This window comes from Solanum verrucosum, unplaced genomic scaffold (assembly GCF_900185275.1).
Source record: "Solanum verrucosum unplaced genomic scaffold, falcon-dt-bn FXZP01000280.1, whole genome shotgun sequence".
In the NCBI taxonomy this organism is placed as follows: domain Eukaryota; kingdom Viridiplantae; phylum Streptophyta; class Magnoliopsida; order Solanales; family Solanaceae; genus Solanum; species Solanum verrucosum.
In genome coordinates, this window is record NW_026019982.1 from 2,214,073 (window position 1) to 2,281,216 (window position 67,144).

General features: G+C 28.7%; 4 protein-coding genes and 1 long non-coding RNA gene across 5 annotated transcripts; 1 reads left to right on the forward strand and 4 right to left on the reverse strand.

Annotated features, from left to right (window-relative positions):
* Window positions 1-4,947: 4,947 nt before the first annotated feature.
* LOC125817461 (transcription factor MYB4-like) lies at window positions 4,948-6,524 on the reverse strand. Its single transcript, XM_049496997.1, has 3 exons — window positions 6,342-6,524; window positions 5,912-6,041; window positions 4,948-5,455 (listed from the first exon to the last, which is right to left on the reverse strand). The coding sequence occupies exons 1-3, from the start codon at window positions 6,472-6,474 to the stop codon at window positions 4,984-4,986; spliced, it is 735 nt and encodes a 244-aa protein (XP_049352954.1). The 5' UTR covers window positions 6,475-6,524; the 3' UTR covers window positions 4,948-4,983.
* A 3,146-nt stretch (window positions 6,525-9,670) lies between these two features.
* On the reverse strand, window positions 9,671-11,901 carry LOC125817463 (transcription factor MYB14-like). The gene is made up of 3 exons (XM_049496998.1): window positions 11,760-11,901; window positions 11,402-11,531; window positions 9,671-10,139 (listed from the first exon to the last, which is right to left on the reverse strand). Exons 1-3 carry the CDS (start codon window positions 11,890-11,892, stop codon window positions 9,671-9,673), a joined length of 732 nt encoding a protein of 243 aa, XP_049352955.1. The 5' UTR covers window positions 11,893-11,901.
* On the forward strand, window positions 11,759-40,148 carry LOC125817465 (uncharacterized). Its single transcript, XR_007442299.1, has 2 exons — window positions 11,759-11,879; window positions 40,067-40,148. It is a non-coding gene; the product is annotated as an uncharacterized LOC125817465 (long non-coding RNA).
* Window positions 28,296-29,532, reverse strand: LOC125817464 (transcription factor MYB14-like). The gene is made up of 3 exons (XM_049496999.1): window positions 29,365-29,532; window positions 29,076-29,205; window positions 28,296-28,791 (listed from the first exon to the last, which is right to left on the reverse strand). Exons 1-3 carry the CDS (start codon window positions 29,495-29,497, stop codon window positions 28,296-28,298), a joined length of 759 nt encoding a protein of 252 aa, XP_049352956.1. The 5' UTR covers window positions 29,498-29,532.
* On the reverse strand, window positions 39,105-40,125 carry LOC125817460 (transcription factor MYB14-like). The gene is made up of 3 exons (XM_049496996.1): window positions 39,947-40,125; window positions 39,683-39,812; window positions 39,105-39,585 (listed from the first exon to the last, which is right to left on the reverse strand). Exons 1-3 carry the CDS (start codon window positions 40,077-40,079, stop codon window positions 39,105-39,107), a joined length of 744 nt encoding a protein of 247 aa, XP_049352953.1. The 5' UTR covers window positions 40,080-40,125.
* Window positions 40,149-67,144: the final 26,996 nt, after the last annotated feature.

Below are 67,144 nucleotides of genomic sequence, written 5' to 3' on the forward strand. Positions count from 1 at the left end.
AAGCATATCGTTAATGGAGGGGCAATAAACGTGATACACACATACACTGCATTTTGTGAATGGAGGGACAATTTTATGTATGAAAATAACGTTAGGGGGAAATTAGATCTCATAAGTGAAGGTACATTTTTTATTCATTTCTAATAAGTTAAGAATATTTTTTATCTCAAGACGTGGGATGGGCAAATTTAAAAATTCGATAGATGGAAGAATGAACATTTTAAAATTATTTCTAATACGTTAGGAGCATATTTAATCTTTTTTTTTTTTGAAAAAATCACAGAAATCCCATAGTTTAGTTTACTTATTACCATTATCCCCTATAAGTTTTACAAATCTCCAAAATCCCTCATTTTCACGCATAGATTAGTGTATCTAGTGCATCATATCATCAACTTATATTATTGTATCTCGCGCATCAAATTAGTGTATCATGTCTAAAATGTACATCAGATTAGTGTATTATGTATAAAATGTAATGTATCTTACTTAACGATTAATGTATCTCACACATCAGATTAATGTATCAACGCTTATATTATTGTACCGTTTGAGGGATTTCTGTAATTATAAACTTTTAAGGGATAGATTGTAATTTTGCCTTAAAAGTATGTGATTTATGTAATTTGCCCCTTTTTTTAAACTACATAACTAAACGTACATCTCTACCATATATACTAATATTATCTATACTTTCAAACAATTACATATATTACCACTTTTAATATTTTATACCATATATTTTAAATACATATTAGAGACACAAATCCCTTAATACTAGAATTGGTTAATTATCTTTATATTTAAACACCAAAATTAATGATCCAATTACCATTAATATTTTTTCTCTATCATCAAGTTTTCCTTTACCATCTCTCCAGAACTTGGTAAAAATTATTTCATTATGTATCTAGTTTAATTTTCATATGTATCTAATTGTAATTTCAACGTATCTAAACTTTATGAATTGTATTTGATTTTAGTCTCCCTTGATTTTAATAGCCCTATGTATCTAGTGTGTGTTTTTTTCCTGTATCTCATTTAATATTTTTATGTATCTATCTTTTTATTAATGTATCTAAACTTCCAATGTCTTGTATGTACTTTCTATTAATGTACCTAAATCGTTAATGTCTTGTATCTGATTTTTATGTTAATGTATTTGGCGTGCATATGCCTCTCTGGTTATATCTAGTATATTTATTAATGTATTTGATATAATATCATTATGTATCTGATTATTTTACGTTAATGTAATTAAGCTTTCATTGTCTTTGTATCTCAAGTAATTTTGCAGCACTAGCACTTTCAATTTCAAATTGAAAAGATGATGAATTTGGCTAAAAAATAACTTCACCATCATGGTTATAATTCGAAATGAAGATTGATTATTGTAAAAAAAATAAAAAAATTATATATATTTATAAAAATCGAGATTCAAAGAAAGAATATCGAATTAATAGAAAGAAGAATATGTATACACTTTTTGTGATTTTGGGAAAGAAATGAATGAAATTTTATATATGTATCTGAAGTAGCATTACATGTAGTTTCAGTTCTACCTTCAAGTCCCATTCGAACAATTGATGTATCTCGCTCAAAAGATATTTCACCATTATTACTACGGCCAAAATTTTGATCTTTAATTGTTATGCATAATGGATATAACCCGCAATCAAATTAACATCTTTTTAATTCCATAAGATATCTCATTCTCATCTCATTTCGAATTTCATTATTGTAATCAAATTGTCTTCCATTATATAGCTGATCTCAATGCTTTTGTGTGTACACTCAATTCATAGTTATGAAATCTGTCAATGTTAAAGCCATGGACAAATTTAGTGTGTTTTGATTTGGTTGATTTTTTGGTGGTATGCAATATTATTTGGACAAATTTTTTGGTGGCTTAACAAAGCAGCACTCCTTGTTTGATGGCCCAGAAACATTGTCAAGACCAGCAATCAGTGTCGGCAAGTTGCACGCTACTAAATTGTGTTCCATCGATTCTTAATTTTTGTATTTGATTTCAGAGAGCCATGAATCCGAATGCCTCAATAATACTGTGATATTGACCATTTGGAAAAAAAAAATTGAAACTTGAGGATACACAGAAAGGTATTGACGAAAAGATGAAGTTTACAATTTCAGAAATACTAAGGTTTATGATTTCGATATGTTACTAAAAGTGGTAAGAGTTGATTTGGAAGAATCTTTTATATCCGTTTTGGTTGTTAATGTTCATCATTTACTTCTTTAATTAAGGAAATAAGTTATAATCTTTAATTCAAAAGCAATTAAATAGTGTATCTCGATTTTTAAATCTGATGGATACATGTATTTGACCGGCCATGATACATGTATCCGAGGCCAAAAAATGATATATAAAGTAATATAAAAAACTAATGGGAATTCTAGTAATTAGGATCTAAAGTAGTGAGATTTATGTAGTTTACCCTTTTTTTTTTGGAAAAATTACAGAAATCTCACATTTTAGTTTACTTATTACCATTATCTCCTATAAGTTTTACAAATTTCTAAAATCCCTCATTTTCACGCATCAGATTAATGTATCAACACTTATATTATTGTATCTCGTGCATCAAATTAATGTATCAGAGCTATATAAATGTTGATACATGCGCGAGATACAATAATATAAGCGCTGATACATTAATCTGATGCGCGAGATACAATAATATAAGCGCTGATACACTAATTTGATGCGCGAAAATGAGGGATTTCTGTAATTATAAACTTGATAAATTATAATTTTGCCTTTAAAGTATGTGATTTCTGTAAGTAAAAATTAGGCAAATCACATAGTATAAAAAGGAAATTACTTCCTATCCCTACTCTTTCATTAATTACCAAAAATCCCTTTTTTAGTGTCTTTCGGATACATAATATAGCAGCGCGGATACTCTAATTAATAAAGGGCGGATACTTAAATTATTAAGTTGTTGGCACGGATACTTTAATTAATAACGGGCGGATACTTAAATTAACGGGCGGATGCATAATATAGCAGCGCGGATACTTTAATTAATAACGGGCGGATACTTAAACTAATAAAGTATCCGATTAAGTTGAATTGGGGGAAAATAAGGGATTTTTGTATTTTAGTAAAAGAGTAGGGAAATATTGAGAATAAGTAAAGTAATGTTGTGTACTTAAGTAATTTGTCCTTTCTGTAATTTGCCTTTTTTTTTTTTTTTTTTGTAGTAAATGGTCTGAGTATGGGCTATGGGCCCCAACATGCTTGGGCTTCGGGTAATCAATCGGCTTAGTGTTTGCCGGTCCAAGAAGTACTAGTTGCTCCTACATGATGAATCTTAGTATTTTACTAATAAATAAATATGTTCCAATAATAATATTTTAAGGACCAATTTTAATAAATACGAAGCACTAAAATTGCTCATGTGTATGAATTGGAAATTAAAAGTTGAAAACCTTTTACAGTTTAGAAGGATGAGCGATCAACAAGTCAAAACAAAAAGGCTCCAAGAAATATTATTTGGGCCTAAATGTTGACTTAAAACCATTGTGTTTCTTATTTTTTATTTTTTTTTCAATCTTCTCCCCTTCTTCCCAAATTCTGCCATTATTTTTTATTTATTTAAAGGATGATTACGATTCTAAAAACTTCCACTTACTAATTTTAAAAAATATGTACAAACTATATATATGTGTAGTTTATACTTTATATTTAATATATAATATACATTGCTACATACAATATATATACACTAATAGCATATATATTATATATACTGATCATGTTGATAAACTAATTGACCGAACTCTATACATTCGAAACTTAGTACGAATAATCTATTTGGTACATACAGGAAAAAAATAAAGAAAACAAAGTACTAATTGTGGAAATGAAAAACAAGAAACTCTAAACTCCCACAAGAGTTCACTATAATGAAAGTACACAAATAAAATGTGTATTTGTAGTTATGGCAATCTAAGAGCTAAACGTACAAATATGCCGTTAATAGTTTGCCTAGATTTCCTTGTTTGATTACCCCTAATTTTTAATTTAAAAATATTAAGAAAAGATAATAATTTTATTTTTTTCATATTTTATGCTTAGCATTAATTACTTTTACTCTCTAAATCATTTGCTAAGATCTACTCTCTCTGTCCATTTTAATTGTCATACTGTGCTTTTCAAAAGTCAATTTGATTATTTTTTCAAAGTTAAATTAGATTACATTAATTCGATATTTGAAACAAAAAATTTAGATATTAAAAAACTATACGAAAAGTACTATAAATTCCAACTTTTTTGCATATCAATATGATGAAAAAATACATCGTAAAATGTTAGAGAAAGTTATTGTCGTTTGATTTAAAAAGAAAACTATGACAATTAAAAGTGGACGAATATAGTACTAAACATCAATTAATAGGAATAGTGTGACAAAATAATCATCGAAATTATTACTTTCTTGATGAATGTAACAAGTACAAATGTGATAAGTAAAAAGTGAACGAAAAGGGTAAAAAATCCATTGAGCTGAACATTAAATTTTATAATTTCTTATCTTGACTTTTTGTAAATGATCTACTTAGAAAATTTTACTTGAGTAAGATCAAGTCCCTTTTATGTTGTCAATTATTCTCTCTGTCCATTTCTATTTGTCTAGTACTATTGACTTGGTACAATTTTTAAGGAACAATAAATAATAAATTTAATGCTTTGAAAAATGACTATAATTAATAATAAAGGTAAATTATGAAGTAAAAATCTCTTAGATTTCTGAACTAGACAAATAAAAATGGACATTCATTTTTAGTATATTGAACAAGTAAAAATGAACTAACAAAGTACTGAACACCTCAATTAATCAGAATTGTACAATTATTTGTAACACACAAGAAGAAACAAAACGTCAACACATTTTCTAAGGTTGATTGAATTAATAAACTTTGTTTGTAAATATGGAACATTACCAAATGTTACACATGGACTTACCAATAATTATAATGATCAAAGTCAAAGGAGGAAATAAATTCATGACCTATATAAGGTGAAGGTGGACACATAAGTCCATAATAATCAATTGAAGGAGCTACAAAATCAATTTTACTATTGATGAAACTATCCACTTCAAATGGTTCTGTCCAAAAGCTTCCACTAGAAATTTCCTCCAAAGCTAATTTGTGTTGATCATGTTGATAAGAGGAAAGTTCTTCACTTGATGACTCCTTTGGTGACCAATCTGAACTTTCCAATACTATATTTTCATGCGTATTATTATTAGCACTTGCATTTTGATTTTCCACACTACTCTTTCTTTTGATATTACTTCCACTATTCTTATTATTGCATTTCTTGCTTCCTTCACTTGAGCTATCAGTGCGCTTCTTCAGTGCTGTGTGCCAATGATTCTTTATCTCGTTGTCTGATCTTCCTGGCAAGTGAATAGCTATAGCCGACCATCTGCAACCATACAAGTTTAAGGAGGTTAATTTCACGTGTGGTTCCAAAATATTCCACGCTATATGTACTACTAGAGTAAAAAAGTAGATCATAGTACAAAACTATTTTTGGTCACGTAATTTATTTCTTTCTTTTTTTTGAATTCTGTCCATTGTGATAGAAAAATGACTAAATTATCTTATATAAAGAATTTGTGGAGGAAGTCTGATTTAACTCTCTCTAGTGTATAAGGCGGATGTAACCTTTTTTCTTTGAGTTCATATGAACTCATAATTTTTTGCTTCGTGTATATAGATATGTATGTAAAAATCTATTAAATCGTAATATAATAAATATTAGATCTAACATAATGAATTCAATGTTGGAAAATTTTAAAAGTTGAACTCATTAAGACTAAATTCTGAATTCACCTTGTGTCATGTTAGCTCGTAAAATTGAACAAAGAAGAGTACGTACCTATTTCCAAGTTTAGCATGGAGGTTCAAGATTAGTTCATCTTCTTCTTTGGTGTAGTTTCCTCTTTTAACATTTGGCCTCAAGTGATTCATCCATCGAAGTCTGCAGCTCTTTCCACACCTTGCTAGTCCTAATTCACCAACACCAATATTCCGTCAATTATTTAATTGGAACTTTTCGATCAATTTATAATTTAAGATCACAAAATTTGAAATTTTTTTTACTTTCTTAATTTTCATATACAATCAAATTAAAATACATAAAATAGAACGGATGGATTAAATATTACTTTATTAAAGAATATTAACTAGAAACCAATGCAAAAGTAACTCCATGGGGTGACTCAAGACTTTTTCAAAACCCTTTTGAAATTACCCGACTCAAAAGAATTTAAGCATTCAACTCAAAACCTCGTAACAGAAATTCTCACCTGCATACTTGGGAAGTTGGCGCCAGTTCCAACAGCCATATTTAGTAATATATGCTTCTAACTTCTTGTCTTCTTCAGGAGTCCAAGTACCCTTCTTCCTTCCATTTTCATCGTAGCCAGGTGTTCTCACCATCTCTCGATTAATTCTCTCCAAGAAATATCACACGATAAAGAGTTGTAACTCTTTTTCTTTTTTTTTGGGTATTAATGTACGAGGTAGGAGTCAAGCCTAACCCTAGCTCACTCCTAGATTGCTTTGAATAATTTTTTTTTAATATTACTCTTCCGAATTAATTACTTGAATCTTCAAATTATAAAAATTGAGACCTATTTATAGTGCAACAACAAGAACGTGTAGCACGTAGTAAAATTGTCCTGAGATATTTTTCAAAGAGAAAATTCCAAGTCAACGTCTGTTTTTTTTTATTTATTTAATTTTGGCAGGCTAAAATGAGCAGCACATTTCAACTCGTTTTTCTTATAAGATTGGACTTGGACCAATATTCATTACACTTGTAGTGAAAGTCTACAAGAAACGAAACCACACCTATGTTGAAAAAAATAAAGAGAAGAAAAATAAAATCATAAAACATTAGACTGTTTTAGCCATTTATAAGCATTCCTCCTTTTTAATTTATGTAACGTAGCGCTTGAGGTTATTTAGATTTAAGAAAGAAATAAAGATTTTTAAATATATCATAGGTAGCATTTGTATGATGATAAATTTTTTGAAACTTTTAAGATTACACATGCTATAACATTTGCATGATCATATCAATTTTCTTATGAATGTAAAATGAAAATTATAAAATTAATTATTTTTAAAAAAATGTGTATCATCATTTTTGCAACAGATCAAGATCAAGAAAGAAAAGTGTGTTATATGAACACTTTTTGCTCAAGTTATTTCTGAGTTTCAAAGGTTGGATTTTTTTTTTTATTTTTTTTTTATTATTATTATTATTATTATTATTTGTGACTTTATTCTCTATTATTATGATTAAAATCTCTACTAAATGGTAAGATTGAAAAATCAAAAACAAAAGAAGAGAGAGTCATTAGATATGATACCCTCATGTCCTCTCTTCCCAGCTCGAGTTTTTGAAAGGATTAAATGCTTAATTCTCTGTTAATTATCCTTGTCAATAACTTATCTAAATAAAAAAAAAAAGATTATTTTCTACTATTTAGGTAAAATTTATTTTATCCGGAATAGTAATTACTTGAGATATAATATTTGCTAAAAATTAATAACAAAAGAACAAATTAATACTTCATACTTGTAATACCAAATGAATTCCTATAAACATATGTAAAGGTACATATTGAGCACGCAATAAAACCAAGCTCGAAAAAGATTTCCTCTACAAGGAATTTTTATTTCTTTCTTTACCATTATTTGGTCTGGCAGAACTAGAATTTCGACTGAGGGTCTAAAATCACATAGAGATCGAGGAATGTCATTGTGTCAATATGTGATACATACACATAAAAACATATTTTTAATAGTGTAATTTTTCAATAAAGGTACGTTGGTCAACACCCCTCAAGTATACGTGGCTTCACCAAATTGGACTGTCGCCTTTGAAGCAGCCATCCACATTAAGTTTGATGAAATGATTTGTATTGGGCTTGAACCACAGAGAGCTTGGGCCTGAAATTCTCTATAGAAAAACTTAGGTTCTGTTCAAGTTCTATTTAGTGTTAAAATAAGTAAATTCAATATTTAAAAGCATAGACATTAGCTGATTGATTTGTTGAATCACAAACCCACTATTTAATTCATATATCTATTATTATTTGAACGTCAAAACAGAAGTAACAATTTTTTGAAAATATTTTTCTCCATATCAAACACATCCTTAATATAATACACTCACACTTTCGTAAAATCTCTTAAGCCAAACTCGAGCATCATAGCTGAAGCCAAGGGTCTAAGGCACGTTGAAGTCGAAAGTACTCAAAATTCCTTGGTCTCTTTCGATGTGGTTAGACTTCATACGTATTTTACTATGTTTTTTTTTTTTGGAAAAAGGACAAATATACTCCCGAACTATTGTAAATGGTATGCAGATGCCCTCCGTCATGCTTTTGGGACATTGATGTCCCTGCCGTCCAAAAACTAGAGCATATATACCCTTTATACTAACGGGCGCACACATGTCGTAATCTTATCTACCGACCTGATATTTATTAAATATCAATCGACGGATAAGATTGCGCGACGTGTCCCTATTTCGCCTGTCGTTAGAGTGAAGGGCATTTATGCTCTAGTTTTTGGATGGCATGGGCACCAATGTTCAAAAAGTATGATGTAGGGTATCTACATACCATTTACGATAGTTCAGTGGTATATTTATCCTTTTTCCCATTTTTTTTTTTTAATTTACTCTTAGGGATCTAGTCTAAAAAAAAATAAAAAAAATCTAGAAATCTATATAATTAGTTAACACAAATGTGTCCAACAATATCAATATCCGACACTTTACATTGGCCACAAAATTCACTTGAGGAATGATAAGAGAAGGAGACAATGAGATAAACAGATGTTGTCCTCATTAGGAATATGAAATAACATGAAAGTTCATTTTGTTTGTACTATATTGCATGGAATCATGTGAGGTGTCAGGTAACAAGAATGAATTATTATTATTTTTTTGTTTTATATTTAGTGTTTGGAGCCCACATTAAAGTTTCGACTAAATTTGAGTCACGCACTATAAAGCCCATTCGGGAATGATACTCCTAACATGATTTTTTTCATACTCAAGACTTAAATTTGAGACCTTTAATTAATTAATGATGAAACAGTCCCACTACACCACAACTCAGATAGTCGGTAAATGAATAATTTATATAAGACAGAAATCAGAATGTTACATATTTGACTTTAGGGGTGATAACTGATCATATCCCTTTTGTCCCTTAGGTATTTTGTAAATACTTATTTTGATTTTTGTTGTATATATATGACTCAACATATAAAACTTTTTACTGTAATTAATTAAAAATATGCATTCGTCTATCTTTATATGCACTAAATATTGAGTATATTTTAATTACTTTTTGAAACGATATTACTTTTCGATATGAAATAACAATATAATTTTAACACAACTAAATCGTGGAACAATTAATAATTCTGATAAATTTGTAAAATTTACCAACAAAGGATCAAAGATTATGTTTCGATATAGATTAAAGTTTAAATATATTTTGTCAGATAATACAAGAACTAAATGAGAATTTATCAATACATCTCCAAAACATTCAAACAAAAATGTGATGATCATATAAGATAAATCTATTGATGTTTTTTTCCTTAGCTTTTACCAATTATAATTATAATGATCTAGATCAAAGGAGGAAGGAAATTCATGAGGTATAAAAGGAGAAGGTGGACAGACAAGTCCACAATAATCAATTGAAGGAGCTACAAAATCATTTTGACTATCCACTTCAAATGGTTCTGTCCAAAAACTTCCACTTGTAATTTCCTCCAAATTAGCTAATTCTTCTTGAAAAATGTCTTGTTGATAATCAATAGAGGATAATGCTTCACTTGATGACTCCTTTGGTGACCATTCTGAACTTTCCAATACTATATTTTCATGCATATTATTATTATTATTAGCACTTGCATTTTGATTTTCCACACTAGTGATCTTTCTTCCAGTATCGCTTTCAATATTATTCTTATTATTATAATTAGTAGCGCGCTTTTTAAGTGTTGTGTGCCAATGATTCTTTATTTCATTGTCTGATCTTTCTGGCAAGTGAGCAGCAATCGTTGACCACCTGCAATCATAATTTCATTTGTGATTACTAAACTTTTCACTAGCTAAGTACAAAAGTAATAGTGCTATGAATTTATTTTTGTCACATTAAAGAAATTTAATAAATCAAGTACAAAACGAAACAAACTAATTACTTACAATATATTTTTACAAATTTTATAAATTTAATATAATGTAATTTGTAAGTTTTTGTCAAACTTTCTTAATTCATGTTTTTTTACATATTACTTTTGAATTTGAACTTATATTTTTTCATGGTACAAAATGTCTTTATAGAATTATAGCTCATAAATCAAGTACTAATAAAGTTCATATCAAATCATATTCATTTTTAAAAAATCAAAAGTCGTTTTTAGAATGAGAGGTTAGACATGTCCCCTACCTTATATAAGAGCAAGAGGAATATGATGCATAACCTCTCGAAACAAGATAGAAAGTTATAGACATATTCTCATAACTATGTAGCTTGATACCAAATTTTGCAATTGACATGGAGTTTAAATATATACTAACAAAAGGGATCTCCCCATGAATACTTTTTATGCTACATAGTTAAAAATTAAGAGAAATTAGATTAAAACACATCTTGTTCATTTTCATTATCTCTTACTAACAATACTTCTATTCTGAGTTTTCATTATCTTTATTGTTCACTCTATTAATAACCAAGTCGGATCTAATGTATCATACCGAATTTTCCTTTGACCATAATAACATGGCTTCAATTTTTTTTTCTTTTCCGTAAGTGCCATGTAATTCTTGTATATTTTACTAGGACAAATAAAGATATATTTAGAAGCATTAGTTACGTGTTTTATGTTGCAGAGGCTTTATCGAGAGAAAAAACCCATATGAAAACCAAAACAAATCGAAAATGCTTGTTAATTTGTAGGGTTTGTTGCTTTAATAGAATTATTAGAGTAAGACCTAACTCTCTTTTGCTTGCAATTATCTCTTTGAGGTCCTTTTATTTTTATACTTATTAATAAAAGCTTAACCCTAGGCACCATGTTGCAAATTTGCAAAAAAAAAAGAAAAGAAAGGAGGTTAGATCGAAAAATCCACTCCTTGTTGGTTTAACTTGTAAATTTAAAAAACCAACATAGTTAATTTAGTTTGGTAAATGAAATAAATATCAAACCGACCTAAGTACACCTATCTGTGACACAATACTGAAAATTTTAAATTCTGAACTTGTCTTCTCTGCTCGACTAGGTAAATGTTAGCTCGTAAAAATTGGGAATGTGGAAGAAATATACGTACTTATTTCCAAGTTGAGCATGGAGGTTCAAGATGATTTCATCTTCTTCTTTGGTATAGTTTCCTCTTTTAACATTTGGCCTTAAGTGATTTATCCATCGAAGTCTGCAACTTTTTCCACACCTTGCTAGACCTTCACAAGCAACAATAATCATTCAATTTTAATTCTAAAACGATAATGATAATTATAATGAAACTTAGAGATGGAATCAAGATATTCAACTCGTATTTTTTTAAAACAAAAGATAGTGTTCGATTTTCTTGATCATAATAACTTTAACAAACTACGATTTAATTCTAAATTCATAAACATCAAATACTAACTCCGTATATATATATATATATATATATATATTCTCACCAGCATACTTGGGAAGTTGTCGCCAGTTCCATGAGCCATATTTAGTAATATAAGCTGCTAATTTCTTATCTTCTTCAAGTGTCCAAGTCCCTTTCTTCCTTCCATTTTCGTCGTAGCAAGGTGTTCTCACCATCTCTTGATTAAAATTATCTTTTTAAAAAGGAGAATTTTTTTTTATATATATATATGTAATTAACAAAACAATTATAGCTAGCTCTTTTCATCTGAATTTAACACAAAATTCATAAATTGAGCCTATTTATAGAGAGGGAGCAAAACGTCAAACACATGAGATTTTGTTATAAATAAAATTCGATTATTCTTCGCACAATGCGCAGTACCCTAGCGTTTCTTATCATATAAAAATTTGTGGTGAGACTAATTACACACGTCCACACCATAAGGAAAGAAAAAGACAATATATTCAATTGACTGTTCACCAAACGTTAGACGATATCTCAGGCCCTCCTACCAACTCGCTCTCGGTGACATTAGGCACTACCTCATTTGGGCTGGAAATATTATAACTGTTCATAAAACAAATCATTGTGGTTGTGTTATCCCTGCGATTCATATTATATAATATTTTTAGTTTGATAATATCCGAGGAATCATTGACCCCAGATAAGTAAAAAAATAAATATTTTATAAGTGTTATGATGAAATATATGTGTTTACTATTAGTTAATGGATCATGTGTCTTGACACAATAAAACAGTGTGGAAAGTAAAAACTTAAAAATAAAGAACACAAGAGTTTATGTGGAAGGAGAAAACCACAACCTGTTTCACAGAATTTCAACTTCTCCATTAAGTTCAAAGAGCTAAGATTCAGATTACGAATTCTTGTAACCTAGGAATTAAACTCTTAATTTCTTTCCCATCACTATAGAATGCAAGAACATGACATATCTAACTCTAGCTACAGCTCAGAATAATGAAGAAAGATTCGACTAATTCATTTAAAACTTAGAAATAGACCTTACAATGAATAAGCACATAAATATAATCTCAAATAACAACTAAGAACGAATGATAACTTTATCAAGTCCCTCGTTGTCTAGGAGAAATATTTCTTCGGAGAATGACTTTTGCTGTGTGATTCTTCTAGAATGTAAAAACCTAGGTTATGTCATTTGTGAAGAGACTATTATAAGATGGACAAAAACCTTGGAGCAATACCATTGCAGCAGTGGCAGTGGTTGCGGTTTTTTGTAGCTATTCTTTTCATGTAACTTACAATATCATCTCTCGTGGAATCAAGTCCCCTATTAAATCTCATAGTTTATTAAATTATCAAAACTTCAAAATAACTTATAATAACATGTTATGTTTTAAAATATCACTTATTCAAGATAGACTTCATACCAGAATTGGCGCAATGGGAAACACTATATGGATGGATGGGCATTAAAATATATCAATCAACGGTACTGTAAACAATTGATCGATCAATCAACGGTTCCGTAAATAATTGGGATGAGGAAGATAATATAATAGACGTATGTTTTGATAAAGTAATTAGGGATGGAGATATCTCACCTATGCATTAAATTAGTGAAAGTAACAAAAGTAAAAAAGAAGCTAAGACACATGGTAGGCAACACAGTTGGGATGGTAAAGTGACTGAAGAGTTTGTTCTAAGACAACTAACGATGTGACTGACAAAGCAAAATCATATGACAGTGTCAATAGATTTAACAAGATTCAATAAATCTAAAAAGAAGTGATGAATCATCAAATGTTGTTAGAAAGAATTGAAGAATATGACAAGAAAAAAAATACTCTAAGTTACTTTAGACAAGCAATCTATTAGACGGATAAGATAAGGCCTAGCCGTCTTTTTTTGTATTTATTCCTGTTAAAAAATCATGTTAATAAAAGGTCACTAAACAATCAGACCTAGTTATACCAATTCAAAAACACTGTAAACAAGTCTACTGAGAAAACAAGCACGGGACTGCATCAAGGACCTACAAACTGTACATAGCAGTTTTGTGATATACCAAATACAAAATGTAACTAGGGATAGAATTAACATGTATAGGCGTCCCAGCATGAGATTTTTTTTATTTTTTTAAAATTTCAAATATCATTTTTTCACTTTGAAAACAAAAATTATTGTTTTCAAATTTTACAATGCAATATGACCAAAAAAAGTTCTCACCTTATAATTTATTATTCTTCCATTTAATTTATATGACTTAATTTGACTTGACATAAAGTTTAAATATTATAAATTTATGGTCTAAAATAAAGATAAAGTGGGTATTTTAAAACAAATATATCATTCTTTTTAGACGGACTAAAAAGGAAATTTTAACTTATATAAATTGAGACAATTTATTTTTTAAATAAAATACTTCTTTTTTTAAAAAATAAAGTTAAAATGTATTAGAATATTTATATGATTATAGTCTTTTTGAAATTTATGATATTGAATATGTCAAAGAAATGATATTTATATAACTTTATAAATCTAAAGGAAATTTTATATGGGAAAATTATGCGTAAAAGCAAATATATACTAGTCAATTAGTTAATATAGTTATAGTTTGCCTTAATTACAATTCACGATCTACTTTTAGCTATAATTACGTGGCTCAACTTTTTAGTTTTGTATAATTCACACATTTGTATAATTCAGAATTTGTATAATTCAGAATTTGTATAATATAATTTGTATAGTTGTTTACACTTCTGATGTTTGTAATTGTATACATTCTTATTTCGAGTTTATACAAAAATAACTGAATTATATAAATGTACTCGCGAATTCTACAAACCTGCGAATTTTACAAATACGCGAACTATACAAACGAGACAGTTTAATTATAGCTACAACCCGTAAATATACAAACTATAGCTATGAAGCATAATTAAATTTATTATAATAGTTATTTACGAAAGCTTCCTTTTTCTTATAACACCCATCGAAGGCTTTTTTTAGAAAAAAAATAAAATTATTGCCAACATGACCAACAAAGAGGATATTAATGTATCAGTGGACCATGTTGTCGGAACCGAGACACTGACAATTCGTAAAACTCACATGATGGGTGTTAGGAGCCACATAAAAGCCTTGATTAAATTCGGGCTCATTTAGTGATGACACTTTTAACATGATTTTTTCTATATCTAAAGCTCAAAATCGAGATCTTTGATTAAGGATGAAATAATTCTATCGATACATCACAATCCATGTTGATGAATAATTAAATTTGATTGAATTAATAAATGAGCGAACTATTGATTCATTCAAATGTATTTGGATTTTGGATTGAAATGATATGGGGCATATCCCAATCAATACAATTCTTACTAAGTTTTAAGAGGACAATTGTTTTATTTGCTCTTTTATAATTTCTTGTATTTAATAAAAATAAAATTCTTTATTATGGCTATATAACGTATCAAATAAACATAATGTCTTTTTAAAAATATTTTGTTAAGATTTCTCAAAAGTCAATTTAAACTACATAATCAACTTAATTTCTAATGAATTGAACTAATAAATGAATGACTCAATAATCCACGAGAACTTAACAATTGGGTGAGGTGAGTTTAATTATGTTTGCCCTACTTTTAAAAAAAAATGAGGTTGGAAGGTTTTTTAGTTTCACCATCAGTATTTGAAGCCCACATTGAAGGCCCGATTAAATTTGAATTGCGCATTGCAAGGTTCATTCGGGAGTGACACTCCTAACAGATATTTCCTTCATATCCAAAATTCAAACCCTCTAATTAGAGGTGAAATAGTTTTACTACTATACCATAACTCAAGATCATGTTGGTAAAATCATTTTATACTTAAATGAGAAGAATGAAAAATATTCTCTAAAAACTTTGAACTTAAGAAAATGACTTTTCAAAAAGAATGAAAAATATTCTCTAAGTGGTCTAGCATATTGATTGTTTGCCTCACATCCTCAATAATCAAATAAATACTCACCTCCCATCTCTTCCCTGCTCCTGCCGCAACTCCTAACCTTGGCCCCAGCCCCACCCTCACCCTCCTTATTATCTTTATCTTCGTAATATTTGTCTAGATTATAATATTTATTATGTCTAAATTATAATATTAATATTTTATTTTACGTGATATAATTACTATTTCATGAGTCAAGAGTTCTTTTAACTAATGTTTTTAAATATATATTTTAAATTATTAGTTACTATGATTCTTAATATATATATATATATATTCATAATTTAGGGACGGGTTAACATAATTAAAGGTCTATATTAAAATTTTAATTAGAGACCTAAAATCTAAACAAACTTTTTATATATTAACTTAAAATTTATTTTTCTTATATTTTTTAGATGAAAATTGTTACTTATTTAATAAATGATCTCTTCAAATTTTTTCCTTCCGTCATTAGTTTTAGGTAAAAATTTATCAAGTTAACGTTGAAAGACATCCTTCACTGAGGAAAATATTATACGAATTGTTAACATAATTCTATAAGTAATATGTTGATAAATTTTAAATAAAGGTAAGAGTTAGAACCATATAATCCGACTGAAGAAATTGATAATCCTGTCCTCACTTTAATATGCTTGTTGTAATGCTAGAAAAGTTTAGAAGAAATAAGAAAAGTATTTGCAATTCACTATGTTCAAATCTTTTCGACTATTAATTCATATTTTTGATAGAGTAATACTCTAACTTATTAAAAACTTGAAGAAGAAGAAGAAGAAGAAGAGTACAAAATGAGCTAAAAAGAATAAAATAATGTAACTGTTAGCGGAGAGAATATAAGAAGGCAAAATAATATTTACTTGATTTCTTCTAATATTGAATGGGGTTAAAATGAATAAAATATAAAATAATATATTTTTATTCATAATTAATAAATTTTTTAATTAAAAATTTAACACATAATTTTTTTATTTTTTTTTTTGCTATTAATGATAGGTGATAATTAATTTTAAGGAGAAAGTTCAAATTTGCAATCTATAACTAACTCAATTAAAAAAAAAAAACAAAACAAAAGATAAATACTCGTTGGAAAAAAAAGGTTTTATAATATAATTATGGACAAAATAATATATTGCAATGATTAGTATTGTTATTTTTTTATATAAAATATTAATTATCTAAATTATAATTATAATTTTATTTTAATTAACTAATAATTATATGCGATCATTAATTTTTACCAATATCATGTGTCTCATATCCAAAATAAAAATATGAAGAAAATAAAGAATAGAGAAATAATGAGGAACCGGATCCTTAAAAATATGTTCATGTCAGTAACATCAATTGGGGCAGACACATAATAAATATTAATGTTTGAGGACCAATCAATCCATGGAATATGAACATGGCGGACCCGTAACAAATGCGCACCATTAAGACACTAGACACTAATCACTACCGACTCACCTCAAGAACTAAAGGTGTCAAATAAACGGGTTAAATTAAAATTAGAGATATTAAAATGGATTGACACTCCTAGATTCAAGTAACATTTTTAAAACCTATATAACATATTCAATATATATAATTTCAAAAAGAAAAAAAATCTGAAAAGGATACATAACGCGTATACAAATGTTAGTTCTATCTCAGAGGTAAAGACTGAAGCAATGGATTCAATAATAACATATCTAATGTAATTTCAAAAAGTGAATCTGAGAATGGTAGGTAGAGTATACACAAATTTTACCTCTACCTTGGAAATAAAAAATAAAGTAATGAATTCAATAATAACATATTTAATGTATAATTTTAAAAAAATAACTCTTCTTTTAATTTGCCAAAAATTTCAAAAGAAAATTCATAAAATAACCGCAAACTCAATTTTTACATATTAATATCATTGAAATCACTATCGGTCAAAAGCACACTCAAAAAGTTTTTTTTTGAAAAGGAGTAACCGGGCTTCTTTGAAGTAATAAGACTATTCAAATTACAATATTCATGGAGAAAGAATCATAATAAATGTAAAAAAGAAGCATCTTTTATTCAATAGCGAAGAGTTTGAACCAAGATTTCCAGATGAACGGGATAGGGTATTAGTATATCTAATACATAATTTAGATGTGAAAAATTGTCCTCTAAAAAAGGAAATGTTGAATGAATTGGTCGTAAAATCATCTATTCAAATTCTTGTGTCAAAGGTAAAAATTAAGGATATTATTAAGATACATTAAACTATGATACATTATATTTACTAAAATAATGACATAATGACATTTTTAATAATTATTTTAAAATGTAGATGTTTTAATTAATTATGTTAGAGATTTTGACTAATTTGCTAATTTTCTCTATTATAGGGAATTATTAAATGGTTATCACTCAAAACTCAACATAACAATTTATTTATTTATTTTAAAAAGATGAAAGATACACTTAAACAATATTCAAATTAAGAATCTATGCCAGAGAAAACTATTAAATAAATGGTTATCAATCAAAACTCATCATTGTAATTATAAAGAATTAATCAATTCAATATTTAACTACTACATTCTTGTCTATACATGCTATAAATTCATTATTCCCAACATGCCAGTAGGAAAAAAAAAACAAATAGGTATCAAACTCTCCATCATCACAAATGCACCATCACCCACCCAAAAAAATAAAATAAAATAAAAAATATTGGATAATCCTTGTTCATTTTGAAAATTGAGTTAGATTCGATGTTTATTTCTTTATAACTTTATAACTTGAAAACATTCAAGGACTTAAGGCCATGTTATATTATTGCTACGTGGGCTGATTTCTATCTTTATTTTATGAGGCTTTCATTTATCTATTTTGTTAGTAAATTATGTACTAACATGTGGCACTACATAAAAAGTCTACTAAACATGAGATTCCTTTTTTATTTTTTTTTATTTTATATATATTAACTTTTTTTCTTGTTAATAGGAGTATTCTATATCATGAGACTAAGACTTTTATCCTTCTCAAGCATAGCCTTATACATTATGTATATCACATAATGTATACAAACACTCATGTATGTATAACATATAATGTATATCATTTAATGTATATCTAACATTTCTCAATGTATCACACGAGTATTGGCATTTGGCAATATAATCGAATGGACAATTTAATGTATCACACGACTATTGGCATTTGGTAATTAATATGATGGAATGGACAATTTAATGTATCACACGACCATTGGCAAGATAATTTAAATGGACAATTTAATGTATCACTCTTTTCAGTGTTCATATTTGCTTGATTAATTATATATACTTCTATGGATAATTAACTTGATTCACATTAATAGATCACAGATAATATGATTCTCAAACGAAAGAAAATGTAAGTCATATGCAATATCTTAAGAGGAAATTACATAAATAGCAAAGATATTAAATTTAATAAGTCTTCTTAGCTAGAGTTTGCCTAATTACGCATTTACGCTTCATAGCTATAGTTTTGTTTGCTATGGGTATTTCCATTTGTATTCGCTTGCCAATATACAAGCACGGTAAATATATACAAAAATTGTATTTATACATTTAGGATTTTTTCAGAACTTATACAAATCAAATGTATCAACACTCAGCAGGGGCAGATTTAGGAAGGGAGAAGGAGTGTCACGTGACATTGCTTCGTCGGAAAAATTTACTGAATGAGTATATACAATTACGAAGCAGAAGCAAACATAGAGAATATATATTATAAGTGACGCTCCTTCAACAAATGGTGTGTGTAGCTTAGCTGGTTTTGTGCTGAAATTTCATAGATCAGGTTGCATGTTGAAGCCTCCACAACCTCATTTTTTATGTATTTTTTCTTTAACCTTCTTTGTTTAGTAATTATTTGGTGTTTTATATAAATATAAATATTTAGTATTATTAATGAAATTATTTTGGATACATTTCATAAAAAAGAAAACTCATTGAAAGAATTATAATATATTTTTATTTCATTTTTTAGAAAAGATATAATAATATACCTGAATTGTGTTTTATAATTTATATAATTTTTTTAATATGGTATTACATTATTTTATTTATTTTTCTCATTTTAAACCGCTTACAAAAACCAATTATATACAAGCTAGAGTAGATACACAAATTCTAGATTTATACAATTAGAAACCGAATTATATAAATTCTAGATTTATACAATTATGAGCCAAATTATACAAACGTGGCCCACATAAATATGGTTATATGTTAGTGGCGAAAAGTAATTTCTCCAAACTATAACTATGTTAAATAATTAACTAGTCTAATTAAATTCGCCGCATATATGAATTTAATTTGATCATTTAAAATGTGATCTATTATAAACATAACTATAAATTAGCACATATGAAAGTGAGAAATACAACAATATGTTGAGCAAATCTAATACAGACCAGTTCATAGAAGATCTTCTTGATCTTTCTTCACTATATCACAAATGTTATAAGCCTAAACTTTAAGTTTTAAAAGGACTATTTTAAGATTTTTTTTCGTATATTATTTGACTTTTCAAATGATGTTTTATTTTTTTGGAAATAACAATGATTTTTTACGAGTTAATTTAATGACTCCTACAACTGTTATAACTACCCTACTTGAGGACTAAAATAACTCATTCTTTAAAATTCTTTGAAAATCCTTAGACTTAAGAAGGATCAAGAATTAACTTTCTTGGTTTGTTCCCTTTGATTTGGAAGATTAGTAACAAAAAAATAATGAAAGATACCAAATGCCTCCTTAAAGATATACTATATTATGTTTAAATAATGTCCACTTTCATTTAAAAGTAGAAGATCATATAAAGAAAGGGGATAGGAGGGAAAATATTAGTGTTATAAAATTGCAAAAGCTATGTGTACTTAAAAGAAACTTTAAGAAAATATTGAAAGATGTGTTGCATTAGAATCAAGTCATGAATTTCACATATGATTCTATTTCCACCACCACTAGATATATCTTTTGTAAGTGATATATTTAAATATTCACGAATTAGCCGGTATATATGTTGTTAATCACTCTTATGGACATGATAGGGTCAATTGTAACCCCACACACTTATCACACACAACTAAGGTAAAGGCTTAAAAAATAAATTAAAATTAACTTTATCCTGCTTGAATCTACAAAGGGGGTACGAATTAGGACATCAAGTGACCGGGTTAGTCTGAAATTGAACAAATTAAAATGAGATGTGTTGGTAAATAATTTAGTTACTTGAGTTAGAATAGACTAAGTTAAATGGGCTAAAAAAAATATATTAGGGCCTAATTCGTTCAATGCTCTTACTAAGGTTTTAATTTATTTATTTCTTATAAATTTGTTTAAATATCTAAAGCTTTTCTTATAATGTCTATAATTAATGTATCAAATAAAAATATTTTATTAATAAAATTTCCTATAGATTAATTTGGACTATATATTAGCCTAATTTTTAAACGAATTAAAGTGAGCGGGTCAAAATAGGATGAGTTGACTTGGATATGAAATTCACCTGATAACTGAAGTTAAGTGTAATCACACAATTTTTTGGCATGTTTGTAATTACCTTTGTTTAACATGTAATTTATATCGTGTTTCAGTACAGATATCGAACACCAAATAAGAAATAAATAAAAAATATTTGGACTAGGGTGATACTTGGTAAGAGCCAAAAATGGTCAGATAAGATTCGAACAACAACAATATTATCCTGTCACATTGCTGGAGTCAATGGGAAACACAATTAAAGTGGAAAGTGTACGTCTTTTTCTATCGTTCACATTTTGCCTTTGTGTTCGTGTGACATCTTCGTAGAAGATTCAATGGCCGGTGGTATAACAAAATATACGTACTTATGTCACACAAAATCAATTAATCACTGATTAATTACTATGCACGTATTTTTTCATTATGACTTTGCAATATTTATTTTATATGATGATTTCATTATTATTTTTTATTGACTATTTTAGTGTCATCAGTACTCTTCTCATATTTTATGTTATTTTCTTAAGAAACACCTTAGATAATTGTATTTTGGTTGAACTAAAGAAATATTTGGAGCACAAGTTAATTATATGTTTGTATGCGAACTTTATCGAAAAAATCCAAAAATTTGAAGAAAAAAATCCGAGGTTTATTAGTTTGGTTTGATTTATAAATTTAAAAATTCGACACAATGGTTTGGTTTGGTATTTGAAAAACCCGAACCAACCCGAGGTTGAAAATCCGAAAAAATCTGAATTTTATTAGTTTGGTTTGGTTTATAAATTTAAAAATTTTAACAAATAGTTTGGTTTGATTTTTGAAAAACCGAAATCAACCCGGTTATGTACACCCCTACGTTAAATTAAATGGGACTTTTTATTATTGCTTAACTATGAATTTAACTGATACGATACAATAAAATTCAAATTGCAATCAAAGCAAATATAATAATTAAACTAACGATACAATATAACGGGTAACGAGTAACAACCAACCAAACAAAGTGTAACAACCTTGTTTGGATGGTTATGCATAGAGATTTCTTTTTCCATATATTAACGGTTCGCATATTCTTACATTATAAAATGAAATACACAAGTTTATAATAATAGGTAAATTTCATAACAGGTCTTAGACGTAACCTACTATTTTTAATTAAAAATTATAATCTTCTATATTATCAGTATAAATAGAGTTCGGAACCTAAATAAGCCACAAAAAGATAAAGGTGACTAAAATAAGCCACTATTCTAGTAAGTAACTAAAATAGGTTTAGTGGGAAAAAAAATCTGTTTTATGAAATATATCAAATGTTTTCCGTTAATCTCATAACGGGTATATTTTAATATATAACGAAACTATTTCTTACACTTTGTAAAGTGTAAGTTTTACTTACACTTTGTAAACTGGAAGTTTTTCTTATACTTTATAAAGTGGAAGAAAAAATTATGTTTTACAAAAAGGAATATTTTTCACGTTTTGCATTAAATTGTATATCTTTATGAAGCTTTTGCAGTGTTTGTCATACAATTATATTGATTTGACATATCATAAAAAGGAAAAAATTATTGCATTATGTATCATAAGTGTTAACTTGATTTTATCTATGTAGTCATTTGAAACCCTCAAAAACTCGGTCAACGATTCATCACTATAGATAATCCACTCTCCAAAATTTACTTGTCCTTGTGACAAAAATGAAGTAAGGTGTTTTTCGACTATAATCAAATTATAATCAGTACTATTTATACCCATTCTTTTATAGATTGATGAAATAAATTTATGATATCGAACATTAATTAAATATTTAGCATTGTGTTTGAAAAGACAATTATAATAAACGATATGTTCGTCATGTATAATTTCGCCATCCCAATAAATCTTGATATAGAAGACATTTTTTTTGTGATTGAAATGAAGAAAAATAGAAGACTAATAAAGATGTTGAAGGTACTATGTTTGAACGTCCTTAAATAGAGTTTGGAGGAGTTTTCAGAACAAAAAAAATAAAAATACATAATGTAATATTTTTTTTCGTTTTAATGATATGTCAAATCAATATAATTGTATGACAAACGCTGTAAAAACTTCATAAAGAGAACGTGAAAAATATTACAGAATTTTTTTCTTCCACTTTACAAAGTGTAAGAAATAGTTCCGTTTTACAAAGTGTAAAATATAGTTTCGTTAAATATTAAAATATACACGTTATGAGACTAACGGAAAATATTTGAAATATTACATAAAACGAAATTTTTTCTTCCACTAAGCCAATTTTGATTACTTACTAGAATAGTGACTTATTTTGATCACTTTTATCTTGTTGTGGCTTATTTAAGTTTCGGACTCGTATAAATACTATATTAAGTACTAAGATAGATTCATGTAAAATGATCATGTGGTGAGTAATATTTTTCTTGGAAAAAGCATATTTAGTAAGGAATTCCGTCGCAATTTATACAGCGATGTAGTGAAAGACTTTAATTTTATTTAATTAATATCTTTAAAAAAAATAGAATTTTTCTAATTAATATTGGTTAAAAAAAAACTTACAAATTTATTAGCCTTAAATAAGGTAGCAATCATGTTCTATCATTTTGGTCAAAAGAGGCCTAGGTTAAAATTTTCCTTAATTAGCAAATTGTCTTTCAATAGTCTTTATGACTTTTTACTACTTGTTTTAACTTCTTGGTTTAGAGTTTAGACAACATGTGATATTATCTCCACTTTTCTATATATGTAAAAAAAAACTTGTCAAGTGCTAATCATATAAGTGTGGAAAAACACTGAGGAAAATACTAGAGAACAAATATCCTCCTCTTCTTCATTTTATTTTGCTAGCTAGTATTCAATTAATTAAAAAAATTGTTAATTTTTGTGTTTTAGTTCTTTACTATAAGGGTCGTTTAGTAGGAAGAATTAGGAGAAATAGTCCATGTATTATGTATGGTATTAATAAGTACTATGTTTGGTAGAATTTTTGGGCCTAAGTATAACTAATTCATGGTATTAATAGGATGTATTACTAATACCTTTCATTTGGTGGTATTAGTAATACATTGGATTTAATACCATGAGATTATATATGTAAAGACAATAATATCCCTAAAATCATTTTATTATTTTTCTTGATTTTATATTTTATATTTTATATTTGTACTAGTAAATTTATTTAAATAAATTAGCTTACAAATTTTATTATTTAGAGAGAGTTGTTTGTTGATAAATAAATGTAATACATATCAATATAATATTTAAAATGTGAGTAGTTTAACATTTACTAATTGAAAAGGTGAATATATCATCACATGACGTTTGTGATCTTAATTGAATATATTATTTGTTGATTTATATGTGGTTTCTAATTATTTGTATTTTGAACAATTTATAAATTGCATATATATTAAAACTATAACATGCAATTTTTATGTATAAAAGTAGATGATTTATTTGATTTTACTATTGTTTACCGGCTTTTCGATTTTAAAGTAGATGGTCTATCTATTCTAAATTGAATATGAACGTTTTTAAGTGATTAATTTATTAAGAGGACAATTATTTACCCTCAAATAGTTCAAGTGAGAAAATAGCAAACATGACAAGAAAATTGTTCTTCTCCTAGCTAGTTAGAAAGCCATATAAAAATAATATTGTCCGACAATTATCTACCTTGTCCCGATTACATAAAATAGAAAATCTCATAATAATTCAAGGGTATAATTGGAAAAAAGCTTTTTGTAGAGTTTAATCCAAACACAAGATAAGTTGGGAAACAATGAACCAAATACTTGATATAAAATATACCCTGCATTACTAAACCCAACACTATTTAATCCCTGCATTACTAATCTCTGTGTTACTAATTCCTGCGTTATTTATTTTTCTACCAAACGACCCCTATGTGTTTACTGAATCCTGAAGAAAAATATATTTATAGCGGATGAAATATTCTTAAGTACAGTGTTATAGATACGCCTCAAGTTTTAATTTTCATGATTTTCTATATTTTCCGTTTAAGACAATAATTACACAATCAAAATTGATTTATTTCTACCATATAGAAGAAGATACACCTAGATATATGTATTTTTGCTATCAGATACACTAAAATAGGGAGAGAAGTGAGCGAGATGGGGAGAGAGGCGAGCAAGATAGTCATGTATTTCATATACATGTGAATCTCACTAGATACACAATAGATATATGAATTTGTATGTATCTAGTGTGATTCACATGTATATGTGTTACTAGATACATATCAGAGTGATGAACGAGCAGGATTTATTATGTATACCAAATATATACAAATTACTTGAATATAGTGTATCTATAACAAATCACACATAATTTTGACCTCATGTATTCCGAGATACATGTATCTGGAAGCACCAAAATGAGGTGAAAATTCATAACATTGTAAACTAAAGTATATCTAAGTAATCAACTTCTAAACTAGTGGGATTTATTTAAGTTTTCCATTTTTCTAACACTGCTTATCATTGAAAATAGTAATTAAGTATTTATTTTAAAAATCTGATCTCTCCGGCAAATGACTTCAAATTTCTATCATTTGTTGGAAGGAAAATGTCCACTGGTTTTATGGCTCCTTATACATTTTTTAAAAATCAAATTGCTACTAAATTTTAATTTTCTACGTACGAAATTAAAATAAAATAATAAATTACTCCTTTAATTTCAATTTATCTGTTTTACATTCCTTTCTAGTCTGGTTCAAGAAAAACGTCTTTTAGCTTTTTAACTTTTTAACTTTTTAACTTTTTAACTTTTAAAATTCTTTAATTCTAACTTTTTCCTATCATATGTTAATGAACATAAGATTAAAAGACACTTTGGTACATTATACGTATCTTTAATTTAAGACTATAAAATTTAAAAGTTTTTTCTAAAAAAAAAAACTGTACCATGTCAAAAAAAAAAAACAAATTGAAACAACGAAATAATATTAAATTATTATTTTTAATTTAATTTGTAAAATGTATATTTCCGCCAAGGCACCAATATCCACAGAGAATTAGTTGGACTAGGAAGATACCAGGTATTAGGTAACAGCCAACTTGTATGGGGGTGATTTAAGTCAATGGCAAACACAACAATATAATAGAAAATGTTTTTTCACTGTTCAATGTTTAATATGAGAATACCAATTTTAATGTTCACATTTTGTCTTCATAGAAGGAAGCTTCAATGGCCGGTGCTATCATAAATGAAAATCTGCATATGTCACACAAGTGTGACGTTTGACACTCTGTATCTGCTTACAACGTTTGACGGTTGCACTGTAGTGGTGTGACTGCTTCATCCTTGATCAAATATTTCAAGTTTAAGTTTTAAGTATGAATTTTTTTTACTGAGTGGCACAACTCCCGAATAGATCCTACGTTGCGTAATCTAAAATTAATCGGGACTACATTGTGAACTATAGACACTAAGTGGAAAACCAAAACAAAAAAAAGTTACCTATTTATATGTACATTTTATACTATTTTTTACATACAAATATAAAGTATGAGCAAAAATGAATAAATTCTGCCAAAAAAACTCGAATATTGACTTCGCCCTAGTCCCTACACTGTTGTTAGTTAGTAAATTGTATTAACAGGTTATTTGGTATCTAGATAAGTATAGATAATTTTGAGATAAACACTTAATATTGTCCTTTTTTCTGTTTGGTTACTAATTTTGAGAAAAGTTATATGAGAATTAAAAATTAATAGTACCATGAATAGTTATTTTAAAATAATATAATAAAAATGATATAAATACATATGATGTTTATCAAGCTCCTTTGTAATAAATTAGATAAAAGTTATTTTTATAAACAGACAACTTTTCTTATAAATTATCTAATGCATATTATTTTTAATATAACAATTCAAACCGTTAATAAAATATTATAATAAAATAACTAAACTCAACCTGAGTTATTATTTATTCGTATACATATACTGTACTAAATTTTATGCAAAATCAGGTTGCAGTAGATTCTTTAAGAGTTCACGTAACATCAATATATTTATACTCCCATTTGTCCCTAATTACTTGCTCATATTTATTTTTTTAAGTTGTCCTTAATTACTTGTCCATTTTGACAAATCAAGAAAGGACAATTTTTTTTACCTATTATATCCCCAATTAATTACGTTGAAATACGTAGAACTTCTTGAAAATCGTAAGTTTTTAATTCATCCACTTCATAATTAATATGGGTAAAATTGTAAACTCACTATGCCAATCATTATTTTCTTAATAAGTGTGTCAATTCAAAATTGAACAAGTAATTAGGGATATAGGGAGTATTTTGTTTATAAATTTTATGCGTGTGTCCTTACAAGTAATTCTATTAACTACTTGTCTTGTAACTTCTTCCTTAAATAACATGTGAGAGACACCTATCTATAAGTTAAATAATTTTTTAATATGTGTTTCAATCATATATAATTGAGCATAGATATACATGAAAAATTAAATCAATGTAAATAAATTTGTTAAATTTATTGTTATTTAGACAAATTAATGATTGAAGGCTGTTAAGTAATGGCTTTATCTAACACAAATAATGAAAGAATTGGCACAAAATAAAAGTTAAAATTATGTTTATATATAATTCGATTATAGAAATCGGAATCCGTGTTAATATTAGAGGTAATTTGTGTTTCGTCAAGATTTCATAAATTAAATACTTACATAGAAAAACTATTTTTTTAAGTTTATGAAAAAAAATATTGTGTTACTATTCAAGATTACTTTCTTTTTTTGAAAAAGAAAAAAAAAACTTTCTTTTTTTGTTTTTTTGCTACTTGTCAAAATTTTGGTGAAACATGCTGTAAGACAAATAGACAGCCAAATAAAAACAGTACTTCTGTTCTCATTGGGAAAATGAGAAAACCTCATAAAATAATTAAACTATTGTCGTTAAAGATTATTTTTGATGTAGTGTACGGGAAATACAATTGAATAATTTACCAGAATGTAATATATTAAACATATTAAATCACATTACATTCTATTTCATCCATCATCTCCAAGTAAGAGAGTGATGATGATATGAGATAAATCAACTTCATTGGGAGTTTTTTTCTCTTCTATTTTTTGTTTACCAATTATAATCATAATGATCTAGATCAAAGGAGGAAAGAAATTCATGAGGTATAAAAGGAGAAGGTGGACAGACAAGTCCACAATAATCAATTGAAGGAGCTACAAAATCATTTTTACTATCCACTTCAAATGGTTCTGTCCAAAAACTTCCACTTGTAATTTCCTCCAAATTACCAAATTCTTCATGAAAAATGTCTTGTTGATAATCAATAGAGGATAATTCTTCACTTGATGACTCCTTTGGTGACCATTCTGAACTTTCCAATACTATATTTTCATGCATACTATTATTATTATTATTATTATTATTATTATTAGCACTTGCATTTTGATTTTCCACATTACTGCTCTTTCTTCTATTATTATTGTTGCTTGAGACGTCGTTACTTGAGTTTGTAGCATAATTAGCACGCTTCTTCAATGCGGTGTGCCAATGATTCTTTATCTCATTGTCTGATCTTCCTGGCAAGTGAACAGAAATCGCCGACCACCTAATAACCATATTACAGTTTCACAGAATTAGTAATGAAACTATATATATTTGGTAAAATGACAATTAAAATTTCTTTTTATCATATTAAAGTAACTGAATTTCTGTTAATGTGTTTTTCTAAAAAATTAATGAGGAGGAGGCCTTTACAATTATTAGATCTAACACAATGAATTCAATGTTGAAATTTTTAAAAGCTAAACTCATTAAATTTAAATCCTGAATTCGCCTCAGCTCTACTAGCATTGACTCGTACAATTGGAGATGTGGAAGAAGAAAACGTACTTATTTCCAAGTTGAGCATGGAGGTTCAATATGATTTCATCTTCTTCTTTGGTATAATTTCCTCTTTTAACATTTGGTTTTAAGTAATTCATCCATCGAAGTCTACAACTCTTTCCACACCTTTCTAGACCTTCATCACAAATAACAATAAATTTATTAGTTGTTAATACTACCTGAAATAAAAGTTTTCATTTATGATATACAACATATATAATTTTCCACCAAACCAAACCAACTCAGTCGATTATTTCCTAATATTTTTCGTACGAAAACATTACTAAATTCTTACCGGCATACTTGGGAAGTTGTCGCCAGTTCCATGATCCATATTTAGTAATATAATCAGCTAATTTTCTATCTTCTTCAGGTGTCCAAGTACCCTTTTTACGACCATTTTCGTCGCGGCAAGGTGTTCTCACCATCTCTAAATTAATTAACTCCAAAAAAAAAAAGAGTTTTTTTTTCTTTCCAAATTTACTAAGTGAAGAAACTATAGCTAAGTTCTTCAATTTTATGATTGAGTCCTATTTATAGAAAGGGAGAAGAACACGAAACACGTTGAAAAATGGGGCCTTCTTAAAAAAGGCGTTTATTTTTTTCTTAAAGAAAATTCCATTATCCTTCGTCCAACATTTCCTTTCATTTTTTTAATGCTACCTTCAATGCACATCATCTTTTTTACGTCTCTCTATTCCAAAATTAGTGTTATTTTTTAGCCAGTGTTTGATTATAAATTTTCAAATATTTTTGTCAAATTATATTTGGATGAAGTTTTATAACACATTTGGTCATAGATTTCGACTTTTTATAATAAATATGTTTCATAAAAAGATATGACAACGAACACAATTAATATGAATCTGAAAAAAGGGAAAGAAAACAAAGGGAAAATGCCATTGATTTGTATACGAAAAACTATTATTACTACTTGTAACTGAAAGTGGCTTTAGAGAATACACTCGAATAAAAATTGTATAAATATACATATAATTGTATTAATTTTATACAAACAAATTAGGACTGAAATTTAGTCCAAAACTATAAATGATGGGTGCTTTTGTAAGAAAAATATAATTTTAGGGTAATTTTTATATTTTTAAAAACTATTTTTTCTAGTATTTGAGAACTTGAGTTATATGATCAAATACTATTTTCTAAAAAAATTCTCAAATATATTTGAGAATATTTATGGTCAAACGGCACATGAAACTTACGAAAATATTTTTTTTCCGAACACTCCTAATCAAAGAAAAACTAATTAATGATTTTTAAATACGTAAAGAAGGATTATTTTAAATGAGTAAAATCAATTTCCTTTTGAAATTCTAAAACATCATGTATTTTTAAAAATAAAATGTAAACTATTTTACGGCGAAAAGAGAGTAACATTTCTTACCAAATGGGAGTATGGGACCAATCATATAAAACTTGTGGTGCAAGTGAAATTACACGGAAAAAAACACAAAAGAATTAGTGTGGACATTATCCGAGATATTTATAAATAAATACTCTCCCTTTTATTTTTACTTCTTTAATTAAAATTTTGGTACGTTTGTTAAAAAATAATTGTTGATAAAAATATTTTATTATAATATTTATATTAATTAATATATAATTTTAAATTTTAACAAGTAATTTGATGAATAAATAATTAATATTAAATAAAAATATCGCTAATATTTTTTTAATGTCCTAAAAGTGACAAATAAAAATGAATCGAGTAAGTAATTATTATTTCTTTCGTTTTCTTTGGCTAGAATGAGCAGCACCTTTCTACGTACCTGATAATTTCGTATCAAATGGACGAATCATAAAAACTTGTGGTGCAACTGAAATTACACGGAATGCTAATACCAAACCAAAGAAACGAAAAAACAAGGGAAAATGACAAATCAATTATAAAATTGTACCGTCACTACAACACGCCAAACGTACATTTTCTATGTAAATCACGAGTAAAAAATTATTTTTACTAAAGGGTATATATATGCTCTAGTTTTTAGATGGCAGGAGTATCAATATCTCAAAAATATGACGGAGGGTATTTGCATACCATTTATGATAGTTTAGAGGTATATTTTTCTTTTTTCCCTAATATAAATAACTAAAAGTTTTCATGTGCAGAAGATGCATGCTGTGGAGATGAAATGTTGACATGGATGTATGGTCATACTAGGATTGATAAGATTATAAATGAGGATATCTTGAATATTAGGTCAGAGTGATCTATGTGGTGTACAATATGAGGAAAGCAAGACTAAGATGATTTGAACATGTGAAGAGGAGATGTGTAGACTCACCCGCGCAGAGGCGCAAGGGGTTGGTTATACATGGTACGAGGAGAGGCAGAGGTAGACGGAAGAAATATTGGGGACATGTGATAAGACAGGATATGGTGCGGCTTTAGGTTACCGTAGACATTAAAGGGTGTGGAGGACACATATTAGAGCCAGTAGAAGATTAGTAGGTAGTGTAATGTTGCCTTGATTAGGGTGGCTATTATTTGCCATGTTATTAGTTGGATTATTGTAGTTCTTGTTTTTTATTCTTAACATTCTTTGTTATTATTTTCATCAATCTATCCTAGTGTGTTGTCTCTTGTGCTTTGATCATCACATTATCTTGTTATTATTTTTTTGGATATCCTTTCTGATTGGATGTGCCTTGTTACTTGCTATTTCCTCTGTCCCAATTTATGTAACTTACTTTTCATTTTAGTCAGTTCCAAAAAGAATGACACATTTCTGTATTAAGTAACAATTTAACTATAAAATATCTATTTTACCCTTAATGAAATGATTTACAGCCACACAAATTTATATCATTCATTTTGAACCACAAGTTTTAAAAATCTTCCTTTCTTTCTTAAACTCTGTACCGAGTCAAACTACCTCATATAAAATGGGACGAAGGGAGTATTTTATATTTCCTTCATCATCTCCTTTTTTTTGTATCTAGATTGATTGTACTTGAGCCGATTGTCTTTTGAAAACAGTCTTTTTACCTTCACAAGGTGGTAGAAAGATTGGCATACATTCTATCTTTCGCAAACCTCACTTGTGATTTTTCTACAGTATGCTGTTGTTGTTGTAATTATATGGTTATGGTCTTTCTTATATTTCTGATGTTAAATATATTTTTTGTTCATTTTTATTTGTCATGTTTCCCTTTTTTAGAGTCAAATTACATAGACTTTAACTAATATTTTAAAATATTTTGTTCATCAAATTAATATATAAATTATAATATTTTTCATCTAATTTCTTAATATTTAAATTTAATATAAAACCTTTTTTTCTAATTCTTCCGAAATGTGTCTCCAACAGGGACAACAAAAAGGATATTACTGTAATTGGACCATGCATGTAGTGAAATCATAGAGACAATTGCTAAAAGTACTATCACGTCTGAAATCTAGACTTAGGGATCGTTTGATTGGGAACAAGTTATCACATGATTAGTTATTCTAGGGTTAGCTATCTTGAGATAATTTATTTCACCCTGTGTATGGGATAACTTATTCAATCACTATGATATAAATAGTGGGATAAGTTATCCCAAACATGGCAACCAAACAAGATATAAATTTTTTATCTCATCACTATTTTCTTATCCCATCACTTTTATTTATATCTCTCACACCGAACGACCCCTTACATATATGTTATGAATAATGAAAAATATTTTCTCTAAAATTAAAAAAAAAAGTCTTTTTACTAAATATGATTCTCTAATAAAAATAAAAAAAAGTTAGCATTTACTTTTTAGTCTCACAAGCAAATGCACTCAAAATTTGTAGACCTATATATATATATATATATATATATATAGGGATATATATTATTGAGCATGTATTTAGATATAATATTTATTTAGTTTTAATATATCATATATTTGTTTATGGTGTCTGTTTACTTATATAGTAGATGATTTAGTGTATAGAGTTTTAGCTTATACACGGAGGATTAAATCATCGGTTCTTATAAGTATAAAAAATTTTGTTCACAATCTAAGATGGAAATTGGACATGTCATCGATACGATTGTAGCACAAGATTATATATAATTGGGAAAAAGGATAAATATACCCCTGAACTATCGTAAATGGAATGCAAATACCCTCCGTCATACTTTTGGAACATTGGTGTCCTTGCCGTCCAAAAACTAGACCATATATACCCTTTATACTAACGGACATACACGTGTCATAATCTTATCCACCGAGCTGATATTTATCGACGGATAACATTGCGTCACATGTCCCTATTTAGTCTTCCATTAGAGTGGAGAGCATATATGCTCTACTTTTTAGACATAAGAGGCATTAATGTCCCAAAAGTATGACGGAGGGTATCTGCATATCATTTACGATAGTTTGGGGTATATTTGTCCTTTCTCCCTATATAATTTATCTTGATTATGGTAATGGTATAGTTCCAACTTCTTGTGCTAATGCATTTTGTATATATTGAACGAGACCGAGTAGAGATAGTTGTTTTAGACTGACTGACAAAAGCATAATCTCTAAACTATTAAATGTACTTATATTCTCAATCTTGATATAACTATTATGATTTGTATATATATTAATTATTGTTTTGATTTATTAAAACTTGATAGATTGGATGATAATAATATATATTGGTGAAATTATAAGTTAGTTGATGGAATTCATGTATCGTTATAGAGATTGATTGATATATGCCTTTTTGAGAAACTTATAAGTTTTATCGTTCAAACCTTGCAAGTGGATTTATAAATTCGACACATGAAATAAGTTAAGTAGTGCTCTATTTGTCAGTAATTTAATTTATTGATTAGTATCTATAATCTTACATGAGGAATTACACAAGTGCTTAATGGGAAATTTCGAAATATAAATAGAGGAGTGCAATTATAAATTTCTAGTGAAATTATTTGTAATTTATTACGGTAAGAATAATTCAAATTAATAATTTGGAATTATTTCCATAATAGGAAGCTTCAGTAATTAATTATGTGGTCCCTACCATGCTCATATTTAACTAAAACTCAGAATCTTATTTTCTAAGGGGAAAAGGAAGACTAACGTTAGTTTCTTGTTTTTTTTTCAAGAAAATTGGGTTTTCTTCTCCTTTTTGGACTGGAAAGAAATCTCTATAAGTAGGGAGTCTTCTAACCTAGAAAGAGAATCAGTATTCTATTCGATACTTGCCCACCCAAGTATTGAGAGAGTTCGGATGTGAACTTGGGATCATTGTAGAAGACCGTAGTTGTTGTCTATCTTGTGGAATCGCTTGAAGGTTTGTCTAACTTGTGGATTCGCTTGAAGGTATCTGATCACGCTTCAAGAGATAATTCTTGAATTAAATTTCAGTAAGTTTATGTGTTCTAGAATAAACAATTTAGTTATCTATTATTCATATAAGCAGTAAGATTTTAATATGCTACCGATGTGCATATAATTTTCAACAATATATATATTAAATGAATTTAGCCTCTCTTTTTTTTTTATAATATAAGTGTCAATAAATAAGATTATATCAATTTATGGAGAAATCACCAATTAATTCACGTGTGTCCTATAATAAAAATTTTCGTTTAGAAGTTAGTGTCTGCGGAGAGTTTGAAATTTAAAAGCATTGTACAACAAAAATCAAAGAGTGGACCTGTTATATAGACCATTGAAGCCGCTAACTATGACTTTCTTCCTTCTTTTGTTGGAAAATACTTAAAAACCAACACATGGCATCATAATCTGCAAGATTTCTCTGTCTACTAGTACAAAATATTAGTGGCTGAATCAATATATCTCTTCCTTTTTAATTTTTTCCCTTCATTTGATTCATCAATAGAGATGACAGAGAAAAAATGATCTGACAATTCATGATCACTTTGACAAAGATCACAGAAATATTCTTCGGATTTTATTTTTTTATGTTATAATAGCCCAAAAAAATGTTTGATAGCAGTGTAAAATTTACCAAAGAGAAGTCAGATTAACTTGATTCAAATTCATCAAGATATAAAGAATGAAATTTAATGACGTTGGCGAAGATTATCAAAAGAGATAGTCAAATTAATTTGATAAAGTAGAAGTTTAAATAGTCATTTCTCCAAATACAATATGTGTATCCTTCAAAAGAGAAGATGCTATTACAAAATCTTATCCTTTGCTTATCAAAAACAACAAAAGATGATCTTCAAGTGTTGGAGGAAATCATTCGTCAAATTTTATTTAATTTTTTAAATAAATCTAATGTAATAAATATGTCAATTACAATATTTTATTACTTCGAAATTCATTATTATCATTTATTTTATTTTCTTTTATCTCTCTTCAATTTATCAATTATACTTTTTTATTTTTTAAAATTTTTCTCTATTATTCTCTTATTTTCTAATTAAATGATTAAAAGAACAACAACAATACTATTTATTTTTTTCAATTTCTTTGGCCTTTTACTCTGTTTTTTATTAGTATTTTGTCATTTTTTGTTAACTTTTTTTGTTCATTACTCACTTTTTGGTTAGTAAATTTCTATAAAATTTATTCATTTGTATACAATATAATTTTCATTCTATTTTAGTGGAAATGATCTCGTATGAATACCTACAAGTTAACTTGAAGAAAATAATCTTTTGAAATCTCTCTTATGTATAAAATAAATTTGAAAGCCTACACAATTAAATTTTTCATTTTTTTACTTACTAGAAAATTCATCATATAAATTGAATGGACGAAGTAATACTCCCTTCGTTTCAAAATAAATAGTGTTTTTGATAGTTTCTTCAAAAATATATAGATTTTTAATAGTTTTTTATCAGGTAAAACTTTCATTATATATAAATAAAAGAATGTCATTAAGGCTTTCTTGATTTTGTGAAATACTATTTATTTTATACTGATTCCGTAATAAAATGGTTTCCTCCTGGTAAGAACATCTTTGAATGCAACATTGATGCTTCCTGAGATCTTGCTTCCGGAATAGCTGAAATCGGCATGCTAATTCGGGATTCTCATGAAAGCTTCATTAGAAGCCGCTCTAATCGGTTGGAAGACAACAGGATCCACTTATTTTTGTTTAACAATAATGTATCCATTTTCAAATTGTCGTGTTCATATACTAAATTGTTATACTTTACCTTGTTTATTATATTAATACACTAAGTTTTTATAAATACTTGTATTCTTGATATATTAATACTTTAAGTTTTATAAATAAATATACCAATTTGAATCCAAAATATTTATATGCTAACTAAACAATTAACACATTTTCCTTCTTTAGTACATTGTAATTAAAACTGTATCAGTGTATAAATAAAAAAATAAAATCATATACAAAACTACAGCTAGAAAAAGACATAAATTGTAGTAATTTTTTATAAATAACATACTTATAGCTATTGAACTTCAATAACCCTATAAATATAGTCATATTTATAAGTTACTCATTTTTGTATGATCCAAAAATATCAATTTATTGTGCGGTTGCACCCAAGATACTTGTGTAATAACAATATATAGTATATACTATTGTCTTTTATATATTTATGTTAACTTTATAATTATAATTTAAATTTAAGAAAATAATAATAATATATATATATATTTATTTTTAACAAAGTGAGTTGGCCCAACGCGACTTGCAATCCATATAGTGGATGGTGATTTGGACTTGATTTTTTCAGACCACCAAAATATTGGTTAGTCCAACTTGATTCGTCAAATTTCAAAGCCCACATAAATTTAACCCTAATGAACTAGGCCGATCCATATTGACGACTTTACACAAATATAGTTGTTTAATGTTTTTTTGGGTAATGGATTGAGAACAGGCGGTGCTCGAATTACCCGTGAATTGTAATTAGTTTTAATTGATTTTTCAATGTATTTTCTAGAGTTGGGTTTTTAAAAAAACAATACTAGAAAAAAAACTATCGATTTAAAAATCAATCTAGCTCGATTGGTTGGATCGATTTTCTGTAACTACTAGATTGTTTCAACCAACGATTTTGAATCGAAAAATTGATTAGGTTTTTCAAAATACCAACTGCACTGGATTTTAGAGTTCGATTTTGATCTTGAATTTAGGAGTGTAACTTCAAATTTGTTGTTGGAACTTGGAACAAAATAGTTCAATTGATTTTTTAACTCATACTAAATACTTTTTAAGTTTTAAACTAAAGATTTTGAGAAAATCATTATTTATATACTTTTTTTTTATCTCAATTTATACGATAAATTTAGTTAATTTAAAAAAGATCAATAAATTTGTTATGAGAAAATGGTAAAAAACATTCTAAAGTATTCAAAATAGATCAAATTTACATTTCGATACATTTTTGAGTCAAAAATACCCTTCCTACTAATTATTGACAAAACAAGAGATATACTTATTGATATTATCAATATTTAATCTATGTTAAGTCCCACTTATTTGACAAAAAAATCATAACAATATACTTTTCTAATTAAAAAAATTATTTATTTTAAGGATATATTGAATATATTACAAAGTCTTACCATATTTCTTGATTAAATTCTAATATGTCCAATCAAACTTAATGTTATAAATTGAAAAGAAAAAAAGTATGTAACATTCGAAAATAAAATATAATAAAATATTTATTTATTTTATATCGTAAATGATAATATTAGAAGGAATGTACCAATATCATTGGACTAGGAATATACTTGGTAATAGCCATAAATGTCAGATAAGATTTGTAGAGTAGTAATAATATGCTGTCACATTGTTGAGTCAATGGCAAACACAATAAATTGGAAACTGTCTTTTTCTATGTTGAATGAAAATAGAAATGAGAATAACAATAAAATGTTCACATTTTCCCATCGTGTAACGTTTTCTTAGAACATTCCGTGGCCGGTGCTAAAAATAGTTCAGAAGTATCAAATGAACGGATTAGTTTAAATTTGAACGGATTAAAATAAGTTCAATTAATAGATGAGAGGAGTAAATAACATTTTAAAAATTATTTCGGTTAAAATAAGTTGTATTAAAATGGGCTGATATGAATCATAATTCAATTTATTTAATTGTTTATTGATTTGTACTTTTATAATTTCAAGTAACTTATAAAATTATTTTGTCTTTATTATGACAATTATAACTTAGCAAACAAAAAAACTATGACTTTAACGAGTGTACGAATAGAGGTGGAGACAATATATTGTCTCCTTTTCAATTTTAATAGTCTGATTCATAAGTACAACTTGAATGTTTTTTAATCTACACTTGTGAGTCTTTTACGTGTATTTTAAACAAACATGAAATAATTCATTATTTATGTGAGCTAATTATATCATTTCTATTTACGAGATAAAAAATCAATTGATCATTTATGGGCAGTGGCTATAGTCTTGCATTATAAAATGTATTTGACATATAATAATAGGTAAATGTAAATTTCATAACAGGTCTTTTAACGAACCTGTTATTTCCAGTTAAATTATAATAAAAGTGTAATTTTTTTAAATAATAATTCAAAATGTTAGTATGTGTTTACTTTCTAACTTATTTTAAAATATGTAAGATAAAACATTGAAAAAAAAACATCATAATCTTACGCTTATTCTGAAAATAAATTATTCTTGTAAATTTGTGAAATTTACATGTAGAGGAATCAAAAGTACACATTTAAAATTAATGAAAGGTAAATATATTTATTCAGACAAAGATTAATAAGATAATACCTAACATCTTGCACTCTTCTACTTAAGGTTCACTTTTTTTTTATTGGTAATAAAAAACTAACCTAGACACCCCTCAACCTAGAGAATTTTAAAAAAGTAATAATTCAAGATATTGCAAAATTTAAATAAGAATTTATCAATAGAATGAGATACCAAAAGTGCTATGTAGTATTTACTCTTGATTTCATATAAAATGTTGTAAAGTACAAGTATAGATTCACATGAGTACACTCATCTTCAACGATATAAATAATATATCTAATGTAATTCATCGATGAAGTCGAATGTATTGGGATGAATCATTAGGTACTTCTTTTGAATGTTATTTTTTTACCAATAATTATTACAATCATCAAAGTGAAAGAATTCATGAGGCATAAAAGGAGAAGGTGGACATACAAGTTCACAATAATAATCAATTGAAGGAGCTACAAAATCAATTTTACTATCCACTTCAAATGGTTCTGTCCAAAAACTTCCACTTGTAATTTCCTCCAAATTACCAAATTCTTCTTGAAAAATGTCTTGTTGATAATCAATAGAGGATAACTCTTCACTTGATGACTCCTTTGGTGACCATTCTGAACTTTCCAATACTATATTTTCATGCATATTATTATTATTAGCACTTGCATTTTGATTTTCCACATTACTCTTTCTTTTAGTAATATTACTTTCACTCTTCTTATTATTACACTTCTTGCTTCCTTCACTCAAGTTATAATTAGCTCGCTTCTTCAGTGATGTGTGCCAATGATTCTTTATCTCATTGTCTGATCTTCCTGGCAAGTGAACTGCAATCGCTGACCACCTGATATCATAGATGTTAACAATTATTAGTTCTCATTACTACAATGAATTCAATGCTGAAAATTTTAAAAGTTGAATTCATCAAATTGAAAACGTACTTATTTCCAAGTTGAGCATGGAGGTTCAAGATGATTTCATCTTCTTCTTTGGTATAGTTTCCTCTTTTAACATTTGGTCTTAAGTAATTCATCCATCTAAGTCTGCAGCTCTTCCCACACCTTGCTAAGCCTAATTTACCAAGACAATAATATATATCCGTCAATTAGAACAACTCTACAGACTACAATAGTATGATAATTAATTAATTACATATTTAAATAGATATTGAACTTAATGGTTTCGAGTTCAACATAAATTCTTACCAGCATACTTGGGAAGTTGTCGCCAATTCCATGATCCATATTTAGTAATATAATCAGCTAATTTTCTGTCTTCTTCAGGAGTCCAAGTACCCTTTTTACGACCATTTTCGTCACGGCAAGGTGTTCTCACCATCGCTTAATTAATTCCGATAAATCTCAACAATATTCTTTGAAAGAGTTATTTATAACTAATATATATAAGTAGAGAAACCTGAATGAATATATCACAAAATTCTTAAGTTTTGAGTCTATTTATATAGAGGGAGCATAACGTGAAATACGTTGAAAAATGGGGCCTTGTAAAGAAAATTCCATTATCTTTCGTCAAATATTTTTATTTTCGCTACGTATAATGCAAAAGCACCTTTCTACTCGTTAAGCATTTATGTATAGAATAGACCAATCTTGCGGTGAGAGTGAAATTACACGCAATATTGTACCACACACTACGGGAAAAAAACAAAAAACATAAACGGTGTATTTTTATATGTGAATTCAAACATAAAAATACAACTTAAAATATTTTAAGTCATATAAAAAAGTTTGATTAAAATAAAATATAATTAACTCTTCAAAATTTAACTGTATGTGTCACATAAATTGAAACAGATGAAATATTTATTTATATATTTTATTCAATTGTTTTATGTTTTGTACCTATGTTAATAGTATTTGTGGACCACTTGAAATCGTACAACAAAAATCTATCAATGGACCAGCCAAACATGTTGTGTATGAAAATATTTTTCTTCCCGCCAAACACACCCTTAAATTAAATGATTACGTGCTATATCTTTTAAGTCATTATTTTGACTAAATTTTTATTATGGGTCTTTTATAATTATGTGAGGCCTTTTGTTGTCTCAAAAGAAAAATAAACTCGAAGTTTATAGTTCATGAGACTACTTTTTTTTTTGTGAGAATAAAAAAAAAATTGTCACGCAACTAATATTAATAATTATGTGAGACACGTAATAAAGTTTTTCATATAAGTTAATGTTTGCGTAGCAACGTACAACAAAAATCAAATAGTGGAGCTGTCAATTTGTGGGCCCTCTTTCATTGTGCACCAGGAATATCACTATTTAAGCCGATATTTATGACCTTCTTCCTATGATTTTCCTTTTTTTTAGTGGAAATTAGTGACTGAGATTAATTTGTAAGTACTACAAAGCCAACGACACATAGCATCATAATCTGGCAGATTAAGTTTCTTTGTCAATTATTAGAAACCTTTGATGAAATTACAAAAGTGCAGTGTTTACTCCTAAAATGGTATAATTAAATTTATATATATATATATTGAATTGGTCATATAATAAAATAACTTGCAAGGAATAAATAATAAACACTTAGATAGTTGAAACTTAGTAACTTCGAGTATCGATCCAAAAATTATGCCCTAAAAAAAGTCTCTAATAATTGTCGACAATCTCAAAATCTTGTGTGCAACAATTAAATCTTTGAAAAAATCTTATTTGATATGTGTCTTTGTTGTATCTATGCTGCGTCTACGAAGCTAGATGGACTTATATTATAGTACCAATGTTTGACTCACGCCTCATCAAAAAACTTTAGGATGAGAATATTATTTTGAAGCAATGGATATAAGTTATTCCACATCATTAATAAGTTATGTTGTTGCATTTGCGAGGGTCATCGATAATGTTGCATTTTTTGAGTATTTCGTACAACGCTTTTTAAGTCTTAATTTTTACTTAGGTGACCTTTTAAAAATATCAAAAATTAAATAGAATCATACCGAAATTAAAAAAAATAAAATTGATTGAGATGATTTCAAATAGTTTGATTTTGGTTATATATAGTAGATTAACCAAAAATGAGTATGGTATAAACCTTTCTAAATAACTGATGAGACCATTCACATCCCTAATTAAATACAAAATTTTACACGTATCAAAGGCTCTCCTCATTAAATCTTCTTATAACCCTTATATATATATATATATATATTAGTTTGGAGTGAAAAATGACGTAATATAAAATCAAACATATTTTTTTATTAAAAAAAAAAGTGAAAATGAAAAAGAATCAAAAGTGTATTTGAACTATGGCAAAACTGAACAAAAAGTTTCTAAATAATTATTGGGTAAAATAATTCCCATGTTATCAATAATTGTCCAAAAATGCACTTATTATTATTTAATGGGTTAAAAATATTTTTTAAATAAATATATAATTTTTCTTTTTAAATGCATTTTATTTATTTTGAAAAAAATAATTACTCATTAAGTAATAATGGAGTCATTTTTTAATTAAATAAACTATTGACGGTGGTACATTTTTAGTTATACATTATAGATTAACCAAAGAATTGAGTATGGTATAAAACTTTCTTACTAACCGACCATAACCCTCCCCTCTCCTCTCCACGTACTATCCCCATTTTTAATTTGAAAAACTGATTATTACTATTTTTTTATTTCTTTTTGTTTTTGGAGTTTGGAGTGAAAAGTTGACACAATATGAAATCAAAAAGATTTTTGTTTATTTAAAGGTGAAGAAACAAAAACAAAAAAGGATAAAACAAAATTGTCTTTGTACTATATAAAATTGAATAAAAATTCTCTAAGTCAATAATCTGCTTTAAAATGTCTTTACTATCAATAATTTGTTCTAAAAATATCATAATGGGTGGGCCAAAAATATCTTTTTCTGATCAACATATTATTTCTTTTTTTAAAACGTATTTTATATATTTTGAAAAAAATAATAATTTTGACCCATTAAATAATAATGAGGATAATTTTTAACCAAATTATTGAGGGCATGAGCATTTTTAGATAATTCAAGAACATTTTAAAAAAAAATTCCAAGAAAAAAAAATCATGTCCAACGCGGCATCAATGATTAATACTTTATATTTAGCCATGATGTCAAACTATTGACGGCACAAACATATTTAGAGAAAATATTAACGGAAGATATTTTTATTCAATTTCACATAATTCATAGACATTTTTAACTCTTTTATGGAAGAATTTTTTTTATGTCCAACTAGTCATGATAAGGCATCAATGTGTTACTACTTCATATTTAGACATTATTTTCTTTCTCGTAAAAGTAGTATACACGCAGCCCCATTTTTGGCAGTTAGCATAAGAATGTGAATCGGAAAAACATTCCTAATAGGCACCTACCTAAAATAAATTTTTATTTTTATTTATCACTTTTAATATATTAAAAAAATAATTTTTTTTCATATTTTATCTTCAATATTAAATATTTATTTTTCAAATCATTTTTAAGACCTAATACAAAATATTTTGATAAAATACGTATATTAATAATTATTTTCTTAATAGATGTGTCAAATCAAATAATGACAAAGTAAAAATAAAATGAACGGTGGGAGTATTATTATTGGATTTTAAATACTTTCCATGGTTTAATTATAAGATTTTGATTTTCGTTACACGCCCACAGGCCTGTCTTCTCGTATTACTAGAGTTGTTAGTCAATAAGTCATTCTATTTCATCAAATAATTGAGTTTGAAATTTTACGTATTAATGCTATGCAAACATAACTTACACATCTATAAAGTAATTGCAAGAACAAAAATACACTTCCTCTCATTTTATTTGTCAGAAAAATCGATAGTTTGTGATAATAGTTAAATTCATGAAAATAAAACTGAAAATACAATATTAAAAATGATCTTTAACAATAATAGTTTAATTCTCGATATTTTTAGCGGTAATTAATACTCTTTTTAAATGCTCCTAAAACCTGTTCAATAACAATTAACTAAAATCGATAATAACTTTAATATTTTTATTAATATGTATATTTAATGTTGTCTGAATTTATTTTGTAATAGTGAAATCAACGAATTATGATGGATTAGTTATGTCTTCACGAAGAATAAGAATAAGAGCATGAAGACTATGAAAGAGCATTTTATTGGGATTTGAGAAGAAGGGAAGTGTGTATAATTGACATTTGACACAACAATCCAAATATGTCCATAAACAAATTCTCTGTTTTTGAAGCATTTTTTTGGTTTGTATCAAAAGTTCTTAAAATAGATGCAATTGAAACTTTATCGTCTAGATCAGTTACTTTTTGTATGAATAAATCTTCTTATTAAAATTTTTTCGTTTTAAAATAAAAATAAAAATACAAAAGTAGTAAAATATTAACATTTTCCTAATATGAAAGTTTCTAGATCAGGTGTGGATTCTACTAGGTGTTTTTTCAATTTTTCTGTAATCTCGTGGTCAAGGAATTCTATTACTTTTTTACGTCATCCGACAGGATTTTTACTTAGACCCAGAAAAAAGAAATTGTTTTATATTTCTCTTTTTGAAAAGAAAAAAATAAGTGAATGATAAGGGAAGACTTGACGTAGGAAATATCTCATTCATTTACGTTTGCATATATGCATCATATAACTTTTGTTAAAGTAAGTCAACATTTCATTCACCAATTTTCCAAGTCTTTTTCTCACTCACTTTTTACTAAATGTTGAGAGAAGTTTTGTCAATAAACAGGTGTTTCGCCGTGTGATTTAAAATTATGATTTTAAATCAATATATTATGATAAAATATTTTTTAACGGTATATTAACAAAGAAAATTAAAGTTATTATATGCATTAGTCAATCGTTATAGTTAGATTCAATATTACTATAGGCTTTAGGGACATTACAAAGAGTGTTAATTGTCGACAGTTAAATTACTGTCATTAATTAATTATCGATAAAAGATCATTTTAAATGTAGTGTATTTTGATACGTAATTTGGGATTGTAAGAGATATAGAGCAAAATCGACAAGTTGTGTACCTTAATTTGAAGCGGAAGTCGTTGATTTTGCTACTTTAATAGGATTGCACTCAAGTCCCTCTTTGAATCACTAGGAAACAAAGTTTGATTCACAAACTAAATACCCTTTTAAATGTCTTCAATCTAAGAATGATATTGTTCTCTGTTCTTGTTTCTTTTCTTTCTGTCTCATATTCTTCTGAAGAGCGTAAAGATTTTATTTAAAATAAGGGATTATGCACGTTGGAGCGATTACTATATAACTGTTCCCACTCTTATTTTAAATTAACACGTATCTCCTTTTTTTTAGAGATAACAACTTTGAGGGTCGGATCGATCCACAACTCAAAACTTAGTGGGATCATGACTTTTAAACTACATAGCACACATAGTCCGTAATTGGAAAAGTATCTTATCTTGGCTAAAAATCAAGAAATGGTTTTCTTACGTAGCACAAATAGTCCATTTCAGGAAAAAAATTATTAAAGATTTCATACCTACTATATTGAATAATTTACTATAAAATTATGGAAATTTATATAATGACTTTTAACACTTTTCACAATGATATGGTTAGTAAATATTATTGTAAAAATGCATAATTCGTAAAAATATCATGGACTAATTAATTAAATTCCATTTATTACAAAAACAAAACAAGAAATTTATTAAAATCCCAACTATAAAACACATTATAAGAAGGAAGTTCTTGAAAGAGTTTTTTTTTTAAAATTGTAATTTAATCATCATTGATTCGAATACATCATGGCAAAATCACTTGTAATTTTCCTCATCCTCTTGGTTGTTATATCATGTACTATTAACGATAGATTTTGTTGTTTAGCTATAAATTTTGTCTGTTAATAATTCATACTTTAATTTGTGGACGCGCAGATGAGATGAGAGAAATATTGAAGTAGTCGATGGATTAAACACATGCACTATTGAGTTGGGATTTAACATATGCACAATACAATTTAGAGATGGATGTTTTAGGCTTTATCAAATGTGTGGAAGGAACAGGACGTACAATCACTGAAGCAAAATGTATAGTTACAGAAGATGGGTATAGAGCTTGTAGTTGTACATTTTATTGTACATCAAAATCAATTTCTAATCCTTAAGTTTTTTTAAATTTTTTTTATTATTCATCAAAAATGAAGTTTTTGTCAAATATATGACAATCAACTATTTAGATATTTAAATTTTTGTGGTTCTATTTCAAGTTGCTACAACATTGAATCCCTAATTGTTGAGGTAATTCGACCATTTGAAAAAATATCTAATGTTTTCCTTCATGAAGTAATTTCTCCAAATTAATTAATATGAAGATCTTCCTTTTAGTTTTAGTTAATAAAAAAAAGGGTAAAAATGTTCTTAATTAGATTGAAAAAAAAATGTCCTTTGTGAATAGTTTAGTGAGGGGTTTAGCACTTGAAACTTATAGTTTAGGAGTAATTAATGTAAATTACTAATAGTTTTAGTATGAAATTAATAAACGTGATAATTTGAGATAATATCGTAAATGATCACTCTATTACATAGTTCTCAGAAAGTCACTCAACTTTGTTTTATAACTAAAAAGTCACACATGTGTAGTTATCTTAAAAAGTCATTTAACTATTAATAGTTATATTAGTAAGTTACTCAACTTTATTTTATAATCCAAATGTCACTCAATTGATATTTCACATAGAAAGTCATCCACTCACTTTAAATAAATTTTTTTAGTAAATGTTGTTGACATAAAAAAAAAATTTATTTATACTACTAAATTTTTAAGAAATAAATAAGTGTCCATTTTAATCATTTTATTGATGCATCCCAAAATGAATTTTGGATTATAAAACTTTGCAACTTTTACCAAGCATCTATGTTTTTGGGTTATAAAAATTGGCAACTTTTACAAAGCATTTATGTGTTTGGCCTAAATCAATTACTCCTTTGGTTTCATATGGTGTTTTTAACTTTTATTTTTAATTCAACATAGATTAGTTTTTTCTAACAAATGTTCAGTCTGAACTCAATATATTTATTTTTAAAAAATAAAACTTATATATTTAAAAATTCTATTCTAAAAATACTATAAGATACAATAGTTAATAGTTCAAAATATTTAGAAAGCATTTCAAAAAAAAAATGAAAAATGAAATATTCTTTGAGTACCATCAAATAGTAACTAAGATAAATAAATTAAAACGAACAAATTCATGATTTCCAAGTTTGAATTGACTTTTTTAATGTAGCTTATAAGTTAAAAATTAAAAGTCATAAGTTGGTCATACCAAACTTTTGGGTTTCACCTTAATTTAATACTTTTTTTTTGTCTAGAAGTAAACGCTTAAAATCACTTTTTGTCTTTCTCAAACATCTCAAAAAATACATTAGTGAAAACTTAAAAATCAAACACTGTTTAAAATAAGTCAAACCAAACACCCTCTTATCAATATCCATACTCATGAGTCGGGGTGCAACAAAAGCATTATAGTTGTCAAGCAAGCAAATTATCATATATGTTTTATGGCTTATTTATTTGGTTAAACCTATCGAAACACACTTAAAGTTACATCATCTTTCACTTATCCCATTTAAACACCTATCGTAAAGTTGGACTATTACATTTTAACACACTTTCATCGATTTAGCAACTTGTGTGATTTTTACCTCAAACGTAACATATATATGCATGTGAAATACCTAAAAAAACATATTATTCTTTTTATTTCCTCCTCCTCTTTCTTTTGCTCTTTATTTTTCATTTAATTCTATCATCAATAAATGCTCCACCATAGCCATCTTGTCATCGAAAAAAATGACGACTGATACCATTTTCTGAGAATATTCGACTCTTTTTTTAAGAAAAAAAAATGTCAAAAAGATTTAGAAAATCTAGGGAATTTTTTTTTAAAAAGCTTATAGAAAATCTTTACGGCAAAAGCTATACATTTTAATTTAAAAAGAATTTTTAATTTTTTTGGTTTTTACTTTTGTTGAAAAGTAATATTTTTTCATAATTATCATTTCGTTCCCAATGGCATGTGTTCATTAAGTTTGCCACTTTGACATATTATCGACAAGTGTAAAATTATTAATAAAATCCTGTTAGTTATCAAAAAAAAAAAAAAAGACAAGTGTAAAATTACACTTTCCTTACATATTTAACTGATTCAGTAAAAAATGTCAAAATAACAGAATCAATTCTATTATATGTATTTAAATGATATGTCTTAATAAAATGTCTAAATAAAAAATGATATCCACTCTAGACTTTAGTTATCTCACGATGAGTTAAACCTATTTATTCTTATTATCTTTATGTTCATCTTACGGCTGCAATAATTTAATTATCCCGCGTCATGCATATACATATGCAAACTTTGACTAATTGAATGCCAATTAGTGGATGGCTGGGGTGGAGCTACAGTATGTCGAGGGTGTCCAATTGGACACCCTTCTTCGAAAAATTACATGGTATATTTAAGTAAAATTCTATGTAAGAGGAGTATATATAATATTTTAGACACCCTTGAAACAAAATTGTGGTGTAGCTCATTGATCGAAATTGCTCAGCAAAAATTTAGTTATCCGTGTGTGTTTGTAGGTTCGACTCCCAATAGCTGCATTTTACTTCTCATTTTTTAAAGAGCAATACTAACTTGCACCTTCACTCACTTAACTTTTCTATGAAATTTGTTATTTATTTATTAACAATTCCATATTTTTTATGATCATTTTATATGATATCTTTATTTACACGTAAGAGATCATAATTATTTTCTTTTATGCAATTTGTAAGTGACCAAGAGATTTGATTTTCTCGTAAACTTTTTTTAAAAAAAAAATATCAATAGCCAATTAAATTCGTACCCGAGGTATCTGTTTGAATTTCTTTTTGCTTTACATTAAATTTTATAGGTAAAACTTACAAAAAATTACAACTTTGCCAAAATCAAAAAGCATAAATGTTCCACTATTTTTTTTTAAAACTCTTGTTTGATTCTGCTCTATCTTTTTTGTTTCTTGTTATTATCGTCGTCGCTAAAGACTCCTGAAATATTAAAGCCTAAAGTGATTTCTTTCTAGGATAAACTTTCTTCCCTCTTTTTTTTTTTTTGCGTCGTTCATTCGCTTCCTATTAAATTAAATATGAACTCATTAGAGCAAACTATTATACATTTTGATTTTAAAATTTTTGGTGCACTCATTTGGAAAAAAAGAATAATTACTTACTCAATGCTTGGACACCCTTCGTAAAAATTTTGGCTACGCCACTGATGGATGGGATCTGTTTGTGAAAATATATGTATAAGTAAGTCCACAATCACATGCAAATATATGTTGACAATCGACGAGGATTGTAGTGGAGTGGTACGTAAGTTGTTATTTTATTTTTAATCAAAGATTTCAGGCAGGGTGGAGGCACATGCATGTCAGGGTGTCCAATTTCGTTGAAAAAAAATATTGTATATACAAAATGATATAGTGATTGAATAAAATATTTTGGATATCCTTGACATAATCATTTGTTGTAGCCCAGTGGTTTCAAATGTTTTGAATGAGTGTTAGACACCTTGAATGAGAATCTCACTAACAACAATTTCTCCCCTTTTTAAAAAGAGTTTTTGTTGTGCAATTTCTGGACACCCTTCGTAAAAGTCCTGGCTCCCCCACTGACTTCTTTGTGAAATTCTTGGCTTCCCTATTGATTTCACGTTTGAGTTCTCTTGAGTTAAGTAGTCGTTTTTATTAGAAAACTTTTTAGCCCAAATCTAAATTTAATTAGACTTATATATATATTGACACTTTGTGAAAACATATGTTAGCAGATCTACGACACATGCCTGATTGCCAGTTGCCACAGTCAATTGTTAACCCATCACGTGCATGTCATTGATGTCAAAGTCGAAAAGAGGAAAATTATGAATATATAGTATATCAATGTATATTTCCTCCGTTTCAATTTTTTGTTACTATATTTTGATTAGACATATTAATATGTCATTTAATTTTGCGACTTAAAATATATTATATGAGAGGTTGAATTATCAAATTGTCAAATTAAGAAAGAGATGTTCTGTTTTATACAAATTAACAAAAAATAAGTACAACAACAAAAGCAATACACAACATATAACAATAACTTGTCTAACGTAATTTTATAAACAACAACAAAATTAGATTGCTAATTAGTAAAAATATGAACAAATCAAGTTATGACTTGCATTTTAGCATATTTTAGCTTAAATAAATTTTATTTATGGGCAAATCAACCATCCACTCATTTATTGAAATCAATTTATGTTAATTCTTTCAAATCAATCCAGTCTGTTTATTTGACACCTCGAAATATGATCATTTGTAAGGGCATTTGAGTCTTTTGACTTGCTCAATTATAGGTACTATTTTATGTCTTACATATTTTGTCCTTTCTAGCTACATGTCATTCACTTGTTTTACTTGTTAAAACACTAGTAAATAAGTTTTTCCCTTGACATGAATTTTTCAGTTTTACACGTAGATGTGTAGGCCTTTTTTTTTTTTTTTTTTTTTTAAAGACAGGTCATGAGAGTGTTAAGGAACAAAGTTCACTCAGCATGCGATTTGATTAGTATTTTAGAGTACCAAACGTCTATTATGTCTCTAAATTTATTTTATAGAATAGTAAGTACTTCTTTGGACAAGTAATAAAGTTGTGATGTCTAAGGTTTTTGGAGTTGTTATTTCAGTCAGAATTTACATGGATGGCTATGGGCAGTTCAATATCAATCATTATAGGTCTAAACAGTTACTAAATTTTAGTAAGAAGTTTTTGGACTCATTTTATTATTTGAACTATCACTCTGAGTGAAGAGATTTGATATATTAGTATTTTAGAGTACCTAACATCTACCATGCATATCTCTGAATTTGTTTTATGGAGTAGTACTTCTTTGGACAAATGATGAACTTGTGATGCTCAGTGTTTCTGGAGTTTCCATCTCGATCAAAATTTATGTGGCTAAGAGGTAGAGACAACTCAATACCATCATAGATCTAAAGTTAAATTTTAATAAGAAGTTATAAGACTTGTTTGACTACGATAATTATTACTCACACGCAATTTATTGACTATTATCTTAGAATTTTGAACATCTACCATGTCTATGAGTTTGCATATATATGGAGTAGCTAGTACTTCCCTAGACAAATCATAAAGTTTTGATGCTTGGTGCTTCTAATCTTGTGTGGCTAGGAAAAACTCAATATTATCATAGATCTAAAGTTTAAGCTTAGTATAAATTAGTCTAATTATGACTCATTTGATTATAATAATAATCACTCAACTACTATTTTAGAGTATCATCAAACATTTATCACGTCTTTAAATTTGTTTTAGGGAGTCATACTTCTTTAGACAAATCATGAAAATATGATGTCAAGTGCTTTTGGAGTTGCAATCTTACCCAGAATTTATGTAGCTAGCTCAAATCATAATAGCTCTAAAATTAAAAGTATGAGTCACAATTTATTTGACTACCATTTTAGAATATCAAACATCCATCATGTCTTTGAATTTATTTTAGAGAGTAGTACTTCTTTGGACAAATCATAAAGGTGTGATATCGAGTATTTTTTCAAGTTACATTATTATTTCAATCAGAATTTATGTGGCTAGGGAAATTCAATATCATATTAAGTCTAAAGTTAAATTTAATAAGAAGTCTTAGGACTTCATTGACTACGAAATCTTTTATTCAAAAATTAAAAAAAAAAATACTCTATTTTAAAGTTAGCGTTTGATTGTATTTTAATTTGAAATTACCAAAAAAAAAATTTACTATATTTTTACTTTTAAAATTCTAATACTAATTTATTTTTTTCAAATTCTAATACTAAATTTTTTATGTTCCATAAAGTAACCATATTTAAATCACATTTCATGAAATACATTCAAACAATCAAATGTTAATCACAAAACTATTACCAAACATCACTCAATTTTCAAATCTAGCTTAAAATTTGTCAAATAAAGTGAAAAAATATATGTAATATAGTGATTTTATAATATAATATATATATATATATATATTGGGTGATTGTATTGTCAGGTAACTTACCCAAGTAATTAAGTGATTTTGCTAGTTTTTAGAAATTGGACGATAAAAATAATATTTAAAATAAATAAATTAAAACGGAGCAAATATAAAAATAAAAGTACACTGACATCTTAATCAAACTGAATCTATTTTTCCAACTCAACATTTAATTTTGTTATTAAATATGGTGAAATTAGTTATTAAAAATGTTAGATCTCCATTTCATTTTCATAAAAGTTATCCCAAAGTGCATTTTTATCTGCAACTCTAAATTGAGTACTTATTTTGGATTTCTTTTTTAAATGCCAACATAAAATATATTTCCTCCATCTCAAAATAAGTAGTAATACTTTAGCCAAGTAAAAATATCTCAAAATAAGCATTACTTTAGAATTCAAGACAAAAAATAGTATATTTTTTTCAACTATTACCTTATATTTCATCATCTTAATAGTCTTCCATTTTAAAATATTTAATATTTAGTAAACTACACGTTATATTCATCTTAATTTTTACATATTTTAAAAATTAATGTTAACGTCATTTTAGTATATTTTTCTCATATTTTCTCCTAATTAATTATGCCAGCTGTCCCCTGAAAAATCAAAGTCTGAATGAACATATTTTCTCCAACATCTCCATCACTGCCTATTAATCCAACAAGTAATAAATGTAGTTCAAAAATTGTCGTAAATAACGTGACATCAAAAAAAAGAAAATTAGTCAATTTTTTGAATGTTGAAAACGTGATGTAGCTGTAATATAAGTGTGTTTCTTGAGTTAATTAGGTTTGTTTTTGCTAGATTTTATTCGTCATTTCATACGAATTTAAATTTAGTCAAATACCTATTCAGAGACGATCAAACATATAATTAGTAAATCAAAAGAAATTTTATCGATCAAGAAAGGTGTAACTGAAGACATATATTCTTTTAGTTCACTTTTAACATATTAAGAAAATATAATTATTATATTCCTATTTTACCATCTGCGCAAATTACTTAATCCTCAAATTATTTCTCAAGATCTACGTTTATACATTAATTAATTAATATATATATATATATATATATATTATGATAAAAATACTTCTATTAATATTATTTTTTTAAAAGCATACAAAATTTAAAATAGATAAATGAAATGAGTAAATCATATTTGTCACGTGGTCATTGGTCCCCATTAAACAAGTGGATAGAAAAGAGTTTGGATACACCTAAAAATCATATAAATTGTGCGACGTTCGTTCGTCCATACAACGTTTTCAAGAATCTATAGTGTGGATAATTGACTGATCATATTTGAAATCAAGATTTTTATTAGGTGTTTTTGGAACGTTGTACAATTGTTTTTCATATTTTTTAAAAATTTATTATTCTAGAAAAAATATTTTTCAAAATTACAGCCAACCATAAACATGAAGAAATTGAAAAATAAAAAATCATAATAAACACAACCTAAGAGATAAAAATTGTCTGCATTTGATTTTGTAACTTTTTACGAGCTTGTGTTTATATATCCTTTTTATAAAAGATTTAAACACAAAAAATCTTTATTTTTACGCATTAAAATAATTATTTTACGCTAGAAACTTTGGCAACATTGACCTTGCCTTTTCATCTGTATTGATTGTTTGAGTCAATTATCTATGGAAAAAACATTCTTTGTTCCTTTTCTATTTTTGAGTATAAATTTTATATATATATATATTATCAAGTAGAGGTGAGATTAATATTTAACTTTACGGATTTGAAGTTTAGAAAAATGACTTCAAATATTAATAATTCAATTCTGAATTTAATAAATATTTTATGCAAATACTTGTTTGTCAATTATCTACGGAGAAAGCATTTTTTGTTCTTTTTTTTTTATTTTTAGTATGAATTATACTTCCTCTGTCCAACAATAGTTGTCCACTATTATTTTAGGATGTCCAACATTAATTGTCCTGTAACGATCTGTTTCGGTCGTTATAGAAATGCCAACAGGGGAAAACTTGGGACCGGAAAACTTTTTCGTAGTATTTGAATTTTCTCAACCTAGTCCAGATTTGGATGAAATCAAAGTCTTTAAGGTGTAGGGAAATTTGGTAACAATCGGGTGAGTTAATTTTGATTTTGATTACATGAGTAGTTAGATAACTGGTTAAGGAATTCGTACGGCTATATGGAATTGAATCCAACTGAGTAGAACTCCCGGAATCGATCTTAGCGTGAAGGGTATTTTCTGAACGTCGTTAGTAGAGGTGTGTTGTGAAATGGGGGTCTTGGATTTATTAAAATAGCTCACTGGTTTGTGCAAGCCGCCTTGGAGGGGGTTTTTGCCGCTCTGGTGGGACCGCTGCAGCGGGGTGAGGGCCGTTGTGGCGGGCTCGACGCGACTTAAGGTCGTAAATAAACCCCTAAACGACCTCATTCTGCACTTTTCAATTTTTAGAGCTAAGGAACGGACCCTAGACGAATCTTAACAATTTTTCACCATTCTTGAGGCTAAAGGTAAGCTTTTCACTCCCCGAATCCATTTTTCGATCCGTAGAACGTAATAGAATGGGTAATTATCGATGGGGAGGTTTTTTTATCTAGATTATATGCATGGTGGAAACAACCATATTTTGGATACTAGGGATCATAGGTTTCATCTAGGGTTCATAGAATTGTTAGTTATTCGGGTAATTAGTGATTGTTTATTGATTCTCGTATTATATTGATTGTTTCTAGGCCAAGAACAAGCGGAATGAATCCGGAAAGGGAAGGATCAAGTTTCTTAGGGTTTCAAAACTTGTTTCGAGGTAGGGTCATGGTTGTGATTATATGATTGTGTGATGTATGTTTGTTCTTACTTCATTATGATACTTACATGTATGCGAATGTTACATTATTGATCACACTTGTTGTAAATGAGATAGATGAAAGATGAATGCCATGAATCATGACTAATTTGTATGATCTTGAGAAGATACTTGTGATTGTGATTGTAGTGTGTTGAATGGATCAGTTGCCACGTTCCGGCATAACTAATTGGGATCGATTGCCACGTTTCGGCATAATTATGGGATTGATAATTGGGATCTGGAGATGTGAAACTATTGAGGGTTTATTTAGTGAAGAATGCTCAAGATAAGGTGAGAAGTATCAAAGCTAAGTTTCTAGCAGCCAGAGTAAACAAAAGAAGTATGCAGATTATAAGGTAAGAGATATCGCATTTCAAACCGGTGAGAATGTTTTTCTTAAAGTATCACCCATGAAAGGGGTGATGAGATTTGGCAAGAAGGGCAAGCTAAGTCTGCGATACATTGGCCCCTTTGAAGTCCATGAATGTGTAAGACTGGTAGCATATATGTTGGCTCTACCTCCTAACCTATCGCAATTTCATTCGGTATTTCATGTGTCTATGTAGAAGTGATACCATGGTGACGGGGATTACATCATTAGATGAGACTCAATTGTATTAGACAAAGACCTCTGATATGAGGAGGAACCGATTACAATTCTTGATCGTGATGTGTGTAAGTTGAGGACCAGGGAGATTAAGTCTGTCAAGGTTCAATGAAAGCATCGTCCAGTTGAGGAAGCTACTTGGGAGACTGAGAAGGACATGCGAGACAAGTATCCCTAATTGTTCGTCGATTCAGGTACTACTTCGTTATTTCCTTAGCCTATTTTTCCTAAGTTTGGTCACTCGGGACGAGTGGTCGGTAAATTGGTATCTATTGTAACGACTTGTTTCCGTCGTTATAGAAATGCCAACTGGGGAAAATTTGGGACCGGAAAACATTTTCGTAGTATTTGGATTTTCCCAACCTAGTCCAGATTTGGACGAAATTGAAGTCTTTAAGATGTAGGGAAATCTGGTAACAATCGAGAGAGTTAAGTGTGATTTTGATTATAGGAGTAGTTAGATAACTCATTAAGAAATCCGTCCTACTTTACGGAATTGAATTCGGGCGAGCAGAACTCCCGAAATCGATCTTAGCGTGAAGGGTATTTTATGAACGTCGATGGTTAGAAATGTGTTGTGAAATGAGGGTCTTGGATTTATTTATATAGCTCACTGGTTCGTGCAAGCCGCCTTGGCGAGGGGTTTTGCAGCTCTAGCGGGGTCGCTGCAGCGGGGTGAGGGCCTCTGTGGCAGGTTCGACATGACTTAAGGTCGTAAATAAACCCCTAAACGACCTCATTATGCACTTTTTAATAGTTTTTCACCATTCTTGAGGCTAAAGGTAAGTTTTTCACTCCCCGAATCTGTTTTTCGATCCGTAGAACGTAATAGAATGGGAAATTATCGAATGGGGAGGGTTTTGATATAGATACTATGGTGGAAAAAGCCCTATTTTGGGTACTAGGGATCATGGGTTTACTCTTGTAACATCTCGCAATTTGAAATAACTAGGAAGAAGCTTAGAATTGAAAATAGTCATTTTTGGAAAGAATTAAAAATTTGGAAATTTGGTTAAGTTAGGAAAAGCTGAGCTTTTGATCAACTTCAAACGTCCATAACTTCTAGATCAAGATAAGTTAGATGTAATTCCAGTAATGGTTGGAAAGATATTGAAATGATCTTTTCAACGCCGCCGATTTTGCGCAAATCCAAGTTCGTATGAGTGAGTTATGCATTTTGGAAGTTGGGTTGTTGGATTAAGAAAAGTCCAATCCGGAGTTTAGAGGGTAGTTTGGTCTTTTCCTTACCCTTTTATTTCTATTCATTTTTTTATAAATTAATTAGGGGCCTAAGCTGAATTAGATCAGTTTACCCTTTTGGAAAAAGGGTTAGGGTTTTGAGAGAAGAGAAAAGAAGAGGAGAAAGAAGAAGAATCGCCAAGTTCGTCGAAATGAAACTTGTGGAATTCGTCGGGATGATCCCTACAAGATATGTGAGATCACATAGCGTTGGGTCCTTTCACCCACGTGCCAATGATGATTTATTCAGCATAATTTCGTTCTGAAATTTATGGATTTTAGTTCTTGATGAGTTCTTGATAAGTGTTCGTGAAGTTTCATTAAGTTTTGATATAAGATTCTACTTGGGTCAATTTTAAACGACCATATCTCTTAGAATATAAAAAGTTACGTGATCCATAAACTATTCAATTAAAGGTAGTTGAATCTACTTTCCAACGCTAACAATTTTGCGTCAATTCAATATTTGAGTAAAAAATTATGACTATTTTAGTAACCTATACAGTGCTGTTACGAATTAGCCGACGGAAAAATATTAAAAAGAGTCGTTTTTGTCTTTTTACCTCCAAGAAAATCATAAATGAATTTCTTGACTAAGAAAAAGCTCAAAACAATCAGATTTTCATCTTCACTCATGAAAATCATAATTTTTGGCCATATAGATTTCAAGAAACCAATTCAAGAATCTCAAGAAAGGTCTTCTTGATTGGTTACCTTCAAGCTAAGGTTTCAAGGCTTCTAATCAAGTTCTTCTTCAAGATTCTTCAAGAACCTTGTTTTTTTCAAGTACGTAACGTTATCATAGTGTTGGACTAGTTCGTCCGCATGTCCTACATCTACTTACAAATCAGTAAAAGAGAAATCTAGGATTCATTCCCTAGATTTAAGTATTCTTGAGATAAGTTGATTTTGAGTTCTTGAGTTCGTGTTTCTTTTAAAATTTCTATTCCTAATTATCGAATTGATATATTGTTATTGAAATCCTCCATAAACATGAGATCATGAACCTTGAATCCATAATCCAATTCAAGGAAAGTTAGGATCAAAGTCAAGAGAAGTCAAAAGTCAAGTTAAGAGAAGTTCATAAAGTTTTCCAAAAGTCATTTGCAAACGTTTTAACTTTGTTTTAAGACTTAAGTTTTGAGTTCAGTAAAGAGTAAAGTTGAAGTTTTTTCTTCAAAAGTATATGAAGACTATGTATTCCCAAAGAGTTTAAAATGTTTTCACATTTAAACAAGAAAGGAAACCTCGATTTTTAAAGAGCCTTCGGGCTAGTTTTCAGAAAAGAGAAATAGATTTCTAAATGAAGCAAGTAGGGAAACTGAGATTTCCAAGATAGCCTTTGAGCTAAGTTTTTGAGCACTAATCTCGAATCACAGAAGAAGAATGTTTTTAAACATAAAGAACTAAGTATATTTTTAGGAGTAGTATTGAGCACCGATATGGGGATGCGAGTTCATACTAACTCAAGTCTCCATAAACCATGTAGCCATCATGGGTAGAAAAGGGTCATATTTTTTAGATGAATCATTTTCGCATAGACTAGTGGATCCACTTAGTGAGTTAGCTTTTTATATCACGGCAAGGTATAGGATGGGCCTCGACAGCGTGAAGTAAAACGTTATATCATCACTATAGTTCTTAAGTGATGGTTGTCGGTTAGAGAAACTCTCACAACAGTAGTAGCATGGTTCCTTAAGGGATTCTGCTTAGTGTGAATGAGGATATGAGACTTCATTCATGCATTGCACAAGTAGACTTTGAGAGGGAGAATGGTTTGTCATTTTGTGATATTATGATTATGAATTGACAACATGGTTTCAACAGATTTTCTTTATATTGCACTTGTTTTAAACTGCTTTATAATGAAATGAGTTTATTTAAGTATTCAGGAGTTGAGAAGAGCCAAGGTAAGTGTTTCTTTCATAATCTCTTTTGAGCCTATGTTATTTTAGCATTCCAACTCGCATACTCGTACATTCAATGTACTGATGTCAGTTGGCCTGCATCGTATTATGATGCAGACACAGGTAACAAGGATCAGTATCCAGCGCGCTGATGATTCAGTTGAGCACTCCAGAGTCAGTGGTGAGCCTCTTTGCATTCCGGATAACTCTTTTATGTCGTTTTCCTAGCTTTTCTTTATTAGGATGTTGTGGGGTTTGTCCCAACATTCATCTCAATATTATAGAGGCTTCATAGACAGTCATACAGTTAGTATTGAGTCTCTCATCTATGTATTTGCAGATACTTTATTTTGAGACATAAGTTGTCATTTTGGCTAAGATATTATCATTTAAACTATTGTTTTGAGTTTATTTTGTTAAGTTAAGTCTTCCATTGAGTTAAGTAAGCCAGGCCAAGGGTCCGCTTGGGGCCAGCGATGGTCTCCGAGTGTCGGCCACGTCCAGGGTGTAGGCTCGAGGCGTGACAGATCTAGGGTTCATAGAATTGTTAGTTATTCGGGTAATTAGTGATTGTTTATTGATTCTCGTATTATATTGATTGTTTCTAGGCCAAGAACAAGCGGAACGAATCTGGAAAGGGAGGATCAAGTTTCTTAGGGTTTCAAAGCTTGTTTCGAGGTAGGTGATGATTGTGATTCTATGATTGTGTGATGTATGTTTGTTCTTACTTCATTATGATACTTGCATGTATGCGAATGTTATATTATTGATCATACTTGTTGTAAATGAGATAGATGAATGACGAATGCCATGAATCATGACTTATTTGTATGAACTTGAGAAGATACTTGTGATTGTGATTGTGATTGTGGTGTGTTGAATGGATCGGTTGCCACGTTCCGACATAACTAATTGGGATCAGTTGCCATATTTTGGCATAATTATGGGATCGGTTGTCACGTTCCGGTATAAACACTGGACCGGATACCACGTTCTAGTATACTAACTGTTTGGGTTTGGGTTTGGGTTCCATGAGAGGACCAATGACTTGTCATAATTGTGTATATTGTTAAGCATGTGATAATCGATATTGTATATGTTCGGTATTTTGCATGTTTATAATGTTGTATAGACTTGCTTATGTTACGCCTAGTGGGATAGTAGAGTGATCCTACCAGTACACTGTGGTTGCGTACTGATACCACACTTGCTCTTATTTTTGTTGAGTACAGGGAATCTTCCGGTGGCTATTGACAGACTTCGCTTAAACGATCAGTGATCGTTTGAATTCAAGAGTGAGCTAATTCTTTCGGGCTGCCATGGGTTCTTTTTCGTCTATGTCCACCATTTCGGACTTAGACTTTTCTAGTTAGTTAATAGCTCGCTAGTTTGGGGTTGTATCCCTTCTTGTTTAGACTTGTTGAACTTTAGATGTTTTGGTACATTGACTTTCAGGTTCAAGGCATTACTTTCGCATTGTTAGTTTATTATTGTTAGACTTTTGTTAGAGTTTATGGAAACTCTATTTCTTTCCTAGTATTTTCCTGCTTTCGTGTACTTAAATGCCTTAGTTTTGGTTTAGTTGCTTGGTTTGGGTTGTAGTAGTGGTTCTCCATCGGAGAGTTAGTGTGGGTGCCAATCACGACGGTCTGGGTCGTGACATGTCCACTTTATGAAATTAATGGATAATTTATTTTACATATTTAGTTCCTAATTTATCCTTATCATTTGTTATAGTCATTTTACTATTACATTTTCAAGACATTATATTAATTATATTCAAATGGTGATATAACAAAATTATTTTTCTATTTATAATTTTTTAAGAAGTATGCAAAGTCAATAGTGGACAATTATTATTGGACAGAGGGAAGTAAGTATATATTATCAAGTAGAGGCGAGATTAACTTTTAACTTTACGGATTTCGAAGTTTAGAGAAATGACTTCAAATATTAATGATCAAATTCTGAATTTAATAAATATATTATACAAATATTTTATTTGTGTAGAAACTACTAGATTTATTTAATCGAATTTGCCATTGGAGTTCTACGTCTATTTCTTCTATCAGGTCATCCAAAAAAAAGAAAATACTATAGATAAGTATCTGAGATTGATAATATTATAAATAAAATAAGTTACCTATTATAATAAATAAATATAACACGATAATACAAAAATTCCTTACACTAATACATATAACTTAATTAAAACTCTTTTATTTGTAGTTCAAGTCTCTTCATGCTTATCTCTTTTTCTTTTTCAATTAGGGTAGAGAGAAGAATTACAACAGGATAAATCGAACTCTCACTAATAAAAATAAATAAATTAAATAATCAATTAACTGAGTTATTAAAAATTTCTGGTCATGTTAGATCGTCATTTATACTTTTATTATATTTCGTAGTAACCACGAGTTTTCCACCATTGACTCATTAGTTCTCATTCTTGCCAGTTGGTCAGTCAATTAATTGAAGACTTGCTACTTTCTAAATTCTTCCTTTCCTTTTGAGTCCAAAAGGTGATGACTTATGACTTATGACTTAAAAGAAAAAAATCACTTTATGTATAACGTGTTTGAACCACAAAAATTGAATAAAGTTTTTAAGTAGTAAACAAAAATCATTGAATTAATTAGAAAATAAGACCTCATAACAATTATATTTTGTTTGTTTTTTTTCAACACAAATTTACTTGTGAAACTAAGTAGGGTCATGGTCACACTAATTATTATAACACAAGAGCCCCCACAAGGATTCATTTCAGAGAATTATGTTTCACACTTTTAGTTTTATATTATATATATGAAATATATAAAGTTACGTTGTCATCAGGCTTTGTTTTTAATTTTGTGAATATACTAAAAGTTTTCACATTTCTTAAAATGTTAATGTTCCTTTCACACACATGAGAATAGACAAAACTCATATTTGTTTTTTTTTTTCAAAAAAATAAATAATAATAGGTGAGAACGGATTGAGTGAATTGACAGGAGCTAAAACAATAATTCATTGTTAAATTCTACAGAGTACTTCGTTCAAAGAAAGTGAAATGGTTAGATGAAGGTAGCGGCGATGAGCTAAAACAATAATTCATTGTTAAGGCTATTTAAAATTGAATTAAAATTGATAACGGCAATTAAAGAAATGTTATTGGTTTATTGGTAATGAGTTATTGGTTTATCGCTTATCAGTAATGAATTATTGGTTTAATGATTTAGATTATTTATTTATTGGGTTTGAGTTTTTTTATTAATAGGTTAATTGATAGCGTGATTGTACATTAATAAATTATAATTATACTCTGATATATAAAGCTATTTACGTAGGGTTTAGTTTCATACTTTTACTTCTCACGGAAATTATATTTATTAGTTGTTTCTATAAAGTCTCAATATTTGCTTTTGAGCAATAAGATTAAATTTACCAACTCTAGTGCATGGATTAGTTGGTTTGCACTTTGTTTCTAAGTGATTTTCATCAAAGAAATTTTATGTGTGAAATCTTAACGAATAAACAGAAATAAAATAATTGATATCTTACTGGTTCACAAATGATAATTGATAAACTTTAAAACTGAACTGAGTCAACTAATATGCAGTCAGAATCTGGGCATAAACAGAGAGAATGATAATTAGGAATGAAGTTATATTGCAGAAGGTGGGAGAGATATAAGTAACAGACAAAATAAGAGAAACAAGACTGAGATGGTTCGAGCATGTGAAAAGGAGGTGCAAAGATGTGCTAGAAAAGAGATGCACGCGAGAGGTTGGGCACAGTAACAAGTTAAGATAAGGTAGAATTACACTACATATATTATTGTTGTGGTAATCATGGTTAACCACTTGCATTTTTAATTTGGTTTTCGAATTGATAGATAGAGTATAAGAAAAGATTGTGAGAAAAGGTTACTTACCAATCAATTCTATCTAACAACTTAATTAAAATGAAAAAGAAGTTTTCTTAATTTAAATTAAGAAACATATAATTGTTTGGCAAATATGTAAAAACTAGAGTCCATAATCAAATGAATATTAATCTTGCATCCATTGTCTTTTATAGGGTATAGAAGCTAGCCCATTGGTGAGTTGGGGCTAGCTTTAATAAAGCCTGTTTAATAAAGCCCAAATTTATATTGGATTCTGAGCCCAAATATAAGCGACTTCGAAGGCCCATCCTATTATAAAGCCCGTTTACAACTTCAAAGCATAATCTATGGCGAATTCAGATTCAATTTTGTAGGTGTTTTTGGCCATAGAATTTGGGACCTAATTTGAAATTTTGATTATTATTATTTCTAGAGAAAAAACATAAAGTCATCATTGAAGTTGTCCCGAAATTTCAAAAAGACACCTTAAATTTGCGGGTATCCTATTACCCCATAGAAGTATTATATACCTTTGTAAATATACCATTTCGACTCATTTTTGTCACTAAGTAAGATGCGCATGATGCTCACATTTTAATTTAATTAATTTAATTTGAATATTAAATTCACCCGACCTGATTTTTTAAAAAAGAAAAAACTTGTTCTTTTTTTTTGTTTTCCATTTCTCAGTTTGTCTTCTTGTTTTCTTTGGCACAACTTTGGTTGAAGATCATTTGCTTCATTTTGATGAAGGATAACAATTTATATTTCACGACTCGATCTAAATTTACCTCTATTTTTTTCACTTCTCCTTAGAAGTTTTAATTTTTTTTTAATAATTCAAACTCACAATCTTAAAATTGAACCAGATCGAGGGTATTTACCATCTGCACAAACCCTATTATAAAATGTGCTTCCATTAAGAATGATGATGTATCTAAATGAAGTACATCATTTCTTCCATTTCTCTGTTGAGTTTGTTGGGGACGATGATGTATTTAAATGAAGTAAATAATTATAAAGAAAACAACTGAAACATGACGCTTTTTAGTTGGTTTTTGGCAGCAAAAAATTACCTCCACGACCGTTATTTGCGTGCTCACATACCAGGTGAGAAAATGGGTCGAAATGGTATAATTGAAAAGATATTTAATATTTTTGTGGGGTAATAGGACGTCCACAAAGTTAAAGTGTTTTTTGAAAATTCGAGACAACTTCAATGATGATTTTATGTCTTTTCTCTTTTTTCTATTCCATCCTCTAGTAAAATTAATAGTGTTCTCATTTACTCTTCAGTGTAACTCAAATCCTTACCTAATCAATTAGTTGTGCAGGTGCTCAAGCACTTGATAAGTTTTGAAGTTTTGATTTCAAATCAGCATTTGTTCATGAAATTTGCAAAAAAAAAAATCAACTTCAATTTCTAATATAAAATTTTCCTAAAATTAGGAATTCAAACTCTTAGTTGTGGTTTCAATTTTTTTTTAAAAAAAAAATATAAAATTTTGCAAACAAAGACTCATGCTCGACGTGAAGAGATTGTTCATACAATTTGAATGCATTAGACCAAAAAATAGATATTTACTGTTATTGTTGGTTTTGTGTTCATAAATATCAAAACAATTTTTGCCAAAGTCCAATATAAGTATATATGATTTCTTGTTTTTACTTCTACTTGTAGTTCTTACATGACGTTTCAAAAAAATATCTAAAATACATCAACCATAACAAAGATAAATCGAGACGATTTCCAAAAGTTTGATTATGGCAATACATAATAGATTAACTGAAAAATTAATATGCTATAAATTAAATTAAATAATCGAACCAACTCATTAACACCCCTAATTTACACATTATGTCGAATTTTGTTCCCCTTTCAGTCTTGATTTTATATCTTGTTTGGAAGATTGTGATTTGCAGGATGCTGGATATCTTGGGTTAAAGTTCACTTGGAGTGACAATAGAGACCCGCCCAATACAATCTGGAAGAGGCTTGACAGATTTGCTTATAACAACCACTAGTTTGATGTTTTTAATGGGACCACGGTTACTCATCTCTCTAGAACTTGCTCTGACCATGCCCCCTCTTAAATAATTATAGTCCTGTAGATGTTAACTTTATTAAATATTTCAGATTCCTCAATTTTTGGACTGAAAATGATGGGTTTCTCAGTGTTGTACAGGAAGCTTGGTCTTAAGATCAAGAAGGAAACGCCCTACAAGTCCTTCATAAAAAACTCAAGGCCACTATCAAAGCTCTTAGTGCATGGTCTAGAATAGCTTATGGAGACTTCCATGAAGAACCTAAGAAACTAGAAAATACTATTAAAGACCTGGAAGAGAACTCCATCAACAATAATACTCCGGAGAACAGGATAAACATTTCTAAGGCTAAGGTTGAATTCACTAGATTCCTGAAAATTCAAGAAAAAGTCCTAAGCCAAAAGGCTAGGATTAAATGGCTTGAAGATGGTGATACTAACTCTGCTTTCTTCCACAGGGTAATCAAGGATAAAAGAAAAAAGCACTCAATACACAAAATCAAAGATCAAGAGGGTAATTGGGTAGAGGGAACAACTCAAGTTGTTGATGTTGCAGTCAATTTTTTCACCAATCTGTTCAAAGCTGAGCCCACTGAGGAAGATAGTAATATTTTTAATCTCGTAGAAAGGGTTGTCACCATTGAAGACAACAACAACCTTAACAGCTTGTCAACTCTCCAAGAGATCAAAAACACTATTTTTTCAATTGATCCAGACAGTGCCCCTGGGCCTGACGAACTAAATGGAAAATTCTACCAATCAACCTGGCAAATCATAGCAGCGGACCTCCATGCAGCAATAATTTCATTCTTTCAAGGTGCTATCCTTTCATTCTCCCACACTTGTATAGTGATGCTTCCTAAAGTTAATTCTCCTCAAGATTTTTCTGAGATTAGGCCTATCAGTCTTTGTAATACTTCGTGCAAGATCATTGCTAAATTGATCAATAAAAGGGTTTCCAAAATTCTTCATAATATAATTAGCCCCAACCAAAGTGGTTTTGTTAAAGGGAGAGCTATTACTGAAAATATCCTCCTTGCCCAAGAAATTGTCAATGATATCGGCAAATCTAATTTTTGGGGGAATGTTGTTATTAAACTAGACATGTCTAAGGCCTACGATAGAGTCTCTTGGTCTTTTTTGTGCTTTATTTTGAGGAGGTTTGGTTTTGCTAAAAGTTGGATTGATCTTAGTAATATGTTCATCTCCTATAATTGGTATTTTGTTCTTGTGAATGGAAGTAGGCAAGGTTTCTTTAAATCTGGGCGGGGTCTTAGACAGGGAGACCCCCTCTTCCCTAGTCTCTTTGTTCTCTCGACAGAATTACTTTTCAAGATGCTTAATTCTCTGTATAGAGTCTCTGCGTTTAGAGGGTTTCTTATGCATCCATATGGTCCTCAAATTAACCATCTCTTTTTTGTAGATGACACTATTGTTTTCAGTAGCGGGAGGAAAGCCACTCTTCAAGCTATCCTTAAAACTCTAGAAAGCTATGAAAGAGTCTCTGGACAATCAATCAACAAGAACAAATGCTCCTACACCATGGCTCATACCACCCCTCTTATCTCTATCAAAAGGGTTGGAAAAAATTTTCGAATGAGATACGAGCATCTTTCTATTAAATATCTGGGATGTCCCATATATGATGGGAGGAAACTCTTTGAAATCTTCACTGATCTGATCTGTAAAATTACCAATAGAATTAAAGGGTGGCATCTTAAATTGTTGTCTACAGGAGGAAGAGCGACTCTCATTAGGCATGTCCTGCTTGCCCTAAATGTTCATTTTTTGGCAACAGTCAACCCCCTAAAGGCACCCTTGAGGTGATTGAGAGGTACCTTACTCGGTTCTACTGGCCAGGTAATGAGGAAGATAAGAAATATCACTGGCAAATAATCTTGACGATATTCCTCTCTGGACCGCTGCTGAATCTGGGAAGTTTTCAGTATCTTCAGCCTGGAAGCTTTTGAGAAAGAGGAGACCTTTTGCTCGTATTGATGCAAAAATATGGCATAAACATGTACCATATAAAATGTCTTGTGTTACATGAAGGGCAATTTATAACAGAATGCCTACTGATGATAAGATAGTCAAGAAGTTTAAAATAACCATTGTTTCTAAATGTGTTTGTTGTGTTGTTATAGGTATGAACCTTGGACTTCAATCCTCAGAACACCTATTTTGCAAAGGAGACTACGCACAACGAATCTGGAGCTCCATAATTGGCAGAATGGGCATTATCACAAGGCACACAAATCTCAGAGAATTGCTCCGAAGATGCTGGAATTCCACATCCAAAAATCCAGTCGCTGAATATGATTTAAGTATCATCCTTCCAATCATTATCTGGGAATTATGGAGATTAAGGTGCAACTCTAGATATGAGGAAAAGAGACCGTCCACCAAAATATCTATTTCTCTGATCGTCTTCAACATCTTTCACTTAACCAAAAAGGTTTTCTCCAACATTAACCTTCCGGAGAATTGGGAAAGCCTACTTAAGCTCATGGAAATACAACTTGAAGACACTATCCACACCACGGTTAAATGGTCGAGACCCTCGCATCACTCTATGAAGTTGAATATGGATGGCTCTTGTATTGGAGAATCTAGTGGAAGAGGTGGAGTGGTGCGAGACTCAAATGGAAATTGCATTATGGCCTTTATTCTTCCCCTGGGAAATGGAACCAGCAATACTGCTGAAGCAAAAGCCTTCCTCTTTGGCCTGAAGTGGTGCATTGCCAATGGACACATCTTTACTACAGTTGAAACAGATTCCCTCCTCCTCCTAAATAGCATTCTCAATTTATGGTCTACTCCTTGGAGGATGAGAAAAACGG

Excerpts from the sequence above, each read along its gene's own strand:
- LOC125817460 (XM_049496996.1), bottom strand. The coding sequence starts at position 40,079 with ATGGTGAGAACACCTTGCCGTGACGAAAATGGTCGTAAAAAGGGTACT. Across the intron at positions 39,813-39,946 it reads ACAACTTCCCAAGTATGCTG|GCTTAGCAAGGTGTGGGAAG; the intron begins GTAAGAATTTAT and ends TTGGTAAATTAG. Across the intron at positions 39,586-39,682 it reads CATGCTCAACTTGGAAATAA|GTGGTCAGCGATTGCAGTTC; the intron begins GTACGTTTTCAA and ends CTATGATATCAG.
- LOC125817463 (XM_049496998.1), bottom strand. The coding sequence starts at position 11,892 with ATGGTGAGAACACCTTGCTACGACGAAAATGGAAGGAAGAAAGGGACT. Across the intron at positions 11,532-11,759 it reads ACAACTTCCCAAGTATGCTG|GTCTAGCAAGGTGTGGAAAA; the intron begins GTGAGAATATAT and ends TTGCTTGTGAAG. Across the intron at positions 10,140-11,401 it reads CATGCTCAACTTGGAAATAA|GTGGTCAACGATTGCTGCTC; the intron begins GTACGTATATTT and ends TTATGATTGCAG.
- LOC125817461 (XM_049496997.1), bottom strand. The coding sequence starts at position 6,474 with ATGGTGAGAACACCTGGCTACGATGAAAATGGAAGGAAGAAGGGTACT. Across the intron at positions 6,042-6,341 it reads CCAACTTCCCAAGTATGCAG|GACTAGCAAGGTGTGGAAAG; the intron begins GTGAGAATTTCT and ends TTGGTGAATTAG. Across the intron at positions 5,456-5,911 it reads CATGCTAAACTTGGAAATAG|ATGGTCGGCTATAGCTATTC; the intron begins GTACGTACTCTT and ends GTATGGTTGCAG.
- LOC125817464 (XM_049496999.1), bottom strand. The coding sequence starts at position 29,497 with ATGGTGAGAACACCTTGCCGCGACGAAAATGGTCGTAAAAAGGGTACT. Across the intron at positions 29,206-29,364 it reads ACAACTTCCCAAGTATGCCG|GTCTAGAAAGGTGTGGAAAG; the intron begins GTAAGAATTTAG and ends TTTGTGATGAAG. Across the intron at positions 28,792-29,075 it reads CATGCTCAACTTGGAAATAA|GTGGTCGGCGATTTCTGTTC; the intron begins GTACGTTTTCTT and ends TATGGTTATTAG.